Consider the following 51,836-nt stretch of genomic DNA (forward strand, 5'->3'; position numbering starts at 1 on the left):
TCAACACACACACACACACACACACACACACACACACACACACACACACACACACACACACACACACACACACACACACACACACACACACACACACACATCAAAACACAGAAAGCCACTGGCATTGAGCATGAAAAAGTTTACTCAGCAAGTGTAAAATAATTGTGAAACCCCACAGCCTGTGTGTTCACTCTTCATACTAAATGTACTCCCAACAGATGTTTTGCCTGTTTCCGGCTAACTGGTGCACCGACACAACTCAATGCAACCCAATAGGCATCTGCTTGAATTTGGGTCAAAAAGAACTTGTTTAAAACCGGTTTTCACCCAAAAGGAGAAAATAGATTCCAGAAGCTCTAACAAGAGTTTTATGCCTAGCTGTTTGCCACTGAACTTTCATGCCCTACTGTTCATCTAAAATAAAACGACAGTCAACAGTTGTGATCAGTCCAGAGAGCTGTTATTGATAGATGCCTTGGCAGAGAGTGGCTGACACAGGTGAACATCTGAGATGGATGCCTGTTTGTCTTTTATGAAAAGCGACTTTCTCTTCGTGTGACCTTATTCTGTGGGCTTCTGTTGCCAAATACGAGTGCTTTCTTTAGGTCTCAGGATAATAGTGATGATAAAGATATTGTAGCAATGATCACATATTATTCTATAATAATATGCTGTATTTGCTGCATCTAAAGCCTTTATTAAAAGTGTATTATACTTATTTTTTTTTAGTTTCAAAGGATTTAAAATGACTCATACACACTCTCTCGACTTTACTCTCAACTTTTGTTGGCCATGTACACATGGTTAGCAGATGTTAATGTGAGTGTCGCGAAATGCTTGTGCTTCTAGTTCCAACAGTGCAGTAATATCTAACAAGTAATCTAACAATTCCCCACCTTATACACACAAATCTAAATGGGTGAATGAGAATATGTACATATAAGTATACGGATGAGTGATGGCCGAGCGGCTGAGGCAAGGTGCAATAGATGGTATAAAATACAGTATATACATGTGATATGAGTAATGTAAGATATGTAAACATTATTAAAGTGGCATTGTTTAAAGTGACTAGTGATCCATTTATTAAAGTGGCCAGTGATTGGGTCTCAATGTAGGCAGCAGCCTCTCTAAGTTAATGATTGCTGTTGAGCAGTCTGATAGCCTGGCAATAGAAGCTGTTTTTCAATCTCTCTGTCTCAGCTTTGATGCACCTGTACTGACCTCACCTTCTGGATGAAAGCGGGGTGAAAAGGCAGTGGCTCGGGTGGTTGATGTCTTTGATCGTTTTGGCCTTCCTGTGACATCGGGTGCTGTATGCGTTGTGCAGACCGCACCACCCTCTGGAGAGCCTTGCGGTTGAGGGCAGTGCAGTTGCCGTACCAGGCTGTGATACAGCCCAACAGGATGCTCGATTGTGCATCTGTAAAAGTTTGTCAGTGTTTTGGGTGACATGCCAAATTTCTTCAGCCTCCTGAGGTTGAAGAAGCGCTGTTGCACCTTCTTCACCACACTGTCTGTGTGGGTGGACCATTTCAGTTTGTCCGTGATGTGTACGCCAAGGAACTTAAAACTTTCCACCTTCTCCACTGCTGTCCTTTCAGTGTTAAGGGTCAGAAAGTCCAAGACTCAATTGCACAGGGCAGGGTTGAGACCTAGGGCCTCCAGCTTGATGATGAGCTTGGAGGGTACTATGGTATTGAATGTTGAGCTGTAGTCAATGAACAGCATTCTTACATAGGTACTCTTTTTGTCCTGTTGGGATCGGGCAGTGTGCAGTGTGGGGCGGTATGCAAACTGAAGTGGGTCAAGGGTGGCTGGTAAGGTGGAGGTGATATGATCCTTGACTAGTCTCTCAAAGCACTTCATGATGACAGAAGTGTGTGCCCACGGGGCGGTAGTCATTTAGTTCAGTTATCTTTGCCTTCTTGGGTACAGGAACAATGGAAGCCATCTTGAAGCATGTGGGGACAACAGACTGGGATATGGAGCGATTGACTATGTCTGTAAACACATCAGCTAGCTGGTCTGGGCATGCTCTGAGGACGTGGCAAGGGATGCCGTCTGGGCCATCGGCCTTGTGAGGGTTAACATGTTTAAATGTTTTACTCATGTTGGCCACGGAGAAGGGGAGGGGGGGCGCAGTCCTTGTTAGCGAGCCGCGACGGTGGCACTGTATTATCCTCAAAGCGGGCAAAGAAGTTGTTTCGTTTATCTGGAAGCGTGGCTGTTTTTGTAGTCCGTGATTTCCTGTAGACCCTGCCACATACGTCTTGTGTCTGAGCCGTTAAATTGCGTCTCCACCTTGTCCCTGTGCCGACATTTTGCTTATTTGATTGCCTTGTGGAGGGAATAACTACACTGTTTATATTCAGACATATTTCCAGACCTCTTTCCTTGGTTAAATGCGGTGGATCGCGCTTTAATTTTTGCGTGAATGCCGCCATCCATCCGCGGTTTCTGGTTAGGGTAGGTTTTAATAGTCACAGTGGATACAACATCTCCAATGCACTTCTTTATAAACTCACTCACCGCTTCAGCGTATAGGTTGATGTTGTTCTCTGGGGCTGAAAGGAACATATTCCAGTCAGTGTGATCAAAACAATCTTGAAGCGTGGCTTCCGATTGGTTAGACCAGCGTTGAATGGTTCTCATCACTGGTACATCCTGTTTGAGTTTCTGCCTATAAGACGGTACGAGCAAGATGGCGTCGTGGTCGGATTTGCCGAAGGGAGGGCGGGGGTGGGCTTTGTATGCATCGCGGAGGTTAGAGTAGCAGTGGTCGAGAGTATTTCCCCTGCGTGTCGTGCAATCAATATGCTGATAGAATTTAGGTAGCCTTGTTCTCAAATTTGCTTTGATAAAATCCACAGTTACAATAAATGCACCCTCAGGATATATAGTTTACAGTTTACATAGAGTCCAGTGAAGTTCCTTGAGGGCCGTCTTGGTATCTGCTTGAGGGGGAATGTACACAGTTGTGACTCTAACTGATGAGAATTCTCTGGGTTGGTAAAATGGCCGGCATTTGATTGTAAGGAATTCTAGGTCGGGTGAGCAGAAGGACTTGAGTTCCTGTATGTTGTTATGATTACACCATGAGTCGTGAATCATGAGGCATACACCCCCGCCCTTCCTCTTCCCAGAGAGGTGTTTATCTCTGTCGGCGTGGTGGCTGAACCGATTCCGACAACATATCCTGAGAGAGCCATGTTTCCGTGAAACAGAGAATGTTACAATCTCTGATGTCTCTCTGGACAGCAAACCTTGCTCAAATTTTGTCTGCCTCTGTTCAGGTGCGAAGTGCCAACACCTGCCTCCCCTGCCTCTCCTTCCACTGCGAGCACAAATACCCATACCTTTCTCTAAAATGGAAAATCAATTGGGCTTCTATGGGCAAATCAATGCAGGCCGATTTGTTGCAATAAGGACAAATCAGCCTTGAGATGGGAGAGGAGATGCATCATGGGATGTGTTTTTTGATTTTACATTAGGCAGAGAAGAACTGACTGTGTGAGGTCCAGCCATTCCTTTTGATTTCAGTCACTTAGTGTCTCTTCAGGAAGCTACAGTGCGGTTTAGTTACTCTATTGGCTCAGCTTGTTCTACCGTTAGTGATTATGCTACTGTCGTGTCTTTGGCATCATTCAATTGAAGACTGTTATTTTATCAAATCAATTCTCTGTAATTATTATTACGTGATTTAAACGAATCATGTAAATCTGATTAACTAGGAAGTTGGGGCACCAAGGAAAATCTTCAGATTACAAAGTTATAATTTTCCTAATATAACTCTTCAGATATTTTAATATCTGATCAATTACTCTTCTAATTAATGAATTATTCTTTACCTCACGTCAGTCTCATTCCAAACGTTGTAAATTGTTGGTTATCTACATGAACCCAGCCTTTACCATGAATCATCCATACATCAATTGTCTTAATCATTTATTTACTAACTAACTAAATAATCACAGAAATGTGTAAACCAACAAATAGTAGATATGGTTACAAGGAAATGATAGGGGGGGTTTCCCGAGTGGGCTATGCCGATATGACGGCTTGGTGGACAAAGGGAAGTGGGTGTGGACTAAGAAGGGTGGGAAAGACTAAAAGAGTCACTACACAGTTGATAATTATATTAATTTAAATGCTAATCCTTTGGACATGAACACTCACTCTTTTGGGAATAATTGCAATCAATATATATTTACTCCCAGTGTGTCATCGGGATCTCTGTTGGAATCGTCAGTCCTTCTGTTGGAAAGTTCATCCGAGCATCTCCTATTCAGAAATGTTCTATAGAATAGATATTTCAGCAGTTGTCGGTCTTTGCATCTCAGGTTGACATAATTTCTAGCTGCAGACTAGGGCCAATGACTTAGTTAAACTTTAAAGGGAATACAATTCTCTCACATTAACGGTTTAACATAGCATTACATCATTTCACAAATAGTTTCATCTTTACTCATTCATTTTATACAATAATTAGATGCAAACCTCATAATGGAGGCACCTGTATAAACAGAGTTATGGTAATGTGGCTGTATTGTCTTTCATGAGGTCACAAACATGAAACAAACCGGACAGGGGTCGTAGCTGGCTTCTCCACCGACCGTTTAAACATTCTCCAAAACATGGACATTGTTCACTTCTCTTCTATGATGTGGAGGGAGGGAGGGGCCATGATCTATACCCGGAAAGGGACACGACATGACACTACCCTACAGTGTGCCTCAGTGTTAGCAGTGATGAAACCATAGTGTTGTTGTTTTTTACGGCTATGAATAATATAGAAGAGTACTATTTTGGTAGATAGTGTGGCCTACAGCTTATCATAATGTACTCTATTTTTTTTTATTTAACCAGGTAGGCCAGTTGAGAACAAGTTCTCATTTACAACTGCGACCTGGCCAAGATAAAGCAAAGCAGTGCGACAAAAACAACAACACAGAGTTACACATTGGATTAACAAACGGACAGTCAATAACACAATAGAAAAATCTATGTACAGTGTGTGCAAATGTAGTAAGATTAGGGAGGTAAGGCAATAAATAGGCCATAGTTGTGAAATAATTACAATTTAGCATTAACACTGGAGTGGTAGATGTGCAGATGATGATGTGCAAGTAGAGATACTGGGGTGCAAAAGAGCAAAGAATAATAATAATAACAATATGGGGATGAGGTAGTTGGGTGTGCTATTTACAGATGGGTTGTGTACAGGTACAGTGATGGGTAAACTGCTCTGACAGCTTATGCTTAAAGTTAAAGAGGGAGATATAAAGTCTCCAGCTTCAGTACTTTTTGCAATCCGTTCCAGTCATTGGCAGCAGAGAACTGGAAGGAAAGGCAGCCAAATGAGTTGCTGGCTTTGGAATGACCAGTGAAAAATACCTGCTGGAGTGCGTGCTACGGGTGGGTGTTGCATGGTGACCAGTGAGCTGAGTTAAGGTGGGGCTTGATTGTGTGGTTGTGTGCCTCAGTGTTGGCGATGATGCTACCGTGAGGTGCCTCAGTGTTAGCGATGATGCTACCGTGAGGTGCCTCAGTGTTAGCGATGATGCTACCGTGAGGTGCCTCAGTGTTGGCGATGATGCTACCGTGAGGTGCCTCAGTGTTAGCGATGATGCTACCGTGAGGTGCCTCAGTGTTAGCGATGATGCTACCGTGAGGTGCCTCAGTGTTAGCGATGATGCTACCGTGAGGTGCCTCAGTGTTAGCGATGATGTTACTGTACGGAATGCTTCCTAATTAGCTGTGTCTCTTTACTTTTCTTCTCTAGTGTTGAACCACCATTTGAACCACCACTTTCCAAAACAAACTGCAGCTCATCATCTTTCTGTCTATCGCCAACCCCTACGGGTGCCTGTGTGGCTCCAAATATCAGCACACGTTCCATTATCTCTCGGGCCTTCTTTCCATCGTTGCAGTTATGCTTTCAGAAATGAAATCAGTTTTGCTTGCTGATTTGGGGATTAGAAAGATTATTCTGATTCATTTAAATGCGTTGTATCTACTAACCAGCCGTTAAGGATGTGTAGCTATTTAGTGTTGTGAGCTCTGAGCTGCCAGTAGTGTCTGCCTGTCTTCATTATCCTCAGTATTTACTGGCAGAGTGTGTTCTCTACATGTGTGTGTGCCTGTCTTCATTATCCTCAGTGTTTACAGGCAGTGTGTTCTGTACATGTGTGTGTGCCTGTCTTCATTATCCTCAGTATTTACTGGCAGAGTGTGTTCTCTACATGTGTGTATGCCTGTCTTCATTATCCTCAGTATTTACAGGCAGTGTGTTCTCTACATGTGTGTGTGCCTGTCTTCATTATCCTCAGTATTTACTGGCAGAGTGTGTTCTCTACATGTGTGTATGCCTGTCTTCATTATCCTCAGTATTTACAGGCAGTGTGTTCTCTACATGTGTGTGTGCCTGTCTTCATTATCCTCAGTATTTACTGGCAGAGTGTGTTCTCTACATGTGTGTGTGCCTGTGTTCATTATCCTCAGTATTTACTGGCAGAGTGTGTTCTGTACATGTGTGTATGCCTGTCTTCATTATCCTCAGTATTTACAGGCAGAGTGTGTTCTGTACATGTGTGTATGCCTGTCTTCATTATCCTCAGTATTTACTGGCAGAGTGTGTTCTGTACATGTGTGTATGCCTGTCTTCATTATCCTCAGTATTTACTGGCAGAGTGTGTTCTCTACATGTGTGTATGCCTGTCTTCATTATCCTCAGTATTTACTGGCAGAGTGTGTTCTCTACATGTGTGTATGCCTGTCTTCATTATCCTCAGTATTTACAGGCAGAGTGTGTTCTGTACATGTGTGTATGCCTGTCTTCATTATCCTCAGTATTTACTGGCAGAGTGTGTTCTCTACATGTGTGTATGCCTGTCTTCATTATCCTCAGTATTTACTGGCAGAGTGTGTTCTGTACATGTGTGTATGCCTGTCGTCATTATCCTCAGTATTTACTGGCAGAGTGTGTTCTCTACATGTGTGTATGCCTGTCTTCATTATCCTCAGTATTTACAGGCAGTGTGTTCTCTACATGTGTGTGTGCCTGTCTTCATTATCCTCAGTATTTACTGGCAGAGTGTGTTCTCTACATGTGTGTATGCCTGTCTTCATTATCCTCAGTATTTACAGGCAGTGTGTTCTCTACATGTGTGTGTGCCTGTCTTCATTATCCTCAGTATTTACAGGCAGTGTGTTCTCTACATGTGTGTATGCCTGTCTTCATTATCCTCAGTATTTACAGGCAGTGGGTTCTCTACATGTGTGTATGCCTGTCTTCATTATCCTCAGTATTTACAGGCAGTGTGTTCTCTACATGTGTGTATGCCTGTCTTCATTATCCTCAGTATTTACAGGCAGAGTGTGTTCTGTACATAATATAATAATAATAATAATATATGCCATTTAGCAGACGCTTTTATCCAAAGCGACTTACAGTCATGTGTACATTCTACGTATGGGTGGTCCCGGGGATCGAACCCACTACCCTGGCGTTACAAGCGCCATGCTCTACCAACTGAGCTACAGAAGGACCATGTGTGTGTGCCTGTCTTCATTATCCTCAGTATTTACAGGCAGTGGGTTCTCTACATGTGTGTATGCCTGTCTTCATTATCCTCAGTATTTACTGGCAGTGTGTTCTGTACATGTGTGTATGCCTGTCTTCATTATCCTCAGTATTTACTGGCAGAGTGTGTTCTCTACATGTGTGTATGCCTGTCTTCATTATCCTCAGTATTTACAGGCAGTGTGTTCTCTACATGTGTGTATGCCTGTCTTCATTATCATCAGTATTTACAGGCAGTGTGTTCTCTACATGTGTGTATGCCTGTCTTCATTATCCTCAGTATTTACTGGCAGAGTGTGTTCTCTACATGTGTGTATGCCTGTCTTCATTATCCTCAGTATTTACTGGCAGAGTGTGTTCTCTACATGTGTGTATGCCTGTCTTCATTATCCTCAGTATTTACAGGCAGTGTGTTCTCTACATGTGTGTGTGCCTGTCTTCATTATCCTCAGTATTTACTGGCAGAGTGTGTTCTGTACATGTGTGTATGCCTGTCTTCATTATCCTCAGTATTTACTGGCAGAGTGTGTTCTCTACATGTGTGTATGCCTGGCCTTCATTATCCTCAGTATTTACAGGCAGTGTGTTCTCTACATGTGTGTATGCCTGTCTTCATTATCCTCAGTATTTACTGGCAGAGTGTGTTCTCTACATGTGTGTATGCCTGTCTTCATTATCCTCAGTATTTACTGGCAGAGTGTGTTCTCTACATGTGTGTATGCCTGTCTTCATTATCCTCAGTATTTACAGGCAGTGTGTTCTCTACATGTGTGTGTGCCTGTCTTCATTATCCTCAATATTTACAGGCAGAGTGTGTTCTGTACATGTGTGTGTGCCTGTCTTCATTATCCTCAGTATTTACAGGCAGTGGGTTCTGTACATGTGTGTGTGCCTGTCTTCATTATCCTCAGTATTTACAGGCAGAGTGTGTTCTGTACATGTGTGTGTGCCTGTCTTCATTATCCTCAGTATTTACAGGCAGTGGGTTCTGTACATGTGTGTATGCCTGTCTTCATTATCCTCAGTATTTACAGGCAGTGGGTTCTGTACATGTGTGTATGCCTGTCTTCATTATCCTCGCTGTTGATCAGACATCGGGCGCTTTATAGTGCCTCGCCACAACCAACCAATCAGGACATCACTTGCAGCTATTATCACAAACACACACAGAAACAGATACCCAAAGGTACGCACTGCATACACACGTTCGTAAATTCACTCACATGCTTATACATCCACCGGCTATACGCATCAACTGCCATGCAATCCCACAGCAAATCACGAGCGCGAACACTGTCATAAAATCAACATGATGATCTGCTCACTCTCCTGGTCTCACTCCCCTTATATGGTGTCAGAGGTGTTATACACCAGCCACTGAACTGATGCTGGGAGGTGACATCAGATGACCTCCTCACCGGTACCTGTGCCAAATGGTGAGTCACAGTCTACTATGATCGTGTGTGCGCGTGTGTGTGTGTGTGTGTGCGTGTGTGTGTGTGTGTATGCGCGCCTACTACACCTGCTACACCAACACTGTGATTCACTGTGTCGGTAACACTGTAACCCTCCCTCCATCCCTACTGTGAGCCCATACCTCAGTCTGGCCCAATGGCCATGAGCCTCCATAGAAACACACCACAATATCTCCTCCCAAACCCATTTACTACAAATAATGGGGGTGAGTCTGTGAGCTAAATCATGGACCTATCAGGCTCAGGCTATCTATGGGGTACCACTGCATTCCTCGTAATGTGTGCCCACAGACTCACTTGTAACGTATTACAGTGTGTTTATGTGTGTATGTCAATATGACTGTGTTGTGGCTAGCCATTGAAGTCTATGAAGTCTGTGTTTAGTGCAGTGGGATTCATTGTATCATGTTTCTTTATTGACCATTCTGGCTGCTGGCTGTTTGGCCTTGTTTAACAGGCTTCTAATCTCTCTACCCCTCTCGTTATTTCTCTCTTACTTTCTCTCTTTCTTTCTCTTTCTTTCTCTCTCTATTTCTTTCTCTCTCTTTCTTTCTCTCTTTCTCTTTCTCTCTTCTTTCTCTCTCTCTTCCTTTCTCTCTCTTCCCCTCTCTCTTACTTTCTCTCTCTCTTCCCCTCTCTCACTCTGCGTTGTTTATTTGGCCTATCTATCATTTTATTACGTTCTCCTTCTCTCCCTCTCTCCTGCTGCTGTAATGTAATATGATGCCCTCCAGGGTCACAGAGCCCAGCGCTTTCATGTCAGACAGGCTGTTTCAAACAGCCCCACTGAGCAGAGCTCTCCTTCTCTCTCTTGCACACAGCTTTTCTTTACCTCTCTCTGCCCTTTTGTTCCTGCCCTCCCGCCTGGCTCTCTCACTCATCTTTCTGTCCCTGCTGTCTTTTGCCTCCTCCCTACCTTTCACTCCTTCTCACTATCCCTCTCACTCTGTTTTCCCTCTCTCTCCCGCTCTGTCTCGCGCTCCGCTCACCTTGTTCTCCTCTCTATCCCCCCCATGTCTCTTTCACTCCTCTCTTCCCCTCTCAACCCCTTTTCTCACGATCGGTCCGTCAGTACAGGTCTGCAGTGAATCTTAACGCCTCTCCGCTACCCAATCAGAATTGAACACGAGCACCGCTCCTCAAAAGCGTTGTGCTGAGTGAACAACGCTAAAGCTGAACTCAGACGCATCAAACACTAGAGCTGAACATCTTAACTCCACTTGTCCCTGTTCAGTTTTATGCGTCGAGCATCGCGAGAGTGCATGGGCCCACGCGAACAGCTGAAGGTGTGTGTGTGTGTGTGTGTGTGTGTGTGTGTGTGTGTGTGTGTGTGTGTGTGTGTGTGTGTGTGTGTGTGTGTGTGTGTACTGTAGCTCAGGGCCGGTTGCAGAGAGCCCAGTTGTTCTTGTCACACCTCCACATCATCAATCATGTCACAGTTAGCGTCAGACCAGCCCCAGGGCGCGCACACACACGAGGATTATCATATACACACACACACACACAAGGATTATCATACACACACACACACGAGGATTATCATATACACACACGCACACAAATATTATGCAGGTACACACACACAGTGCACACACACAAGCGAACCCATAAACGGCACACCACCATATTCACAACACCCGCAGAAACACACCACTTCTAGCTATTTTGTTGGCACTTAGGTGTACACCCATTTTTCCTGAGCACTTGTTATATTATGATTCACATCTAGCTGTATGAATGATCCTTTACCTCGGTCGTGATCCATCTAGCTAGTTGTTATTGATCTCAAGTGTTTATTACAGGGACAGCAGGAGAAATGAGGGCATAACTTGTTCAGTATGTTTACTGGGAGAACATGTATGGGGAAACTCCATTCAAAGCCTCATTATACAACTCCCTCAGCAAGGATACGGTCTGTGATCAAAACAAATTATGAAAGTGAAGTGAAATTGAGATCAACAGACCAAGCTGGTTCCTTGTTGCATATTTTCGAAATCACTTTGCTCTCCCGTTTTTGATATCTGGGACCTTAAGTGTCTCAGGTGTTTGTATACAAGGTTTTGATTGGATTAAAATGAAAGGACCCAGGTGGTGATGCAATACCATCGGCAATGTTCAACAGTGTTGCATGGACACATACCACCTTCTGCTCAGTCATCCAGTCGTATGTGTGTGTGTGTGTGTCGTTTTGTGTGTGGATATCTAGTATATAACATGGACATCGAGATCTCTGGGCCGTGGCCTTTACCCCACTCTCCACCCTCTTTCTCTCCCCCCTCCTCCCCTACACAAAGGCCAGCCATTATGTCGTGCATCACTGCACTCCCCCTCACCCAGCCAGGCCCCAATACAACATGATTCATCCCCCAACGAGGTGAGGTGTGACTGGGAGATTATTAATACTGAAGGGTAGAGCTCCCTAAAAGATGAACCGTCGCCCGCCCTGACTGCCTGGAAATTGGAAAATATTGCAAATGTTTATGGGGGGGGATTCTCATATTTGTGATTCTGGGCCAGCCTGCTGTGTAGTCTGGTAATGTCTGAGCATGGATAAACAGCACCTCATTTACTGTGGAGAAGATGTGCTGACTCCAGCAGTATGATCCTGTAGGGGTGTGTGTGTGTGTGTGTGTGTGTGTGTGTGTGTGTGTGTGTGTGTGTGTGTGTGTGTGTGTGTGTGTGTGTGTGTGTGTGTGTGTGTGTGTGTGTGTGTGTGTGTGTGTGTGTGTGTCTCGGGGGATGTTTGTGTGTGTGGTCGAGGGGTGGGGACAGGATGGGGGGGCTCATGGGTGAATTTATGTGCTCATGCACACTTTTTTTGTTGACATTCCATATATGTGTATGTGTGTGTGTTTATTCTGTCATTGACATCGTGTGAGTTGAGTGCAGCAAGTTGTAAACTCCCATCTGGCAGATGTGAGTGCACTGTAGGCATATGTGTGTTTTGTGTGATTGAGTGTGTGTGTGTACCTGTGCATGTGTGACAACGGGCCATCTCATTGTCTCCCTCTCTCTCCAGTGAGTTATCTGTCCCTGTGACACCTCCATCTCTGCCTGGTCATGTCTGCCTGGTCATGTCTGCCTGGTCATGTCTGCCTGGTCATGTCTGCCTGGTCATGTCTGCCTGGTCATGTCTGCCTGGTCATGTCTGCCTGGTCATGTCTGCCTGGTCATGTCTGCCTGGTCATGTCTGCCTGGTCATGTCTGCCTGGTCATGTCTGCCTGGTCATGTCTGCCTGGTCATGTCTGCCTGGTCATGTCTGCCTGGTCATGTCTGCCTGGTCATCTCTGCCTGGTCATCTCTGCCTGGTCATGTCTGCCTGGTCATGTCTGCCTGGTCATGTCTGCCTGGTCATGTCTGCCTGGTCATGTCTGCCTGGTCATGTCTGCCTGGTCATGTCTGCCTGGTCATGTCTGCCTGGTCATGTCTGCCTGGTCATGTCTGCCTGGTCATGTCTGCCTGGTCATGTCTGCCTGGTCATCTCTGCCTGGTCATCTCTGCCTGGTCATCTCTGCCTGGTCATCTCTGCCTGGTCATGTCTGCCTGGTCATGTCTGCCTGGTCATGTCTGCCTGGTCATCTCTGCCTGGTCATCTCTGCCTGGTCATGTCTGCCTGGTCATGTCTGCCTGGTCATGTCTGCCTGGTCATGTCTGCCTGGTCATCTCTGCCTGGTCATCTCTGCCTGGTCATGTCTGCCTGGTCATGTCTGCCTGGTCATGTCTGCCTGGTCATGTCTGCCTGGTCATGTCTGCCTGGTCATGTCTGCCTGGTCATGTCTGCCTGGTCATGTCTGCCTGGTCATGTCTGCCTGGTCATCTCTGCCTGGTCATGTCTGCCTGGTCATGTCTGCCATTGAGCCCCGTGTGTTATGCTGACTTTGAAAACTATATCAAAGGATGCGTTGGACGCTTTTATTCACTTTTGAAAAGATACTTTTCTCCAATAGGTTTTTGAGTGTAATTTGCTGGCAAAGCAGTCTTCTATTTTCAATGGAAGACGTCATGGTCCACATACCAATAAACACAATTTTTTTATTTCGTTTTATGATGGGGATAACAAGCTAAGACCAAATTTGAAAGGGGGAAGCTAAACCTCCAAAATGTGTTTTCACACCTCAAAAGTGGTCTAAAGCTGTGTGCCACTGGTGAGGATGAAAGGCCGTGGCAAACGACAATCAGAATGATTGGGGGAAGTGACCAACAGTCTCACAGAGGAAGAGGGGACAGATCAGCATGGCAAACTCTTCTAAAACTGCCTCAATAAGTGAAGCGTGTGGTTGTTCTTGTCAAAATGTTCCTATGTAGGATTATTTTTTGTTATGATTACTCATTCACACACACATCCCATTGAAGCTTTCGCCACTTCCCCCCCCTTTACCAGAAGAGTAACTTATCTTTACCAGAGAGAGTCTTGTTCTGCCACATCTGATTACCCTCCTGACACTAATCAGTCAACGCTACTCTATGACGCCCTCACACAGGAAGTGACCCTTTAAACCTTGACACTACTAACTCCAGGTAATGGCGGGTAGAGCTGGAGGTGTGGTGTGTGTCCCAAATGGCACCCTATTCCCTATAGTGCACTACCTTTCACCAGGTCCCATAGGGCTTTGGTCAAATGTAGTGCGCTATATATGGAATAGGGGGCCATTTGAGAGGCACTTGTATAATGAAATCTTTTATGTGAGATGTAGTGTGACAGAGAATAGAGGACTACTTCCTGTATCCTGTTACTGAAGGATTTTTTTTCCCACAATGAAGTGAATGGAGGTGAGTCATGGCCAGCTGAGAGTCAGATCCGCTCTGCGTTCAGACATAACAGCAGCAATCCCACTCACGTGTCGTTCACTCCTTTTCACTCACACTGTCCATTCTACAGAGATAATGTGACGAGATAGCAGTGGAGAAGGTGGAACGTTTTACGTTTCTGAAATGGTCCACCCACACAGACAATGTGGTGAAGAAGGTGCAACAGAGCCTCTCCAACCTCAGGAGGCTGAAGAAATGTGTCTTGTCACCTAAAACCCTCACAAGCATTTACAGATGCACAATTGAGAGCACCCTGTCAGGCTACATCACCGCCTGGTACGGCAACTGCACCACCCACAAACGCAAGGCTCTCCAGAGGGTGGTGCGGTCTGCCTAACGATTCACCGGGGGCAAAGTACCTGCCCTCCAGGACACCTACACCACCAGATGTCACAGGAAGGCCAAAAAGATCATCATGGACAACAACCACCCGAGCCACTGCCTATTCACCCCGCTATCATCCAGAAGGCGAGGTCAGTACAGGTGCATCAAAGCTGGGAATAAGAGACTGACAAACAGCTTCTATCTCATAACAGCTAACACTAACACACACTAACACAGATATGCTGCTGCCTACATACAGACTTGAAATCATTGGCCACTTTAATAAATGGATCACTAGTCACTTTAATAATGCCACTTTAATAATGTTTACATATCTTGCATTACTCATCTCATATGTATATACTGTATTTTATACCATCTATTGCATCTTGCCTATGCCGCTCTGTCATTGCTCATCCATATATGTATTCCGTTACACTACTTAGATTTGTGTGTATTAGATAGTTGTTGGGGAATTGTTAGATTACATGTTATATATTGCTGCACTGTCTGAGCAAGAAGCACAAGCATTTCGCTACAATCCCAATAACATCTGCTAACCGTGTGTGTGTGTGTGTGTGTGTGTGTGTGTGTGTGTGTGTGTGTGTGTGTGTGTGTGTGTGACAGTGTGTGTGTGTGTGTGTGTGACAGTGTGTGTGTGACAGTGTGTGTGTGACAGTGTGTGTGACAGTGTGTGTGTGACAGTGTGTGTGTGTGTGTGTGTGTGTGTGTGTGTGTGTGTGTGTGTGTGTGTGTGTGTGTGTGTGTGTGTGTGTGTGTGTGTGTGTGTGTGTGTGTGTGTGTGTGTGTGTGTGTGTGACAGTGTGTGTGTGTGTGTGTGTGTGTGTGTGACAGTGTGTGTGTGACAGTGTGTGTGTGTTATACATTAGTCAATCCCCATGGAACCCTCCTTCAGCACCAGCCGTACGAACACATCCCTTTCTCATCACTGACCATGTCTACTTCTAATAGCTTACGTGCCCTTTGGCACGTGTTACAATAGCTAATATGCCTTCTAGTACTCAGGTACCACTTCTTCCACTGATCTGAGTGCTGCCTCTCCCTTCAGGAGACACAGCAGGGTCTCCTCTCCGTCTGTCTACCTGGGGTCAGCTTTATGTGATGTCTCCTCTCTGTCTCCCATTATAGGTCCATTATCTATTATGCTCTGTCTGTTATCACCTGGTCAGCACATTGACCCCTTAGAGTGTCTGATTGTAATGGACAGCAACCCTGATCCCATTCATTTTCCCTTTCTCCTTTTCCGTCTATCTCCTTCGTGCCCCTCCCCCGTCCCCCGTCCCCCCTCCTCTCCAGTTTAATGGAAATGTCTTCTCAGGCGCCATCAGTGCACATTGCATATTAGGTCACTGTAAACCCTAGCGGATACTATTGAAGGTTATGATAGCTGGTATACCAGGCCAGCTCCTGATACTATTGAAGGTTAGGATAGCTGGTATACCAGGCCAGCTCCTGATACTATTGAAGGTTATGATAGCTGGTATACCAGGCCAGCTCCTGATACTATTGAAGGTTATGATAGCTGGTATACCAGGCCAGCTCCTGATACTATTGAAGGTTATGATAGCTGGTATACCAGGGCAGCTCCTGATACTATTGAAGGTTATGATAGCTGGTATACCAGGCCAGCTCCTGATACTATTGAAGATTATGATAGCTGGTATACCAGGGCAGCTCCTGATACTATTGAATGTTATGATAGCTGGTATACCAGGCCAGCTCCTGATACTATTGAAGGTTATGATAGCTGGTATACCAGGGCAGCTCCTGATACTATTGAAGATTATGATAGCTGGTATACCAGGGCAGCTCCTGATACTATTGAAGGTTATGATAGCTGGTATACCAGGGCAGCTCCTGATACTATTGAAGGTTATGATAGCTGGTATACCAGGGCAGCTCCTGATACTATTGAAGGTTATGATAGCTGGTATACCAGGCCAGCTCCTAATACTATTGAAGGTTATGATAGCTGGTATACCAGGCCAGCTCCTGATACTATTGAAGGTTATGATAGCTGGTATACTAGGGCAGCTCCTGATACTATTGCTAATGTCTGAAGAGACTGTGGAAAAACTTAACTATATGGAGATGTTGTCTGTTGTAGTATGTGTTGTGTTATGCAAAGCTTAAATACTGATGTCAACTATTTCTCTCTCCTCAGTGCTGGGAAGTGTACACATCATGAAATGCAAGACACAACAGTGATGCCTAACAAGGAGATACCCGAAGAGTCTTCAGCATGCGAGAGTGAGTGGGTGCGTGAGAGATGGTTGAAATGAGATTTACAGTGTTTTTATGCATTATCTTTACAGTATTTTATTTAACTAGGCAAGTCAGTTAAAGAACAAATTCTTATTTTCAATGACAGCCTAGGAACAGTGGGTTAACTGCCTTGTTCAGGGGCAGAACGACAGAATTTTACTGTCCAACGCTCTAACCACTAGGCTACCTGCCTCCCCGATATCTACAGTATATTCTATGGGTATTTTTTACATCAGAATATTTGTATATCCTGTACTCGTGTTTTGGGCTCTTTTTTTACACAGAGATGTTTTTGATCCTGTAAATAAATCCCAACTGAGCCCTGTATTTACCCTGCTCTTTATTTCCATTTTGGTGGTCAGCGCCAAAGATTTTTCCCCAAACTTTTCCCCATGTTAGCAAGCTGAGTTGTACAGTAGATATGTCTCTCTGTGGGGTTGAGGTGAGTGGGGTTTGGAAGCTGTTACACTCCACTCCTACATGCTATTTAGTGAGAGGGGTGACACAAACATGAACTTTTCCCCCATTGATTTCCAGCATCTATGGCTCTGTTTGGGGCGAGGTGAGAGGGGTGGTTGTAAGTCATTATAGACTTAGGAGTGACTCACACACTTCTTACATCACATCTCTGTGCGGCGGGTGTGTGTGGGTGTGTGTGCCTGTCCCTGAATTTCTTACTGTACACACACACACACGTCAGAGGGCAGCAGCCCCAAGAGTTGGCCACGGGCCAGGTTGAGGAGGAGGGGAACAGACTGTGTGTGTGTGGTAAATGTTAATTTTTGTAGTTTGTAGAGGGGGCCATGTGTACATCCGGGTGTCTATCTTTGTTGGTGCTGAGTCTGTGCTTTAGCAGGCGTTGAGTTGGCATATTGTGCTTGTCTGTTTCACATTCCCATGAACATAACAAAATATTAGGCCATAAACTAACAAATAATGATTTGTTCCAAGATAGGCTCCACAGAACAAGATATAAGCTTGAATAGTTTTTCTTATGTTGATTTTTGCCTTTGGTATTTAGTATTTTATTAGGATCCCTAATTAGCCGCTGCTACCCTTTGGGGATCCAAAAGTAAAAACAAAACGCACAAAATACAATATATAATATACGTAACAATACATAATATATCAAAATGTATGTGTCTCTTCACAGTCCGCATTATGCCATAAGGTCTTTTATCTTTTTTAATCTGGTTTTATTGCTAGATTGAGTTGCCTGGGATGGCAGAGTTCCATGTAGTCATGGCTCTATTTAATACTGTGTGTTTCCCAGCCTCTGTTCTGGACCTGGGGACTGTGAAGAGACCTCTGGCTGCATGTCTTGTGTGGTACCGTTGAGTGTCCGAACTGTGTACCAACTGCTGGAACAGACAGTTCAGTACCTTCAACACATCAATACTTAGAAGGAGCTTATGCTACCATTTACAATGCAGCCTATTCCCCAGCAGTTTGAACTTTTTACGCAATATTACAGTTTAGGCCGTATATTTTATAATAGGCCTTGTAGCCTCTATCAGAGTCTGTCACGTTGTCCAGATTTGTGTGATTGGCGTGCGTCACCTTTCACAGTAAAACGCTAACCTAGTATTTCAAATATGGACAATTAGGCTTAGGCCTATACTAGTGTCAAGTTGACAAATAATATAATTCAGAATTGTGTTAAATCATTTTTACATTGGGAAAATAAAGGTATTCTAATTCAATCTAATAGGCCTAGGAATAGATTTACAGTGCATTCATTGTTAACTCTAGAATGCCACAGACCTGGTTGTCGTGACAACGGCCCAGTATCTTTGACAAAGTGAAAAACATTTCCATTTGTAAAACAGCTGATGTTGTGTTTATTTTACAGCCAGGAGAATGGGGAAACCAAAAAAAAAAAAATCAACCCTGAGAAGACCAGTGAGGAGGAGGTGTGGTCCACGCACGGCTCTGGGTGTGGTCCACGCACGGCTCTGGGTGTGGTCCACGCACGGCTCTGGGTGTGGTCCACGGCTCTGGGTGTGCTCCACGGCTCTGGGTGTGCTCCACGGCTCTGGGTGTGGTCCACGGCTCTGGGTGTGGTCCACGGCTCTGGGTGTGCTCCACGGCTCTGGGTGTGGTCCACGGCTCTGGGTGTGGTCCACGGCTCTGGGTGTGGTCCACGGCTCTGGGTGTGGTCCACGGCTCTGGGTGTGGTCCACGGCTCTGGGTGTGGTCCACGGCTCTGGGTGTGGTCCACGGCTCTGGGTGTGCTCCACGGCTCTGGGTGTGCTCCACGGCTCTGGGTGTGCTCCACGGCTCTGGGTGTGCTCCACGGCTCTGGGTGTGCTCCACGGCTCTGGGTGTGCTCCACGGCTCTGGGTGTGCTCCACGGCTCTGGGTGTGCTCCACGGCTCTGTTTCAAAGAGATGGACAAGGAGATATCCACCCTCTGAAATAATCTGGACCACGAAAAGGCCTGCGAGGGGACGTGGACGAAAGAGATGGAAGAGCTCAAGAGGAGGGGGGTCACCATGTTTAAAACTAGAGACCTCTCCACTTTCAGGTAGGAGAAAATAGAACTGGAGAGCAGACTGAGTCAGGCAGAAAAGAGAGAGATGTCCAGTCAGAACCAGATAAATGCTCTCCAGGAGAGCCTCCAGGCCAAGGAAGAAAAGTGGCCAGTCAGAACGAACTTCAGAAGACCCTCCAGGCCAGGGAAGACCAGTGGATGGTCATGCAGACAGAGCTCCAGGAGACCCTCCAGGCTTTGGGGAAGCAGGTGGAAACTGCCATCACCAAGAAAGAATGGTGGACGGTCAAGCAGGGAGAAATGCAGAGAGAGAGAGACACGGAAGAGCTGGACAAAATGACCAAGGCCACCATGCACCTTCAGCCCTCTCTGCTTCTCAGAGGAGCTGGAGGGAGGAGAAGAGAGATCTTGAGAGAAGGATCAGAGAGGCAGAGGAGAGAGAGATGGCCGGCCAGCAGTTGCTGAATGTTCTCCTGGAGACGCACCTGGAAATCAAAAAAGAGCAAGTGAATGAGAAAGAAGATATGGAGATGAGGATCATGGCCAGCCAGAGAGACCTGAACACTTTCCAGCAGACCCTCCGGGCCTTAGACAAAGAACATTTACATGTTGCCAACTCCGTGTCCACCGTGAGATTGGAAGTGTCCTGTCCAGGGTGTGTACTTGTGTCGTCCGGGTTAGGGTTTGGCTGGGGTAGGCCGTCATTGTAAATAAGAATTAGTTCTTAACTGACTTGCCTAGTTAAATAAAATAACTTGTACGTCAAGCTGCCTATTTTCCATTATATTGATCCTCAAAAAAATATATATTTTCATTTTATATCAACAATTAAAAAATAAAGATTGAAAAGAATCAACAATAGTGGTGTAATGCGTCTTGCTATTTGGTGTTTTGATCCGGTGTGAAGAATGAACAGAGAACCAATAATTCATTGTCATAGTTAGTTTGAGCCCTGTTGATTATAATTAAAGTAGGGATGGTATTGGAGATTCGACTTCCTCAAAATGTGTCAAATATACGTTTGAAAAAAAAAAAACAACAACAACACCGCTGATATTAAACTGAATAGAATTGACTGATAAGACATTTGCTGAGAGAACATTCCACATTCTGATGAAGGCTAATGATTAAGGCCAAGTTTTTAATAGTTACTTAAATGAAACGATACATTTGTATTGGTGAGCAAGTGTTGCACCTTTTCCTTTTCAATGATGATAAAATCGTTTGGTTGCACCTCAACTCACATTGGTTGAGCGCCCTCCACTTCCTTCCAGAACATTCCACCCTACTCAGTCTTTGGTTGCAAGCGACGCTCACATTGTGCATAACGTATGTACACTACATGCGGGTACATGCCTGCAGTACGTGTTTGATGTGTGTACAGATCAGTTGGTAGAGCATGACGCTGCACCGCCAGGGTTGTGGGTTCAACAACATGTCACTAGGGCTGACAGTCTCGCCTCTTTCATCACTGTGGTTACGTAAGCTCTGAAAGTGATGGCATTCTCTGCATTGTCTCTCTTGGCATTGCAACACACACACACACACACACACACACACACACACACACACACACACACACACACACACACACACACACACACACACACACACATTCATCTCTCTGTCACTCACTCACACATACATTCATCTCTCTCTCTCCTCTCTCTCTCACTGTCACTCACTCACTCACTCACTCACTCACTCACTGACACACACACACACACACATTAATCTCTCTCTGTCACACACACACACATTCATCTCTCTCTGCCACTCACACACACATTCATCTTTCCCGCTCTGCCACTCACGCACACATTCATCTCTCTCTCTCTGTCACTCACTCGCACACTCTTTCTTTTTCACACACACACACACACACACACACACACACACACACACACACACACACACACACACACACACACACACACACACACACACACACACACACACACACACAGAGGCAGGCATGACTGCCCAGACTCAGTGTAGTTTTCCTTCTTCTTGTTCTCTCATCATGAGCTCAACAGTTCTCAGAAGATCCATTTTCACCAGAAGAAAAATAAACATCTTTCATCCTGTAGTTTTTGCAGTTGATTTGATTTCTTAGCTTGATTTAATCTTCAAACAGTGTTTCATGTGGTCCCAGTCTCCAAGGGAGGTGCAATCAGGCATTCTCAGAACAGATGAAAAATGTAACTGTAGTCTTATCAAGTCTAGTGAAGAGACAGTACCAGACAGTCTCACTCATACTCAGCACAGAGAAAGAGAGGGAGAGAGACAGGCAGACGTAGACAGGCAGACGTAGACAGGCAGACGGAGACAGGCAGACGGAGACAGGCAGACGGAGACAGGCAGACGGAGACAGGCAGACGGAGACAGGCAGACGGAGACAGGCAGACGGAGACAGGCAGACGGAGACAGGCAGACGGAGACAGGCAGACGTGGAGTGAGACAGGCAGACGTGGAGTGAGACAGGCAGGCAGAAAGGCAGAGAGACAGACAGGCAGAAAGGCAGAGAGACAGACAGGCAGAAAGGCAGAGAGACAGACAGGCAGAAAGGCAGAGAGACAGACAGGCAGAAAGGCAGAGAGACAGACAGGCAGAAAGGCAGAGAGACAGACAGGCAGAAAGGCAGAGAGACAGACAGGCAGAAAGGCAGAGAGACAGACAGGCAGAAAGGCAGAGAGACAGACAGGCAGAAAGGCAGAGAGACAGACAGGCAGAAAGGCAGAGAGACAGACAGGCAGAAAGGCAGAGAGACAGACAGGCAGAAAGGCAGAGAGACAGACAGGCAGGCAGAGAGACAGACAGGCAGGCAGAGAGACAGACAGGCAGGCAGAGAGACAGACAGGCAGAGAGACAGACAGAGAGACAGACAGGCAGAGAGACAGAGAGACTGGTAGAAAGAGAGAGAGGATGTGAAAGGACACAGGGAGAGTATTCTGACTACACTCCTCTCATGTCTCTGCTCGATTGAAGTGAACAAGCTCTTTGATGTGTTTGTGGAGACGGCGTATGTGAAAGTGTTCGTCGAAGCTCACAGCACTATGTGAAACCCATCTGTAATTTGCTAACATGGGTGTCCTTGTCAGAGACCCTCTATTGGTGCATCCTCTTATCTGTAGGTGGTCGGCTGGGACAGAGTGCCTTCTCATTGTCTCTCGTTGAGGGGGTAGCTTGAACCCTAGCGCTGACGAGCTGCGGTACAGCCAAATAGAAATGTATTGGCAATGTTCCTAAGTTAGCGCAGACTGCATTCACGGTAAAGCTGCCCATTTTGGCTCAATCGGAAATTACCTTTACATTTCAAGCGCGCTACAGCGCTGAACTTCAGCCATACGGATTGAATCCAACCGTCAGGAGAACTTGGGTTTGACACCTTAGGATGCTTGTACTATGCGGTTGTTCCTGGGTTTGAAATCCGTTATTGCAGGATTGTTTCAGCTTCCTTGCACTTGATGTAAGTCGCTCTGGATAAAACTGCTTGACTTATTACACTAAACATTATTAAAGTGGCATTATTAAAGTGACTAGTGATCCATTTATTAAAGTGGCCAATGATTTCAAGTCTGTATGTAGGCAGCAGCTTATCTGTGTTAGTGGTGGCTGTTTAACAGCCTTAACGGCCTTGATAGAAGCTGTTTTTCAGTCTCTCAGTCCCAGCTTTGATGCACCTGTACTGACCTCACCTTCTGGATGATACAGGGTGAACAGGCAGTGGCTCGGGTGGTTGTTGTCCTTGAGGATCTTTTTGGCCTTCCTGTGACATCTGGTGGTGTAGGTATCCTGGAGGGCAGGTAGTTTGCGCCCGGTGATGCGTTGTGCAGACGCACAACCCTCTGGAGAGCCTTGCGGTTGTGGGTGGTGCAACTGCCGTACCAGGCAGTGATACAGCCGACAGGGTTTTAGGTGACAAGACAATTTCTTCAGCCTCCTGAGCTTGTGATTTGTCAAACTGGGTAGAATGAACTTTGAAACATCAGTCATTCAGTTGCCAGGAGATGAGGAACAAAACATGCCATAATAAGGCCAAACACAAATTCTCTCTCTCTCTCTCTCTCTTACACTCTCTCTCTCTTACACACTCTCTCTCTCTTACGCACTCTCTCTCTCTTACGCTCTCTCTCTCTCTCTCTCTCTCTCTCTCTCTCTCTCTCTCTCTCTCTCTCTCTCTCTCTCTCTCTCTCTCTCTCTCTCTCTCTCTTACACACTCTCTCTCTCTCACACACTCTCTCTCTCTCTCACACACTCTCTATCTCTCTTACTCTCTCTCTCTCTTACTCTCTCTCTCTCTCTCTCTTACACTCTCTCACACCTCTCTCTCTCTCTCTCTCTCTCTCTCTCTTACACTCTCTCTCTCTCTCTTACACTCTCTCTCTCTCTCTCTTACTCTCTCTCTCTCTCTCTCTTACTCTCTCTCTCACACACTCTCTCTCTCTTACTCTCTCTCTCACACACTCTCTCTCTCTTACTCTCTCTCTCTCACTCTCTCTCTCTCTTACTCTCTCTCTCACACTCTCTCTCTCTCTCTCTCTCTTACTCTCTCTCTCTCACACACTCTCTCTCTCTCTCTCTTACACTCTCTCTCTTACACTCTCTCTCTCTTACACTCTCTCTCTCTTACACTCTCTCTCTCTTACACTCTCTCTCTCTTACACTCTCTCTCTCTTACACTCTCTCTCTCTTACACTCTCTCTCTCTTACTCTCTCTCTCTCTTACTCTCTCTCTCTTACTCTCTCTCACACACTCTTTCTCTCTCTCTCTTACTCTCTCTCTCTCACACACACTCTCTCTCTTACTCTCTCTCTCTCTCTTACTCTCTCTCTCTCTCTCTCTTACTCGCTCTCTGTGTCTCTCTCTGTCCTCAAGTCAAAGAATGATAACTTTCCACATTCTTATCTTCATGTGTACCAAGGAAGAGAATCAAAAAGGTTGGCCACTCAAACCTAGACGACCTTTCTTCCTCAATGCCAGGCAATTACTGCTGTGAACAGAACATTTTTCACGACCCACGATATTCCAACCAGACATGCAATGATAAAGAACTAGAGAGATGTGAAATGGTAGCTGGGCTATTGTACGAGTCGCACCGATGCAAGACATTTGACCTTCATAAAAAAACTTCCAGTACAAAGCAAGGACTCATAAAAGTACTGTACTCACTTTTCGAATATTTAGGATGTAGATGATGGCTCTTGACTGTTATGACGCAATTACGTTTTTTTGTTGCGGTATCGTTCAATGATCGTTCAATGATCGTTTGATGATCGTTCAATGATCGTTCAATGATCGTTCAATGATCGTTCAGTGATCGTTCAGTGATCGTTCAGTGATCGTTCAGTGATCGTTCAGTGATCGTTCAGTGATCGTTCAGTGATCGTTCAGTGATCGTTCAGTGATCGTTCAGTGATCGTTCAGTGATCGTTCAGTGATCGTTCAGTGATCGTTCAGTGATCGTTCAGTGATCGTTCAGTGATCGTTCAGTGATCGTTCAATGATCGTTCAATGATGGTTCAATGATGGTTCAATGATGGTTCAATGATGGTTCAATGATGGTTCAATGATGGTTCAATGATGGTTCAATGATCGTTCAATGATCGTTCAACCCCTTGGCTTTCATTCTTCATCCTCTTTTATTCCTCTCATCTCTCTTTCACTGAGTCACCCCTCCACTTTCTACTGTATATCTGTTTTTTTTATCATGTTTACCATGTCATTAAAACTCGTTTTTCAACCACCACAAATTTCTTGCTAACAAACTATAGTTTTGGCAAGTCGGTTAGGACATCTACTTTGTACATGACACAAGTCATTTTTCCTTCAATTGTTTATAGACAGATTATTTCACTTAAAATTCACTGTTTCACAATTCCAGTGGTTCAGAAGTTTACATACATTAAATGGACTGTGCCATTAAACAGCTTGGAAAATTCCAGAAAATGTCATGGCTTTAGAAGCTTCTGATAGGCTAATTGACATAATTTGAGTCAATTGGAGGTGTAACTGTGGATGTATTTCAAGGCCTACCTTCAAACACAGTGCCTCTTTGCTTGACATCATGGGAAAATCAAAAGAAATCAGCCAAGTCCTCAGAAAAAAAAATTGTTGACCTCCACAAGTCTGGTTCATCCAAGGGGGGCAATTTCCAAACACCTAAAGGTACCACGGTCATCTGTACAAACAATAGTACATGAGAATAAACACCATGGGACCACGCAGCCGTCATACCGCTCAGGAAGGAGACGCAATCTGTCTCCTTGAGATGAAGGTACTTTGGAGTGAAATGTGCAAATCAATCCCAGAACAACAGCAAAGGACCTTGTGAAGATGCTGGAAGAAACAGGTACGAAAGTATCTATATCCACAGTAAAACAAGTACTAGATCGGCATAACCTGAAAGGCCGCTCAACAAGGAAGAAGCCACTGCTCCAAAACCGCCATAAAAAAGCCAGACTACGGTTTTCAACTGCACATGGGGACGAAGATCGTACTCTTTTGGAGAAATGTCCTCTGATCTGATGAAACAAAAATAGAACTGTTTTGCCATAATGACCATCATTATGGTTAGAGGAAAATTTTGTGATTCTTGTTTGTGAGCTAGGCAGGCTACTGCCTGGGAAGGTCTCCCACTCAGAAGTAACCGAAGAGGCTTGTTGTTTAATTTGGTTCCTATTCTGAAAGTTTGATAAATTAGTGCATAATGACATCTATATTTAATAGTACAACAAATGAATTTAGGGTGTTAGACTCATATACTGTATTTCAATGCAAATTCAGGGGAACTTCTGAATTATTTTGGAGCAGCCTCTGGTACTGGCCAGGATGAGGAGCCATCTAGCTCCTCAGCCACACAGACCTCTTCAGAAATGATCTCGGTGCCTCAGGATGAGGAACCATCCACCTCCTCAGCCACACAGGTGTCTTCACAAATATTGTCTGAGGATGAAGACCCATTTGCTTCAACTTCTCCCCAGCAGGATTATTCAGGTGTGTTTGTGCACACATAGTTTATGATTATTTATTTGTGTTGTTCCAAATGTCTGAATAAAAAGAGTTATGAGGAGGCTGAAGGTGGGGTTTGCCCAGGGAGCTATACAAACTAGAACCGCCACCATGTTGTTTGTGACCTGTCAAAGGTCTGTTAAGATGGGGCCCATCCAGAGCAACTCACAGTAGTGCATACATTTTAATACTTTCTTTGTACTGGTGCCCCTTGGGAATCGAACCCACAACACTGGCACTGCAAGCGCCATGCTCTACCAACTGAGCTACACGGGACTACACACACTCGTACATACATACTCACACCACTCCCTCCCACACACACACACGTGCAACTAGGACAAAATGTGTTTTAACTCATCTCCAGTGCCAGTATGTGAAGTGATTTATTTTGGTGTGCAGAGGGCTTAGGTTTCCTTTCACAGGGACAACACTGTGAAAGTAATTTGTGTAAAGGGAGGGGATGGTTCCTCCACCACGCCATGGTTCCATGGTTCCAGCTCATGTCAAACCTGATGTTTTCAACCGTAATCACCAGATGTGCAAGAACAAGTGCTCCAGTACCTTTCTCTTTGCTCTCTTTCTCTTTGCTCTCTTTCTCTTTGCTCTCCCTCAGTTTTTTCTCAAGTCTCTTTCTCTCGCTCTCTCTTTCTCTCTCTCTCTCTCTCTCTCTCTCTCTCTCTCTCTCTCTCTCTCTCTCTCTCTCTCTCTCTCTCAGGGCTTCCTCAGGTCTTTCTCTCTCTCTCAGGGCTTCCTCAGGTCTTTCTCTCTCTCTCTCTCTCTCTCTCTCTCTCTCTCTCAGGGCTTCCTCAGGTCTCTCTCTCTCTCAGGGCTTCCTCAGGTCTCTCTCTCTCTCTCTCAGGGCTTCCTCAGGTCTCTCTCTCTCTCTCTCAGGGCTTCCTCAGGTCTCTCTCTCTCTCTCTCAGGGCTTCCTCAGGTCTCTCTCTCTCTCTCTCAGGGCTTCCTCAGGTCTCTCTCTCTCTCTCTCAGGGCTTCCTCAGGTCTCTCTCTCTCTCTCTCAGGGCTTCCTCAGGTCTCTCTCTCTCTCTCAGAGCTTCCTCAGGTCTCTCTCTCTCTCTCAGGGCTTCCTCAGGTCTCTCACTCTCAGGGCTTCCTCAGGTCTCTCACTCTCAGGGCTTCCTCTTCCTCTGTCTCATTTTCCGGGGTTTAGTGTGCTAGCATGTGGTCCGCCTGTTTTAGGCTAAGTCCATTAGACTGCTAATCATTGAGAATGCAAGTTCTGCCTGTATTTCCCTATTCACCAGTTGTGCCCAACAGCCGTGACCTTTAAAATAGCAGATGCTTAATTAAGGAGGTTACACCTGCTGCTATTTGATTACAGCCCTTATACCTCAAAAGCACTTCTGTCTGGTCTATCTGCAGCCCAAATTGGAATTTACATCAAGCCCGAGATACAGGTTGGCAGGCACTCACACAGACACAACACATACACACACATACACAGACAAACACACACAGATACACACGCATGGACACACACAGATACACACGCATACACACACACACTCTTCTTTGTCTTTCTCTCTCACACAGACACTCTCTCTCTGACTCACTGACTCAGTATGCCTGCTCACACTACAGACACACTCTTTCTCTGACTCACTGACTCTAGTGTGAGCAGGCATACTGACACACACTCTCTCTCTGACTCACTGACTCAGTATGCCTGCTCACACTACAGACACACTCTTTCTCTGACTCACTGACTCTAGTGTGAGCAGGCATACTGACACACACTCTCTCTCTGACTCACTGACTCAGTATGCCTGCTCACACTACAGACACACTCTTTCTCTGACTCACTGACTCTAGTGTGAGCAGGCATACTGACACACACTCTCTCTCTGACTCACTGACTCAGTATGCCTGCTCACACTACAGACACACTCTTTCTCTGACTCACTGACTCTAGTGTGAGCAGGCATACTGACACACACTCTCTCTCTGACTCACTGACTCAGTATGCCTGCTCACACTACAGACACACTCTTTCTCTGACTCACTGACTCTAGTGTGAGCAGGCATACTGACACACACTCTCTCTCTGACTCACTGACTCAGTATGCCTGCTCACACTACAGACAGGTGACATCGCATTTCTTCTTGGAGAAGTAACTTTTTAAGGAGATGCGTGCATGAGTATATACGCATGCTCAAGTGTGTGTGTGTGTGTGTGTGTGTGTGTGTGTGTGTGTGTGTGTGTATGTGTATGTGTATGTGCGCATGAGTGTCGTACGTGCGTCCATATGAGCGGCTGGCACAGCCTGCGACTGACCTAATTATGGCAGACCTGCTGGGGTGCGGCGCCCAGATTGTGTGTGTGTGTGTGTGTGTGTGTGTGTGTGTGTGTGTGTGCGTGCGTGCGTGCGTGCGTTTGAGTGTGGTTACCTTCTCCTTAATTACTGTGTGTCACAAGTATCCTCAACTACCGATGTAGCTAAATGTTCCCCACAGGTAAACAACAGGTCTCCAGTCCACACAGATGATTACATTACAGTGCTCTAATCAGATTGCAGGTACTGTACTGTAGAGATGAATAGAAGTGCCAGCTCCGTCAGTTAGCTAGCAGATCTCCTTCCGGGCGAGGATTTATGTGTTTGTTGTTTTCGTGTGTGTATTCCCAAGGAGATAACCCTTCTCCTCCACACAAAATGTTGAATCCCGGGTGGTCTGTGGCAGGGGGTGTTTGGGAAAATTTATTGCTGTCTCTACGACTGCCGCCTCACCAGCAAGATATCCGCAACAGAAATTCTCCAATCCCGGAATCGGGCTCGTTGAATGTTCAATTATTCATGCTGCTATTGCAGCGCTCGGGCACAGAGGGAGGGATCGGGGGGGCGGGGGGGGTACTGGCATCATCGGCATTCCCCGACCTGGCTGTGAGATGGAATATGTACAGTATGGGCCTACCAGCCCGACGGCATCTATCATATTCCGTTCCCCCGTTATCAGACCCCCGTCCCACAGCACTCACTCTACCTCTTCCTCCATAACATGCTTTCTCTAACTCTCTCTCTCTTTACCTTGCACTTCCTGTCTCTCTCTACCTGTCTACCTCTCGCTCCACCTCTCTTCCCCTTTCTCCCGCTGAGTCCTGGTCACACACAGGCAAGCTCTGCCATTAGCGCTGTGATTACTCAAGAGGGAGCTGTGGTAAAGAAGGTGTTATCAAATGCCCTTAATGCCTACACCACAGCCAAGGGCCCTTGAATATGCGAAAGCGCATAATTGAGGGACCTTAGGGAGATGACATAGCTCACTTTACACCCTTCCTCTTTCCAGCTCTAGGTGGTCAGCATTGGTGACAGACCACATTCGTCCCACCAAGCCTTCTCCAGGGGTCTTCTATACACATGCGTTCACGCCCCCTTAGATTCCTATGATCTCAACATGCCTGTGATTTCTCCTCCTCCACTCTCCTGGCCTCTTTTCTCCTCTCCCATCCTCTCCCCCCCTCTCGCCTCCTCTCCTCTTCTCTCAACACTGTTTAGTCAATGCAAGGATCAGTTCAATGTCGGCTTGTTTCTATTATGGAAATCACTCGCCTCTGGTGGATGACCTGTTTCTGTGAGATATGCTGTGTAACTGGCTCCCCTGGGAGGAAGAGAGAGAGGATTGATAAGGAGAAAGAGAGAGCAGATTGATAAGGAGAAAGAGAGAGCAGATTGATAAGGAGAAAGAGAGAGCAGATTAATAAGGAGAAAGAGAGAGCAGATTAAGGAGAAAGAGAGAGCAGATTAAGGAGAAAGAGAGAGCAGATTAAGGAGAAAGAGAGAGCAGATTAAGGAGAAAGAGAGAGCAGATTAAGGAGAAAGAGAGAGCAGATTAAGGAGAAAGAGAGAGCAGATTAAGGAGAAAGAGAGAGCAGATTAAGGAGAAAGAGAGAGCAGATTGATAAGGAGAAAGAGAGAGCACGATAGAGAGAGAAAGATAGGTGGGGAAGGTATCAGTGACAGTGTCTAGCTCTCTGTACAGTGTGTGTCGTGCTGTACTGTGTGCTCTCGGTGTTAACAGAACGTCCCACTGCACCAGTCCTCTTCCTTGTTAACTGCTGTCATGCCTGCTACCCCCTAAACTCTGTTCCCCTTCCTGAATCTGATCTCCATCTCATCACTCTGCCTCAGAGAGCTGCTACCAGAAACTCCCCCTTTTTAACAAGTCATGGCTCGCTAAAATGAAGATCCATATGTGTTTCCTCATCCCCTTGCTGCCTCTTCCCCGTTCCTCTTCAACTTCCTGTTGATGTGCGTCACTCGTGCATTTTTCATGCTGGCGCCGGTAAGGGGGCTAAGAACGCAGGGGTGCTAATGCTAAGCTAGGCTAGGCTACTCATCAATGTTTCAGGACAGATGGAGGTGGCGCGATGGGAGCTGGAGAGGTTATATTAGCCTGTGTACCGTCTTTTAGCCAGCCTTCCACAGCTATCCGACTGACCACGTTGCCCAGTGTCTGGGCAGTGTTGTCTGGTACACAGCCAATAACAGCTGGTCAGAACCACTGGGCTGGACATGTCTGAACTGTGAATTCACCTGAGAGGTCAGAGAGCCGCAGGCATAGAGATCCTCCATCTATGGACCTATAACTCAGCCTTTCCTGACTGACACTGATACCATCCACCCTGCATTCGAGTGGGTCAAACTCGTAGTGGACAACGTCTGCAACGTAAGGATCTCATTCAGGATAGATATGCTTCTTCTGCTTGTCTCTGGGTTGACTCACACCCAACATTGACATTGGTCTTACCTCTGATGGAAGGATGTCTGTCTGAGGAATCAAAGAAGTGGGCAATGGATACAGAAGGCCAGTAATGTTTCTTCTAGTCTACCTTTTGGGTTGGAATAGGAAGCCAGAGAATCTCCCACTCGCTCTCTCTCGCTCTTTCTCGCTCTCTCTCTTGCTTTCTCCAGTCTCTGTCCAACTGTAGTGGAGCTGTGCCGTCAGAGGACTCCCTATAACGGAGGAAGACACCACATGGATCCTGACCTTACCTGTGAGCGGGCTCATTATCCCAGCCTGCATCTAGTCCGGAAGACTCTGCTGCTCGTTAAATGCCACGAGCCAAGCTCGTGCTCCCTTCTGTGATTGCCTCTCCATGGCGAGAGGACCAGAGGAGAGATGAGAGGAGGAGGAGGAGGGAGGGAGGGAGGTGTGGCTTTCTCTCTTTATCTCTCTTTATCTCTCTTTAAAGACTCGGCTGAGTTGGATGGTCCACTTTTAGTCCTCAGCTGTTAGTAGAATCCCCCTTCACCCAGAGTGTCTGTTCAGTGCAGTTATGATAGAAGAGGGAACTGTTGCCTGCATGTTGCATGGGCTGAAATAACATGCTGACAGCCCTGCATACAGATGTAGGGGGGAGGTTGGTTGGGATGGAATGGAATATCCAGATTTTCCTTTCATTTTGCATTTGCATGTTTTAACACATCGACCCCAGGCTCTCGTTATGGTGCACGGTGTTGTGCAAGTTTGTGCTCCCCGCGTCAACAAGCGGTATGACTGCTCCTCTGGACGAAAGCATTATTCATCTTCCTCCCAGAGACTAGTGCCACCTGGGACAGGTTAGGAATTAATGAGACAGCTGAAACGTCATCTCTTTATCCACTCAATCTGACAAAAAACCACCTCCCTCGGAAAGATTTGCATTGCTGGGGAGGCACCATAAATCTTACTGGTATTGTCGATGGATATGGTGACGGATATGGCAATATTGGTGGACAGGGATTATTGGTTTTGTGGTGAGGTGAACCGAACATTACATTGAAATATTGTTAAAATCGTCCCGATCAATCTTGATATGGTGGCGTTTACGGCTGTGGCATACATTGGTTGACAGGGATCACTGGTTTTGTGGTGAACTGACACAACATGCCGTGTCACGTTTTGTGTATCGTTGCATCTAAAAAGTTGTATCTTTGTTGGAGAATTACATAAATCATGCTCTTTCCTTCATAACGTATGTTCCATTATCCTTGAAATAAAATTGCTATCATTGTATTTATAGCAGCACTGCAGTGTAAAGCGAAAATAGCATTCCAGGAGCTTTCCAGGTCAGTGCTTAATACTGAGAGAAAATAGCATTCCAGGAGCTTTCCAGGTCAGTGCTTAATACTGAGAGAAAATAGCATTCCAGGAGCTTTCCAGGTCAGTGCTTAATACTGAGAGAAAATAGCATTCCAGGAGCTTTCCATGTCAGTGCTTAATACTGAGAGAAAATAGCATTCCAGGAGCTTTCCAGGTCAGTGCTTAATACTGAGAGAAAATAGCATTCCAGGAGCTTTCCATGTCTGTGCTTAATACTGAGAGAAAATAGCATTCCAGGAGCTTTCCAGGTCAGTGCTTAATACTGAGAGAAAATAGCATTCCAGGAGCTTTCCAGGTCAGTGCTTAATACTGAGAGAAAATAGCATTCCAGGAGCTTTCCAGGTCAGTGCTTAATACTGAGAGAAAATAGCATTCCAGGAGCTTTCCATGTCAGTGCTTAATACTGAGAGAAAATAGCATTCCAGGAGCTTTCCAGGTCAGTGCTTAATACTGAGAGAAAATAGCATTCCGGGAGCTTTCCAGGTCAGTGCTTAATACTGAGAGAAAATAGCTTTCCAGGTCAGTGCTTAATACTGAGAGAAAATAGCATTCCAGGAGCTTTCCAGGTCAGTGCTTAATACTGAGAGAAAATAGCATTCCAGGAGCTTTCCATGTCAGTGCTTAATACTGAGAGAAAATAGCATTCCAGGAGCTTTCCAGGTCAGTGCTTAATACTGAGAGAAAATAGCATTCCAGGAGCTTTCCAGGTCAGTGCTTAATACTGAGAGAAAATAGCATTCCAGGAGCTTTCCAGGTCAGTGCTTAATACTGAGAGAAAATAGCATTCCAGGAGCTTTCCATGTCAGTGCTTAATACTGAGAGAAAATAGCATTCCAGGAGCTTTCCAGGTCAGTGCCTAATACTGAGAGAAAATAACATTCCAGGAGCTTTCCAGGTCAGTGCTTAATACTGAGAGAAAATAGCATTCCAGGAGCTTTCCAGGTCCGTGCTTAATACTGAGAGAAAATAGCATTCCAGGAGCTTTCCAGGTCAGTGCTTAATACTGAGAGAAAATAGCATTCCAGGAGCTTTCCAGGTCAGTGCTTAATACTGAGAGAAAATAGCATTCCAGGAGCTTTCCAGGTCAGTGCTTAATACTGAGAGAAAATAGCATTCCAGGAGCTTTCCAGGTCAGTGCTAAATACTGAGAGAAAATAGCATTCCAGGAGCTTTCCAGGTCAGTGCTTAATACTGAGAGAAAATAGCATTCCAGGAGCTTTCCAGGTCAGTGCTTAATACTGAGAGAAAATAGCATTCCAGGAGCTTTTCAGGTCAGTGCTTAATACTGAAAGAAAATAGCATTCCAGGAGCTTTCCAGGTCAGTGCTTAATACTGAGAGAAAATAGCATTCCAGGAGCTTTCCAGGTCAGTGCTTAATACTGAGAGAAAATAGCATTCCAGGAGCTTTCCAGGTCAGTGCTTAATACTGAGAGAAAATGTGTGTGTGAATATTTCTCAGGCTAACTCTTTCATTCCAGATAGTTATTTATGGGCGGTGGACTGGAGATCAATTGCACTGTGGATTCTGATTACAAAACGTAGCTCTATAAAGTGGGTTGGAGCCTGAATTGTGAAGTAGGGCACCTTATGGTGCCCTCTATGATATGAGAGAAAACAGATGTTTACATATAGGCAAGAGAGGTGCCCTGGAAAACGTCAGCTCATGTAAACTCAGCATTTAAAAAGCAGCATATGTAACAACCCTTTGGCAGAAATCCTTACACTAAAGTCTATTACTGTTTTCACATTGTCCTTGTAGAGTTTATTTTATTTAATGGTTTGTCTGTTTGAATTAAGATTGAGGGCTTTGATTTATGGACTGGTTAATTATTAATGACTTAAATTGGGATCTGAAATGACAGTTGTCCGGATCAATTCAAGTCTAGGTCAGTTTGACAGGAAAGTTATCGTGTTATATGTGAGATTTCATGGGTTTCATAGGTTGATCCTTTGACTGATTTCTATCGGGGGCGGCAGGTAGCCTAGTAGTTAAATCGTTGGACTAGTAACCGAAAGGTTGCAAGATCAAATCCCTGAGCTGACAAGGTAAAAATCTGTCGTCTTGCCCCTGAACAGGCAGTTAACCCACTGTTCCTAGGCCGTCATTGTAAATAAGAATTAGTTCTTAACTGACTTGCTTATTTAAATAAAGGTGAAATAAAAATCAGTTTTAAGATCATTTATTTACATTTTTTCAAGGGAATGTCTGTTTGGTACAATTGATGATGTCTCCTGGTGCAGAGAATATTCAGATGACCACAAATGCACGGTCGTACTCTAGCAATGCACTACAGCCCAGCAGCCTTACGCTAGCAGGGAATTAGTGAGCAGCGTAGTAAGCAGTAGCCCCAGTGATTATGATGGCATGGCCAGTCGGCCATTGACGGGTGCTTTCTGGTGACGTCAACTGAGAGTCTGGCTATAAACCGCCACTGTGGCAGTACTGTAGATCACCCTCCCTCCTCTCCTCTCCTTTGATCCTGCTGTTGTTTTGGACAGTATAGTGGAGCCTCATTCCTTGTCAACGTGATGTTTGTGTGATTCTCAACCCTGTCCTCATGCCACCCAGCCACTTCCACTTCTAATCTATTTCAGTAGTAGCACACCTGCTTAAACTAATCACAGGCTTGGCGATTTGTTGATTGGTGGATTGAGTGTGTAGCATGTCCTAGTCCTGGACTAAATAAATATATTGAGTGAAACATAGAGTATTTACAGGGGTCTTCAAGAGGGCTGGGCACTCCCATATCAAAGCAGGGGGAGCTCCCTGCAGAGGTGTCATTCCCATATGGGGCACAAGGCCATGTGCCCCCTCAGATTTGTCCTGTTTAAAAGTGTTCTGAGGTTAAATTGATTACAAAACGTCATTTTTAAGACCACGTTTTATCATAATTATAGATAAAAAAAGATCTGTCAGTGGCATTTTGTAGAGGGGGCACACTTCCTGGACCAGGCATAGAGTACCCCCTCCCCCCATTCTCCCTAGTAAGTGGTTCCTTCCAAGGTGTACCATGGAGAAAAGATATGCTAGGCAGGATGCTAGATGCTTTAGTGCAGGGGTTCTCAACTCTGACCCTACAAGGCCTGTTGGTTTTCTGTTCTACCTGATCATTAATTGCACACACCTAGTGTCCCAGGTCGAATTCAGTCCCTGATTAGAGGGGGGAAATGAAAGAACACAGTGGAACTGGCTTCGAAGTCCAGAGTTGAGTTTGAGGGCTCTAGTGCAGAAAGCATCATTAGTGGAGGAAAGAGAGTGTTGAGTGACCACACTGAGCGTTTGATTTGATTTCAGCTGCCAGTGATGGGCACTCGTAAGCTATGTAGCCTATTGATTCCTTCTTGATAAATAAATTAAAGGAAAATGTTTTGTTTCTCTATAATACTAGTCTCCTACTGTAGCAAATGTATGAAGTTTGCTTTAGCTATCCAGCTAGATAGCTTCCCAATATCCCAACCTCTTAACTAGCTGCCAAGCCATTTCAGGCTATCAATCAAGTTAGAGTAGCTTGTCAAACTGTCTTAGCTGGCATGCCTGCTGGAAAGTTTGCTATAGTAGACTTTAGAAAATACTAAAATTGCTTTAATTCTTGGGCTATGATGCTATATACCAGTGTTGTACTAATCTAAGGCATAAAGGTTCTTATAGAATACATGTGCATCTTTAAATAAAAAATCATATTCGAACAGGTAAAGATGTATGATTATATAACCGATGCAGAAAAATGCAAACATTTTTGACATAGAAATAGGCATAATGATTGTGGCTGTAGATGCCAGTTAAAAGCTGCTTCAGGTGTTTCAAAAATGCTCAATTCTCAGATTTATCAGCACCCCTCTTCACCCCCCTTCCTAACTATGCGCCCCCTCTAAAATAATGGATGGATGACACCCCTGGCTCCTTGTGTTGAACGTGTAAAACGAGCTCCCCCATAAGTTTTTGAATTACTTTTGGTTCAACCCACTAGTTTTAGGCCACCCCCTAGACTCATTGTGCAATTCCAACCCTTCTCCAGCATTGTCTACCAGTCCAATGTACTCTCTCAACCCTTCAGAAAACAGGCCTTGAGTGTAACCAGTCCAGTTTGGTGTGTGTTCTGTATGAGGGCGAAATGATGATAGTGAGAAGAGTAAGGATGCCTGTTCTCTAAGGGAGAGATCCGACCTCATTACTTTGTTACTGGGCTCTTGACCTTGGGTAAGAGGTAGTGCACCTTGGGAGAATGAATCTCTGGGTCAGTGAGGCTGTGTGTGAATGTTCTGACTGAGCTAATGAGGGTCTGTCCCCTCAAGGGACCTCTTTCTCTTTCTGTCAGGGACTACATCTCCCATCTCTCCCCCTGGCTACCTACTAACTAAGGCCTACAGCTGCTCATTGCTCGCTATCTGATCAATGTTGGCTCTCAGGGAAGATTGCTTTTCTAACTGGTCTTTCAAGAGACCTTCCCTCCCAGTTCTCCCTCTGGATAACTAACTACCCAAGTGATTTATGAGTAACGGCCATAGATTTTTATGGTAACAGGAAGCCAAGCATGATGGTGCAGGCTGCACCATTTCTCCAAAAGCCATGCTGCAAGAGGCAGAGTTAAATGTGTGTTCTTCTCTGAGATGTTTGTGACACCATCTGATACGTGGGTGATGACGAATAATAACTGACTCAGCTCAATGCAGTAACTGTCAAAGTACAAGACCACCAGCATCCAGGACTGTAGTGTTTTGTTACATGATGCATGTGATGGGAGAGGATGGCACTTAACACAACACTGTAAACGGATACAGAACGAAATAGAGCAGTATAGGCTACAGTATAGCATGGCGCTTTCTGTAGGTTTGGATCAGATTGCATCGCAACCAATTGTATTGACTATGGGAAAGGGGAGTGATATGACTAGGCGTTTTCTTCTTTCGACAGCCTCGCTTTCATTAGGGCGGACTGCGCGCGCCTCAAAAGCACGCACACACCACAAAGCATTTGGGAGTGTTGTCTTCTGCAGTCAGCTAAAAAGACACAGCACACACACGGTTTCAGTTGTTCCCAGCACCTCTCTGACCTTCAGTCTGAGTTCAGGCGTTTTTCACTTATCCAGCACTAACGTCTTTCACCTACACCATGTGACAAGATTAACCAGCAATTATGATTCTCCCCCCACACACATATATATATATATATATGCCATTTAGCAGACGCTTTTATCCAAAGCGACTTACAGTCATGTGTGCATACATTCTACGTATGGGTGGTCCCGGGAATCGAACCCACTACCCTGGCGTTACAAGCGCCATGCTCTACCAACTGAGCTACAGAAGGACCACACATTTTCCCGCTCTCTTTCTCACTTCTCGTCCACACTTTTTTGCTGCCTACGATTAATGCCAGTCCATGAATAAACGTTTAACTTTTATGTATCACAATTTTATTACAAAAATTATATCTTTTTTTTATATCTTTCAATGTTGCCATGCTTGGAGCATATAACAATCCAGTAGAAAACCACCCAGTCCCAGAAAGGATAGTCAAGCAGATGTGGCAGCGTTTTGTCACTCAGTCATGCTGTTACTATACAGACACCGTAACATTCCGAATACAGACACCGGTAGTACAAACACCTGCCCAAACACGTCACCATATCCGTGAACAAACCTCAATTAAATTACATTTATCAGAATAATAACAAGAAACGCTCCCACCCTCCCTCCAAATAAATACAAAACAAACAACACATATAATTTGCAACATAAAACGTATGCGCTGAATATTTGCACTAGCCCAAGGCACCCAGGCTTTGTTGCATGTTGGCAATTAACGACATTCGTTTACAGGGTTTACAGGAGACACTTTGAAGCGAACGACAATTACAAATTATTTTTACAGTCCGACTTGCAGTGTCCTTCAACGTACCGTCGGCGTCCTCTCTCAACATGGCTCTCGTCATTCACAGTGCAAGGTGGGGGGGATTTGGAGGGCGCTGTATCATTTCACGGCGTCAAATACTGACAATACTTGGACAGACAGCGTGAGTTCCACTCTAGAGGCTGGCTCCATAAATGCCGCACTGTGCTGTGAATTGTCTAACATAAGGCGTGGATTGCCCAGCTGCCAGTCCAAGACAAAATAAGCGAATCAAAAAAGCTAAAGTGCGCTTGCAACAAAACTCCAATAGAAAACCAAACAAACAGATACCAACACTGTCCAACTGAGGTTTCCAAGACGAATTAGATTTTTCACAAGATCAAAAAAAAATGGTTTTGTACATAAATATCTAATAGAAATCCCAGGTATAAGCTTATCATTAAATAAATACCAAATAGTCTGTAACGAACGTCAAAATGAAGACAAGAACGACAGAAGCTCAAAAGAAATACAGATAAATCGGATTGGCCTTGGTTTCATGTCGGAATGCAGTTCAGTTGAGCGCACGGCACGGCTCGAATGTCCACTTGGTAGCTCCACCGAATACTTCAATGTTGGACTCCGACCAAGAGAATACGTTGCCAGTTTGCGCTTTACTGTTGCAGGTTGCCAGGTTATAAATATCCCCGATGGAAAGCTTCCTATCCCACATGTTGAGATTTGCTAGCTCACCCACGTATGCTTGTGTGGCGTCGAAACCTCCCCCCAGCGTGTCCTGCGGAGCAACAAGATGACAAGTTCAAGGTTAGTGGCGCGAATTGTGGGTACGCGCGTGGCCTTTCTTTTACGCATGGCCAATCTATTACAAATGTGTGTAATAAGCTAATCATCCTGTACTGTATTAGGAAGGAATACAATTGTCCTGTACCATGGAAATGCATTGATTTCTATTTCTAACTATCATAAAACTATAATAAAAAGCACCCACTCTTCGTGACAGGTCCGTCACAGCCGAAGCCCAAATTGAACCATTTCCACACGTTATGTGCTTTTCATGACAAGATATGCCTTTTACTCTTTAATTGCTACAGATTTGCCACTGTTCTATCTGAAATGGATTGTGCATTGTCCCAATTGAGGGGTTATTCTACGATATCTAGCTCGAGGGCCTTAATTAGATGGCTACGTCTTAATTGACAATTTCGTCAAGGTCTCTCAACTTTCCCATTACTTGAATATTCCTTTGATCATTAGAGAGAGAACGTGCTCTAATATTTTCATTACTAATGGATATAATTATTTCCCCCAGGCCATTTATCTCAATATATCACGACTTGCATACCAATGTAATACAAAGTTAGTTCCTCCTCATTTAGTGAACCCTCTTACCTGCTCTTGTCCCAGTACGAGGACCCCCTGCGGCTTGATGGGATGGTATGGCGCCAGATTCTCTCCACTGCCCCGCAACACTCCGTCCTGAAACGCCTCCCACATCCCGTCGCGCGTGGTCCAGGTGATGCAGATGTGATGCCACTTCCCGTCGTTGATGATGAACGGCAACTTGGCCACCTGCAGCATGGACAAACGCACCCATTACTGAATGTTCAAATAGGCCTGGCCTAGAACGAATGATTGCTACGGTTTTTTATTTTTTCAGACATAGCACTGGCTGTAAATGCAATATTTGTATAATTAAGTTGCTTGTCACGTCTCCATAATTTTCCCAGACATTGCATAATGAATGCTGCGTAGTTTAATGTGCTATTCTGGCACACCACATTTACGCATGGCAGGCGATCTGACCATTTTGCCTATAACCAAATGCTGTGTAGAATATGCCATTACCGTCAGCGATCAGTACCTTATCATTGATGAGTATCTCCATCGGGTTATTTCCCCACTCAATCAGCACCAGCTCGTTGGCCTGCCCTGGGACAGCGTAGGAGAAAGGTGTGCCCACTCCGGGCGACGCGTTAGATTTAATCCACAGACACACGGTGAAGGCATACATCTCCGGCAGGGTTCTCTTGGCTTTGGCGTACATGTAGTTGGTTCTCAACGGGAATGTCAGCTGGAACTTGTCCAGTGGTCTGTTGTCTTTCCCACCTGCGGACGAAACGTAGGCCTACTTGTTTACCTTTCAGTGATTTCTATCATTTACATTGCACTCATAGGCCTATGTTATAGTCAGTTATGTCATATCATGTGATTGATTGATTGATTTATTCGTATACGTGGTTTGCTCCACCAGTAGAAAACTAAAGGTTTTCTCCTTTCTTTTTAGTTTTTTGACGATGCTATGATTTATATAATTGGCTTAGAACAGACTGTGCATCTCTCTCCTAACCTATTATCTGCGGTATGATGTGACCACGTGAGCAGGGCAAACAGGGAATTGCTCTCTATCTCTCTCTCTCTCTCCCTCTCTCACACACACGCGCCACCCCTTCCTAACCTCCAACCCCCTCATTCTCCCCATCCCTTTCGGGTTGTCAGTAAGGAACTAAACCTTGATTGATGTTCCAAAATGTGCCTATCGGTCTCCAACACTGTGCGCGCTTTATCAAGCATCGTTCCTGCGCGGCTCTGTCCCCTACAAAACCAACGACTCTCGTTCAGTCACTGGAAATAAAGCGATCATTGGCTGTCGCTCCATGCCACGTTAATTATTATCCCAGCGTGGCATCACTGTGTTAATATGAGATATGCAAAGCAATGCAGCTACCTCCCTCTCTCCATCGCCCATATCCCATTACGCACTGTGGTGAGAACTGTGCTGCGGCACAGTCTGTATTGACAAGCTACTGTGGTCTGCGGGTTGTAGTGATACTTCATGTGCACCAGGCAATTAACCAAGTGAAATGCAGGGTTGTTTTTAGGAATTGCCATTGTTTTAGACATATAAACAATTGAGTGAGGCAATTCCACCATATTTGGATGATTTTTTTTTTACTATTAAAACTTCATGCGCCAATTATTATCAAAATAATGAAATACATTTAGTCGTTTCTATAAGCAAGCATTCACATGAACATAACTATTATATTGACTGTGTACATTTGGGCATGATCTCTTTGCCTCATATCTCACTCACCTTTCTCTAGGTCCGTTATCCGGTGATGCATGGAAGTCAGCGTGGACTCCACTCGGTTCCGCTGGTCCGTATCGTTTTTCTGACCCGGTTTGGTCTCCTCCAGGGTGTTGACCCGGGACAGCACCTGCTTCTCCATATCATCAATCTTGTTCTGAAGCAGGTCTTTCAGACTATTCGCCTGGGCCGTACCGTTGTTTCGGCTGTATTGCTGTACCATGGAACAAGGACATAGGAACAGATAAGAGGGGACGATTAAAATAACTTTGGGTTTAAATAAACACTCCTACATGCACGAGGCGGGGCTCGTCGTGGGTAAAGCTCTGGTGCTTAGCTCGTTTGTGGAGGGCTTACTGCCTCTGCAATTTTCATCAAATGCCTAAATTGGTCCAAAGATGAGGCGTCTGTCTGTCCTTATCAGGAGTGTGGTGCGGCTTTATGTAGTGCTCTAGAGTAATCACTTTACGACTGGATGCGGAAAAGAGCTTTAAATAGGTCTATAGCATTAGTGACTGGACTGTAATAACCCTATAGTAAGCAATTCACAACTATATAGAGCACTTATAACTAGCACATTGAGCTCTACGTGCTATACAACCAACCGAGCCGATTGGAAACGCGTATAATGGATTAAAAGTGGATTGAAAACTCAAACTGCATTCCAAATTACAAGGTCAAAATAGCCAATGCATACCTCAAGATTCTCCAACCTCTGTTTGAGAGTCTGTAAAGTCTGTCCTAGTTGGGCGAGAGTGTCCTGAGGACCCCTTGATACGTCCCCCATAGTGTTCTTGGCGCCCGGTACTATTCTCCGGCCTCCCGCTCCCGCCTCGGGCAGACTCTGGCTCTCACACCGGCTCAACTTGGACGTTAGTTCCCTGATTGTCTCCTTTTGGTTCATAATGGTTTCCTTTTGCTGTAACACGGTCTCCCTCAATTGCATCACCGTCGTCTTCAAATCCTCTGCCGGACCGCTGTTCTGCATCGTAGCCGCGCACAAGTCCATATCCTTGGGCACAGACGTGCAAATAAACTGGGTCTGTCCGAAATCTTGCGTTGACCCCTCCAAAACCAAGAATGAAAGTAGGAACAGTTGCCAAGAGTGTCCCTCAATGATTCCAGGCATGTTTCCTGACATGTGTGTGGTGTTGCAGCCGCGGAGTTTGTTTTCGGGCGGTTGGTTTCAGCACCACGGAGCTGTCCCCTGTCTGTAGCTGTGAGGTTTCAGTTCTGCTCGTCCTAGATTTTATAAGCGAGCCACAGCCGGGATGAGGGCAGCGTTGAGGCACGTTCTCTGCAGCACAGTGGGGAGGAAGCAGGTTGTGCTGCTTAATCACGTCCAGACTTTTATTTAAGGTGGACCGAGGCGATTAGAAGCATATTGTATATGTTTTACACCACCGCATGACGTGAGTCGTGTACTATTATGTTGTCAGTCAGGAAATGCAGGACCAAGTAAGATAAAGCACTGCTCTACTATTTTAGGAATGAGTTTCTTAGGCTGCTATTATTATGGTCTGCAATTCACATTTACAAATACAGAAGTGAGAATAGGAGAAGATGAACTTGTTTTACCAGGAGTAAATATATTATAGATGGCAGTCTGCTTTACTTTCTTTACATTCTGAAGTTCAACTGGCATTTAAATCCATCCCAAAAAAACATGTTTTATTAGATTCAACTACAGTCATTTCGAAGTCATATATCAGTACAGTGCATTGAAGTGATTGAATTTGAACTAACTCTATTGCATTATAGGCCAAGTATAGCCTATGTGTCTGAAGTTCCACCTTAAAGGAAGCCACTCCCCATGTCCCTAGAGTGAGGATCCACTCCCCATGCCCCTAGAGTGAGGATCCACTCCCCATGTCCCTAGAGTGAGGATCCACTCCCCATGACCCTAGAGTGAGGATCCACTCCCCATGACCCTAGAGTGAGGATCCACTCCCCATGTCCCTAGAGTGAGGATCCACTCCCCATGCCCCTAGAGTGAGGATCCACTCCCCATGCCCCTAGAGTGAGGATCCACTCCCCATGCCCCTAGAGTGAGGATCCACTCCCCATGCCCCTAGAGTGAGGATCCACTCCCCATGCCCCTAGAGTGAGGATCCACTCCCCATGCCCCTAGAGTGAGGATCCACTCCCCATGTCCCTAGAGTGAGGATCCACTCCCCATGTCCCTAGAGTGAGGATCCACTCCCCATGCCCCTAGAGTGAGGATCCACTCCCCATGCCCCTAGAGTGAGGATCCACTCCCCATGCCCCTAGAGTGAGGATCCACTCCCCATGTCCCTAGAGTGAGGATCCACTCCCCATGCCCCTAGAGTGAGGATCCACTCCCCATGCCCCTAGAGTGAGGATCCACTCCCCATGCCCCTAGAGTGAGGATCCACTCCCCATGCCCCTAGAGTGAGGATCCACTCCCCATGCCCCTAGAGTGAGGATCCACTCCCCATGCCCCTAGAGTGAGGATCCACTCCCCATGCCCCTAGAGTGAGGATCCACTCCCCATGCCCCTAGAGTGAGGATCCACTCCCCATGCCCCTAGAGTGAGGATCCACTCCCCATGCCCCTAGAGTGAGGATCCACTCCCCATGCCCCTAGAGTGAGGATCCACTCCCCATGCCCCTAGAGTGAGGATCCACTCCCCATGCCCCTAGAGTGAGGATCCACTCCCCATGTCCCTAGAGTGAGGATCCACTCCCCATGTCCCTAGAGTGAGGATCCACTCCCCATGTCCCTAGAGTGAGGATCCACTCCCCATGTCCCTAGAGTGAGGATCCACTCCCCATGTCCCTAGAGTGAGGATCCACTCCCCATGTCCCTAGAGTGAGGATCCACTCCCCATGTCCCTAGAGTGAGGATCCACTCCCCATGTCCCTAGAGTGAGGATCCACTCCCCATGTCCCTAGAGTGAGGATCCACTCCCCATGTCCCTAGAGTGAGGATCCACTCCCCATGCCCCTAGAGTGAGGATCCACTCCCCATGTCCCTAGAGTGAGGATCCACTCCCCATGTCCCTAGAGTGAGGATCCACTCCCCATGTCCCTAGAGTGAGGATCCACTCCCCATGTCCCTAGAGTGAGGATCCACTCCCCATGTCCCTAGAGTGAGGATCCACTCCCCATGCCCCTAGAGTGAGGATCCTGGCAGAGTCCCTCTCGCTGACTATCCCACAGAGTATTCTCTCTCTCTCTTTATTTTTCTTTCTTTCTCTCTCTCTCTGTCTCTCTCTCTCTCTCTCCATCTCTCTTGCTCTCAATTTCTCTCGCTCTGTCTCTCACTCTCACCTTCCACCAGTTGGCGTGTCTCATTCATCCCCATATTTCCCCACAGAAATGGTTTTATCTGATGCAATCTCGGTGCAGTGTCATGTTTTATTTCCCACGTGGGGACGAGATGTCACTCATACAATGAATCTACCTGCCTGTATGTTCATCACACAATATATTATGCATGACATACATTCACATTAAAAGTATTGCATTAGGCTATTAATATTTTGCCCATAGTCTGGACTCCTTAGTCTGAACTCCTGGATGCCATAAAAAAACTTTAAATTCTGCTTATGGAAAACATTTTTTTCACGTGTGAGGTAGGCTACAGAGGATTCTGGTTCAAATGTGTCTCTGGCATATTCCTTGCAAGGATTAACTTTATTCACTTTATTCAAATGAAATGATAATTAATTGTCTGCACTATACCTTCATCAGACCAGTTGGCATCAAGTTTCTCATGTGTGCTCGTCCATGCAAGAATAGACAATATATTGTCACCCAATTCAGCAACCCACAAAAAAACGTTAGTCAAAGTAAATGCATGAATCATGAAATTATCTTAGGCTAAGCAAATAGATAATTAGTCAGTGATTGAGTCCATGTAGGCTACATTTCCTCACAGAGCAAACGTCCTCCTCACAAATGCGGAGTCAAACAAAAAGGAACGCTGAAGTACCGTTTTTCAAAGCCTCACCATTCATCCGAGGGGTGCTAAAAAGGATATGAAATTAATTTAACATGTTGGTGCGTAACAAGCACAGAGGCTATCACATGAATATTTATTAAATACAGGGAGGGAAAACGCGGCATTTCAGATGTCACTGGAAATATTTGATTTCCCTTTTGGAGAAAGGTGCTGGGAATGATCGGGAAACGGATTTTAATATAGCGACAGCCAATATATAGTGTCTTTGGTGAGTCTAGTTGGCCTAGCCAACTGGGCCAAAACCGGTTGAATCAACGTAATTACAACCAAAAAATGTAATGCGATGAGGTGGAAAACTGAAGGGAATTTGGTATTTTTTTTAACCCAACTTTTGATCTAAATCCAATGACATGGTGACCTTTTTTTCGTTGAATTCACTTAGATGACAACTCAACCAAATGTAAATCAAAACGTTGAACTGACGTATGTGCCCAGCGGAAGGCTACTTACTACACGACAGCGTAGCTCTTTTTCTCTCAACCAGTAGGCCTATGAAAGCATCAGCACTGCATCAATACAGCACAAGTTGTTAGCCTATAGACTCGGTCCTCTTGTGAAACAAATGGGCACTCAAACCCTAGACTTAATAAAGAAGCTTACCATTGTTTTATCTTCTGAACATATAGTTGTATAAGACTGTGACACGGAAGCGGTCTCGGTCAAAAAACAATGGCAGAAATTCGACAGACCCATCTGTCGGGTTTAATTATCGATCGCGTGCGTTGTAATCAGCAAGGTGCCAAACCTATGGTGGGAAAAAGTCAAGATAACAAACGGTTAATGGCAAAGTCTAATTGCACCTGCAAGAGCTCATGTTGAAAATCCCCCTTATCTCAGCACATAAACAAGGCGCTTCTACGTCTCAAATTGCACCCTATTCTACAGTGCACTCCTTTTTTAAGAACTGTTTTTTATCTTTTACTTTGCAAGTCAGTTAAGAACAACTTCTCATTTTCAATGAGAGCTTAGGAACAGTGGGTTGTTCAGGGGCAGAAGGATAGATTTTTACCTTGTCAGGGACTCGATCTTCCAATCTTTCGGTTACTAGTTCAACACTCTTGTCACTAGGCTACCTGCCGCTCCGCGTACTGGGTAATGGCAGGTAGTAAGGCAGGACTTTGGTCAAAAGTAGTGCACTATACAGAGAAAAGGGTGCCGTTTGGAAAACAAAAATGTTCAGCCTTTGCCATTAGGGCGCACCTATGCATAGGTCAACACGTTAACGTAACGTTCATTATCTATCGCCCAGCCGCAACAGGCAATACAATAGCTGTTTACCATATGGGAGCAAATTAGCCAGTGTTCTATGCATTAGATCCACAGTACTGTAAACGATCAAGCTGAACTCTAACCCTGCTGGGACGTAGGACAATCCTACTGGGAGACCAGAGTCGGCCCAGCAGCTTGCCTCGGATATATATTCATATTTATCCTCCATATCTGTTGCATAAGAAAGAGTAGCGCCATATGCTCAGCCAAACGCTTCCTCTCCTCTATTTGATATCTCTACCAGTCTTTCCTAACTTTTTTTAGACAGGAGAAGTTGCATAAACGAACAGAGTTGTGACTGAGGACTCTGGGCATATTTTGTAATTTTTAATTAGTAAGCTGATTTGTAGTCTTATCGGAACGTTTGGAGCACTTTCCACTAAGATGACAGCCGTTTACATGCCAGAACTTATGATCAATTAAATGTGGACAAATGTAATGACCCTGTGATTGTTCACTGTTCTACTGCACCAACCCTGTGAGTCGATTGCGGTTTGTCTCTACCTATAGCTGCATCCCTACAAAATTGTTTTAAATTCAATCGAAAATGTCGCAGTTCACAACTCTCAATAGTCCTTTTGGCCCCTGTGCATCTCGCCTGAGCAAAAACCTAGGGGAACAACGGGTCTTGTTAATAGCACCAAGTCCGTTCAGAGGCTGTATACGCTAGCTCTAGTTTAGATAATATAGCATAGCTGGACACGTCCCAAACGGCACCGTTTTCCCTTTATAGTGCAACACTTTTGACCAGAGCCCACGATCTTGGTCAAGAAAGTAGTGCACTAAAAAGGGAATAGGATTCAATTTGAGATGCAAAAATGGGAGAGTGGACTGCGATCGGTAATAATCCGTCTCCCTGTGCCTACTGAATAATGCAAGGCCTTTATAACAAAACCCAATATCCAAGAGCACAGATAGAGAAATACTTTTTAACACTGTGTCTGCCTCTGCACCACTACTCCTTTATATGACCGGCATCTGCAATGGCTGGGAGGAGGAGGGGGCAGCGAACAAGCACAAACAAACCAAGGCTATGGGTGCTTCCCAAATGGCACTATATTCCCTATTTAGTGTACTACTTTTTGACCAGGATAAAAAGTAGTGCACTGTATAGGGTGCCATTTGGGATGCATACCTGTGTCTGAAAGTTTTATGTCTTCTGTATGTTGTGTGCACCATAGGCAATAGGGTGCCATTTCAGACGCTCCCCAAGAAAAGGTTGGCTCACAGCTATATGGAATGGTTCAGAGAGAACACCAGTTTTAGCAATGTTTATGCAGTGTATTTGTTTACTGTCCAGTACTGCTTGGTTGGGAAAAAAACGGTGTTTAAACACAGTAAGTTTATATGCTACTGTGAGTTTAGCCCTATACGTTTTCCTGCTTAATACTGTAACTGAGAATTCGCTGTAGACAAAGAGTTTAGGCATTCCAGTCCCCCCTGGACGCTCCCCTGTTCTTCCAGTCTTGTTATCTCCCTTCCCATCATGCCATAGGAGTCTGTCTGTCTGTCGAGCTCACCGTGGGTAGTTTCCCATGGGGAGTATGGCTGGGGAGGTAGGGAATAGGGATGACAGACCGAGACAGGATGGGGTGAGCCAGACATGGTGAATGGCTCTGTCTAGAGGTCTATGTAATAATATAATATATAATATATGCCATTTAGCAGACGCTTTTATCCAAAGCGACTTACAGTCATGTGTGCATACATTCTACGTATGGGTGGTCCCGGGGATTGAACCCACTACCCTGGCGTTACAAGCGCCATGCTCTACCAACTGAGCTACAGAAGGACCATATGTCTGACCCATTCTTTCCCAAGGGTGTCCATGTGTGTAGGTTAGACATGCAGGGAATGATACAGCCACTAATAACAGCTCTGCAGCCCCATTGTCAATTGCACACAGCTCTCAGTCTAGTAGAGTACTCAGTTATCTTAACATCACCTTGAAGAGAGAGTTCACCCATACTTTACGATTAGTTATGTTAGCATCAATAACCTGTAGAAATATTCAGTATGGAAGGGATCATCAACGAGGGGCTATGCGTTCTTTGGAAAATAATGAACGACGTGGAAGGTGTGTTCTATGACGCACTAGAGAACACATAGCGCCCTGAGTTGATAACCGTTTTATACCACTGCTATCATTTAACACATTTGCCTCTAGAAATGTGTTTATTTGCCAGTAGAAATGTGTTCAACATCCACTGAAGTAGCTCGAACATGGAAGAATGAACTATCGCCATTGAGTTCTACTGTGCAAATGTACCTTGCATTATAGGGAATTATAAACTGGGTGGTTTGAGCCCTGAATGCTGATTGGCTGACCGCCATGGTATATCAAACTGTATACCATGGGTGTGACAAACATGTATTTTTACTTCTCTAATTACTTTGGTAACCATTTTATAATAGCAATAAGGCACATTGGGGGTTTGTGGGATATGGCCAATATACCATGGCTAAGGGCTGTATCCAGGCGCTCTGCGTTGCATCGTGCATAAGAACAGCCCTTAGCCGTGGTACATTAGCCATATACCACACCTCCTCGGGCCTTATTGCTTAAATATACCATGGTTAAGGGATGTGTTCAGGCACTCTGTGTTGCGTCGTGCCTAAGAACAGCCCTTAGCCGTGGTATATTGGCCATGTACCACACCTCCTCGGGCCTTTTACTTAAATAATGCACACTCTAGAATGTCCTTCAAGCCTATCAGAAACAAGTATTCAACAATGCCATGGTATAAATAGACAATACATTTCTACAGATAATTATGCTAACATAACTAATCATCAAGTTTGTTTGAACTATCTCTTTAAACTAATGTTAGGATAATATATGCCATAACAAAATATACTCAAACTAAACTATTGCTTTAAGCCCAGCACAAGACTTGCCACTGCACACAAAGCACTGCCATCCTGTGACTTATTCCCCACACATTAAAACCCAAAGTGACAAAAACAAATACCAGGCACACTTTGTTCTGCAGGGGCTAAGCTAACTTTATAGGTAATAATTCTCCTCAGTCTGCATATTAGCGCTTTCGCAAAGACAGCGCTGTTTATCAAACTACCTACGCTACTGGGCGTCTTGGGCCTCGTCCAAAACAAACAGCCTCCCACACTTCCTGATATAGCTCTTCACCTACGACAAGTGTGTGGTCGAAAAACGTGTTCAGATGGGGAGACAGATTTTCCCTTAACTTGCCGTAAGATTTTAATGACTGTTACGCGCCAGTTCCTCGTACATACTGTAGTAACCATAACAAATTACTGTTTGGATGCATGCCACAGTGTTAACAGTTGGTGGTTCTAATGAGTGGACAGCCCCAGCAGATGTGTAATTGGTGGTGTGTTAGTCAGGTTGTGTCTCAAATGGTACCCCATTCACTATATAGTGCACTACTATGGACCCTGGTCAAAAGTAGCACACTACATAGGGGATAGGGTGCCATTTTGGGACGCAAGCCTGTCTCTCTCTGCAGGTGAAAGTGTGGGGAGAGGAAGGAACACACACAGGAAGGACGAAGCTTCTCTTTGGTTGTGTCTGGGAGCCTCATGCCTGTTGTAGACTCTATTCACCCTAACAAGATCAACAGCTACATTGGAGAGAAATGTTTGACACCGCAATGTCTCTTGACAGTCTGCCTTCCCCAATTACCTATCAAAGACTCTTTTGCTAAGTCTTCAAGGAGTGTTTTCAGTATATGGGGAGGAGCTCAATTGTCATATGGATGATGAACCCTATTAAAAAAATTATAATCTGGAGGCTTTTTATAATCTTAGAGATGCCTGATATTCCACACATCACCACACTATGCATGAGGTCTATCAATGGAGATTCTCCCAGGTTCTTTGACACTGTACAAACTCATTGCGTTTCAAGTTTGAGTATCAGTGTACCAGTGGTGGAAAAAGTACCTAATTGTTTTACTTGAGTTGTCACGCCCTGATCTGTTTCACCTGTCCTTGTGCTTGTCTCCACCCCCCTCCAGGTGTTGCCCATCTTCCCCATTATCCCCTGGGTACTTAAACCTGTGTTTTCTGTCTGTCTGTGCCAGATCGTTTTGTTCGTTCAACCTATCAGTGGTTTCTCTTGCTCCTGTCTTTGCTAAAGTCCCTGTTTCCTGGTTTTGACCTCTGCCTGACCTGACCCTGAACCCGCCTGCTGTTCCAGTGCCTTACCCTCTCTGGATTATTGACCCCTGCCTGCCTTGACCTGTCATTTGCTTGCCCCTGTTTAAAGAATAAACATTTGTTTCTTCAACACTCTGCACCTGGGTCATGCCTTAAAACGTGATATGAGTAAAAGTATAGATACCTTAATAGAAAATGACTCGAGAGAAAGTCACCTAGTAAAATACTACTTGAGTAAAAGTCTAAAAGTATTTGGTTTTTGAATATACTTAAGTAAATGTAATTGCTAAAATATACTTGTCAAGGTAAAAGTATAAATAATTTCAAATTCCTTATATTAAGCAAACCATACGGCATCATTTTCTTGTTTTCTTAAATTTACGGATAGCCAGGGGCACACCAACACTCAGACATCATTACAAATGCAGCATTTGTGTTTAGTGAATCTGCCAGATCAGAGGCAGTAGGGATGATCAGGGATGTTCCCGTGATAAGTGTGTGAATTTGAAAATGTTCCTTTCCCGCTAAGCATTCAAAATGTAACAAGTACTTTTTTTGGGGTGTCAGGGAAAATTTATGGAGTAAAATGTCCATTATTTTCTTTAGGAATGTAGTGAAGTAAAAGTTGTCAAAAATATAACTAGTAAAGTGAAGAACAGATACAATAAAAAAACGACTTAAGTAGTACTTTAAAGTATTTTTACTTAAGTACTTTACACCACTGTAGTGTACCAAGGGCATCACCTTAGCTCAACATCAAAATGTCATTGCATGTGTTTCCAATGATATGGAACACTGTGCACACTGATAATATAAATTATATATTATAAAGCTGGTCATTTGAGTCCTAGATGCTGATTGTCTGAAAGCCATGGTATATGAGACATAAACCAGGTGATTACAATCTTGTCTCATCGCTGCAATTACCCAACAGGCTCGGCCAAGGTCAAGTCATGCGTCCTCCGAAACATGACACGCAATGCTGCTTCTTCACACCCGCTTGCTTAACTCAGAAGCCAGTTGCACCAATGTGTCAGAGGAAGCACTGTTCAACTGACAACCTTAGTCAGCTTGCAAGCACCCGGTCTGCCACAAGGAGTTGTTAGAGCGCAATGAGCCAAGGAAAGTCCCCCCCCCGGACAACAACACAAGGCCAATTGTGCACCGCCCTGTGGGACACCCAGTCACCGCCAGCCGTGACACAGCCTGGGTTGAACCCTAGGCTGTAGTGACGCCTCAACACTGCGATGCAGTGCCTTAGACCGCTGCACCACTCAGGAGGCCCTAGCACCTCTGTGGTTTGTAATATATGGCCAATATACCACGGCTAAGGGCTGTATCCAGGCACTCATCGCTGCGTCGTGCATAAGATCAACCCTTAGCCGTGGTATATTGGCCATAGATAACCCCCTCTGG

The 51,836-nt window shown here is 45.2% G+C and overlaps 1 protein-coding gene across 1 annotated transcript; it reads right to left on the reverse strand.

Annotated features, from left to right (window-relative positions):
- Positions 1 to 37,476: 37,476 nt before the first annotated feature.
- Positions 37,477 to 42,329, reverse strand: LOC118389227 (neuronal pentraxin-1-like). Its single transcript, XM_035779083.2, has 5 exons — positions 41,722 to 42,329; positions 41,031 to 41,238; positions 39,798 to 40,042; positions 39,326 to 39,505; positions 37,477 to 38,711 (listed from the first exon to the last, which is right to left on the reverse strand). The coding sequence occupies exons 1-5, from the start codon at positions 42,163 to 42,165 to the stop codon at positions 38,490 to 38,492; spliced, it is 1,299 nt and encodes a 432-aa protein (XP_035634976.1). The 5' UTR covers positions 42,166 to 42,329; the 3' UTR covers positions 37,477 to 38,489.
- Between the last annotated feature and the right edge of the window lie 9,507 nt (positions 42,330 to 51,836).

This window comes from Oncorhynchus keta, chromosome 10 (genome assembly GCF_023373465.1).
Source record: "Oncorhynchus keta strain PuntledgeMale-10-30-2019 chromosome 10, Oket_V2, whole genome shotgun sequence".
Classification (NCBI taxonomy): domain Eukaryota; kingdom Metazoa; phylum Chordata; class Actinopteri; order Salmoniformes; family Salmonidae; genus Oncorhynchus; species Oncorhynchus keta.

Bases quoted from the DNA above. Each gene is read 5' to 3' on its own strand.
- LOC118389227 (XM_035779083.2), bottom strand. From the start codon at position 42,165: ATGTCAGGAAACATGCCTGGAATCATTGAGGGACACTCTTGGCAACTG. The intron at 40,043-41,030 runs GTGAGTGAGATA...TTTCGTCCGCAG, and splicing joins GATAACGGACCTAGAGAAAG to GTGGGAAAGACAACAGACCA. The intron at 39,506-39,797 runs GTACTGATCGCT...TCCATGCTGCAG, and splicing joins AGATACTCATCAATGATAAG to GTGGCCAAGTTGCCGTTCAT.